Raw genomic sequence first — 72,089 nt, 5'->3', positions numbered from 1 at the left:
GTTCCTCAATTCCACCCACACAGACTCCACATCATCCGACGCTATGTCATTCAATACCATAGATTTAATTTTGTTCTTAACTAACAAGGCAACCCCACCCCCTCTGCCCACCTCTCTGTCTTTTCGATAAGTTGAAAAACCATGGAGGTTTAACTGCCTGTCCTGACCCCCCTGTAACCAAGTCTCTGTGATGCCTACTACATCATAATCATTCACGATTATCTGTGCCATTAGTTCATCGGCTTTGTTATGAATGCTACGAGCATTCAGGTAAAGTGCCTTAATGCTAACTTCCTTATCATTAGAGATGTTGGAAGTCATATGTCCTAAGTTATCCTTGCTTTTTTCTGCATTCTCAGTCTGCCTCAATTTTAAATCCGCCTGGAAACATGCTATCCTGCTGCTTATCTTTCCATTTACCTCCATACTCCCTGTCGCTTTCACTTTCCCTTCCCCCCAACTCAGAAGTTTAAAGTCCTACTGACCACCCTATTTATCCTCTTCGCTAGAACATTGGTACCTGATCGGTTCAGGTGGAGACCGTCCCAACGGTACAGATCCCCCCTGTTCCAAAACTGATGCCAATGCCCCATGAAGTGGAATCCCTCTTTCCTACACCAATCCCTTAGCCACGTGTTTACTTGCCTAATTTTCTTGTCCCTATGCCAATTGGCACGTGGCTCGGGCAGTAATCCGGAGATTATGACCCTTGAGGACCTGTGCTTCAATTTCCTGCCTAGTGCTTCGTAATGCCCAAACAGGTCCTCCACCCTAGTCTTGCCTATGTTGTTGGTACCAACGTGGACCACAACAACTGGATCCTCCCCCTCCCGCTCCAATATCCTTTCAAGCCGGTCAGAGATGTCTCGCACCCTGGCACCGGGCAGGCAACACACCATGCGAGACTCCCGATCCGGCTTGCAAAGGATACTATCTGTCCCCCTAATTATAGAATCCCCTATAACCACTACTTGTCTATTAGCTCTCCCCTCTTGAATGGCCTTCTGCACCATGGTGCCTTGGTCAGTTGGCTCATCCTGTCCAGAGCCCTTTTCCTCATCCAAACAGGGAGCAAGAATCTCGTACCTGTTGGACAAGGTCAAGGCCTGAGGCTCCTCCACTCCTGAACTCTGGTTCCCCCTACCTGCCTCACTTACAGTCACACTCTTTTGTGCCTGATCACTAGCTGAATGTGAATTACTTAATCTCCCAGGTGTGACTGCCTCCTGAAACAAAGCATCCAGGTAACTCTCCCCCTCCCGGATATGCCGCAGTGTTTGAAGCTCAGATTCCAGATCATCAACTCTGATCCGGAGTTCTTCCAGCAACCAACACTTGCTGCAGATGTGGTCACTGCCGTTCACAATGGGATCAGCCAGCTCCCACATCATACAGCAACAGCATATCACCTGCCCAGCCATCTCTGCTTAGTTAGTTAATTACTTACTTTGTACAAGTATGAGTTAGAATACCTTCTGATACCTCTCTGCTATAGTTTTTTTTTACCCTAAATAAGGACTTGATGTATATACACACAAAAAAAACGAAGTAAATTTTTAACTAGTCCCTGGTAAAGAAATAAAAATCCTTACCTTAAAAGAAAAAGCAGAGTAGTTAAGAAGGTTAGAGGAGGAGGGTGGGTGGGAGATACTACAGGTGTAGAATCTCGGGTTTAGCCGCCTTCCTGACTTATATACTCACTTTTCCTTCCCGGCTGCCCCTCTGCTTGCCGTCACTTCCTCTGCTGCTCCCGCTCTTTCAGTGGAGAGAGAGAGAAAAAAAAACACACCGCTGCCCGCTACAGGTAAGCAATTTTAAAACAAACTGTCTTACCTTTGCTGTAGTCTCCCGGGTTCGCTTTTACTTCGACGCTGCTCCCACTCACATGCAGTGTAAAAGGCATCTGGATGGGTTTATGAATAGGAATGGTTTTGAGGCATATGGGCCAAGTGCTGGCAAATGGGACGAGATTGGGCTAGGATATCTGGTCGTCATGAACAAGTTGGATCAAAGGGTCTGTTTCAGTGCTGTACATCTTTATGACACTCTGACTCTAAAAGTTAGTTCTGTCCAGAGTGTTGAGTTTGGTTGACTGTTCTCTTAGAGTGGAGGTGTAAATTGAATTTCCAGTTTGAACAATCATCTCAGACATAAATCATTCTTGCTCTGTGTTCATTTGGATGTAGCGTGAACTCAGGATTTTATCCAGTATTTTAGATATTAGGAAAATCCAGGGACTTGTCCAGTGTTTTAGATGATGGGGATTTTGCTCAATCCTACAGCCAGCAGTCACAAGAATTGACAGACTGAGTAAGAACAGGAGATTTTTCTCTGAATGACATTAATCAATCAGATAATAGAATAGAATAGTCGATGGTTTCATGAGAACCATCACGGAGACTAGTTTTTTAATTCTATATTTATTAATGGATTGAATTGAAGTTTATTAGTTTCCATGGTGGCATTTGAACTCAGCCTCGGCCTCCCAGTCATCACTTCCCTCTTGTTAATTTCCTTCTGAGCTGTTTGCTACACAGCTGGTGGTTAGGGATGTATTTTTAAAATGGTAAATCTTACAGCACACAGCAGAAATCTTAACACGTACTGTGCTGTATACCTTAGTGCTCCTTGAGAATCCTCTGGGCATTGTTCCAGTCTGCCAGCAATCTCTGTTCATTGTTTTGTAGCAGGATGATTTTGTTTTCTGCATCCTGCTCACATGAGAGTGAGTGGCACCGGCTGGTCAGTGGAGAGTTATTGTTGCACTCTGACTTATCATGGCGGCTAAAATGATGTGAAGGCAGCAAAACATGCATAAACCAAAATGGTGGACTCATTATGGTCCCACAACAGTCGGAGATGTTATTATAAACCTGTGGGGCAGGCAGGACTTCAATCTGGGACTCCTGGCTCACAGCTAGAGATGCTATCACTGCCACAAGAACCAGGGATTGGAATATTTTCCAGTTAACGTGCAATGGAGAATTGACATGCAGTGTACACAATGACATTTAAACAATCAAGGACATTCTGTACCAGGGCAATCCTGGTGAAGCAGCTTTCTTGCTATGTTTGCTTCTCTCTGCAAAGAGAACATGAAATGATTTCAGCTCTTTTTGCAAACAGGGCTGCAATGATTTCTCTTACATAACAGTTGACAGCAGATTGGGAGTTGTTGTAAACATTGCCCCTTTCAGCCTGGAAGAAGCTTGACCCATAAAAGTTCATGGCCATGGTCATCTTCAGAGCCACTAGCAATGCTGTCTTTACCTACTCAATCTTGCCTCTGAAATATAAGATGGTACGTTCAATTCCTATTCCAGGACTTGAGCTCAAAAATCAAGGCTGGCATTCCTGTGGAGTGTTGGACTGTTAAGATGTCTCACCTTTAGAATGAGAGATTAAACAACTACCTCATCTGTCCTTTTATTTGAATTCAGATGGTACTTATTTCAAAGAATAACGGGGATGTTATTTTTGAAATTGTTGGAAAAACTCAGCAGGTTTGGCAGCACCTGTGGAGAGAAATCAGAGTCAATGTTTCAGGTTGAATGACCATTCCTCAGAACTCATGTCACTCAACCTGATGGACAACTCTGATTTCTCTCCACAGATACTGCCAGGCCTGCTGAACTTTTCCAGCAATTTATGTTTTTATTTCAGATTTAAAGTATCTGCTGTTCTTTCAGATTTTAAGTTATTTCTGATGTACTGACCAACATTTGTCCCCGAACTAACATTATAGAAGCAAATTTTCTGATCATTATCACTTTTACATTGTTGTTTGTATCCAAATTGACTATGGTGCTTGCTACATTTCAATAGTGATTACATTTCTAAATAACTTAATAGGCTGTAAAGAGCTTTGGATTTGAAGTGATCATGAACGGTGCTTATATAATTACAACTAGTGTGATGTCTCAGTGAACACCCTGTTGGTGGAGCACTGGCATTCAGTTCACAATTCCTCATTAAGTTTGATGAAAGACAATGTCTCTTCAAAACACCATTGGTGGATGTGCCACCTTGATGAAAATACTTGCCCTCTCCATCTTCTCCATTCTCCAGCAACATGTTCTACCCTATGTCATGTCTCTTCAGACTGCCCATGGATCAAAGTGGATTCAAATTATTGTACCTATGTCTGGTGTAACTGATCTGAGAAAATTCTTTCAATTCATAGCCATGATCATTGTACTCGTGTATATTTGAACAGCTTTAATCAATAGATTAGACGACCCAAACTCTGAGCAATAGTCTGTAGAATAAAATCAGTCAGCAATTAACCCAAAAGTAATTGATGCTCCATTTAAACAGAACAGGTGAAGCATATTTATGTTGCTGAATCCATGTTCAGCTGTGTGTGGTTCAAAAGAAGGAGTTAACTGGAGTGTTATAGTTTCAATGTGCCAATGCTGGCTTCAAATCAAAGCACTTTTCTTTTTTGGGACTATAAGTGGGGATGGATACATAAAGTGTTGACTAACATATCATGCCACAGAGAACACTTGACCCATAATGTGCCTCCTTGAGGGAAAACAAACAGTAAAAAGCCAGCAATGCTTGTAAATCAATGCATTGTGCACGCTGGAGCTCCATTTTCATACATGCACAACTAGTCAGACATTATATGTCATTCACAAATGTTTCTGCTTCTTTGTTCTAGAGTGTCAGTTTGTTAAGAGGTGACCGATGAGCTTTGATGTGTTGCTTGACCAGTTATGGGCTTCGAAACTGCCATCTTGGATTACCAAAGCCTGTTGGTCAACCATTGGCTGTCAGCTTCTGGTTCCTAATGATCGTCAGTTAAGGCCTACTCCTCAAACAAGAAGGCAACTTTTTTTTGTGTCAGGAGGAGGTTAGGTTGAGGGAGATTGAGTGAGGTGGTTTGAGGTTAAAAGCACCACATACCTCCCTATCCACATTTCTGGCTTCCCTGCATTAGGACAATAGGAAGCCTTCCTATCCCAGCAGGGAGCTTGCCCTGTCTACCCAGTTGGGTAACCAAACACTTTTCTCTCCCACTGGGAAGGCAAGTAATCAGGGAGGTGGAGACCTGAGGCCCCTAAGTGATCATTAATTGAGCATTTAAGGGTGTTAATTGGTGGCACGTTGAGAAAATCATAAATGGAACTTAATAAGGTCATGTGTAGGGAACAAGTACATATCCAGGACAAAAGTCACTCAATTATTTCCCCTTCTCACCACCTTTCGGGAGAGGTAATTCCACCTTGAACACTGATGATATCATCTGCTTAATTTACGCACTTCAGCATGTATGTCTCCTGCCCTTGTGAATACCAAGAAGGCATTAGATACAGCTTGCTACAGAAGTGTGCGTGTACATTATGAATGTAATTTGGAACCTGGATGGCATTTTTAGTGCTGGATTTTGTGACCTCAGTTTCTTTTTAATTTTACAATCTATTTACAATAGATTTTCAAAATGAATCTTCCCATGCAGCTGTAATTTATTTATCATTTCAAGATTGGATTTTAGTTGAAGTTCAATATAAGTAAGTACAAGAGAATTCTGGCCATGACTTATGATCTTACTTACAACTGACAGCTGAAAAAAATGTTATTAAATCTGTAAAAGGGATACAGTTAAAAATATAATTATGAATTCTCAACCATTCACCTAGCTCAAGGAATTTTTAACTATGCATTTAGCTCTTGAACAATTGATATCAAAAAGGTCATGGCAACTATGTTAAATTGACATCTGTCAACATGGCCTTCACCAGAACACTTAATTATCACAATTATCACTTCCCGTGACCTATAGACTGAAGACATTTCATTTTCAAAATTAAATTGGTTTCCTAAATGTATGCCTTTTCTCTGGAGAAATGTGCTCATTTGTCTCTACAGTCCTTTCTACACACAAAATGAGGCTGCATAATCAATCTGGCAAACAGTAGGAAGCATGTGGCATGAGAAAAGCCTCAACATATTTTTTTCCAAGGTGTTTAGTGGCCTGTGGTTTCTGCTCAGTTGTGCTGTTTCTTTACAAAGCAATTTGCTGAAGTTGATGAAACCAGCACCAAAAATTATGTTTAAAGTTATTTCAGCTTCTACAATCTTAGTGTTAGTTCAAGAACCATTGCACTGGAAGATGAGCCCACACTAACTGACAACAAACAACTCCTCCCCACATTGATTGAATATCTAGGTAAAAACAATGACTGCAGATGCTGGAAACCAGATTCTGGATTAGTGGGGCTGGAAAAGCACAGCAGTTCAGGCAGCATCCAAGGAGCAGCATCTGTCTGATGTTTTCCACTAATTTATTTACATACCATTGAAGTGGACCAAAAATTTTTTTAAAAATTTAGGTGCCAGGACACAAATAAGCATTTTTAATAGCTTTCAAATATGATATCATTTTAGCTTACATTTGATTTTTGTATCCCAATATAACAAACAATTCAGTATCATTTCTAAGGTCATTGCTATTATTTAAACTAGAATTACTCACAGGTTATGAACTAAATACTTTGGTTAAAAGTCTTTTTGTTTTTGGTAAGGCCATTTATTAAACAAGTATTAATCAAAGTCTACTCAGTAATCATTTATAAATTGAACATTTTCTCTGAATGAAACCATCCCAATTGGCTAACCCTTCTACTGCTTACTCAAGCAGTCGTGGTGATTGCATACCTCTAGTCACCAATTTGTAAGTTATTCTGTCACGTGGTCATTTGTTACCTTCCACTCCTTTGAACAACTGAACCCCCATCTCTCACTTAACATTTTCTCTATTGTACTATGCTAATGTTCATACTAAGATATCATCACTCTTTCCTCCCTCAGCCTTGTACCAAGCAACGTCTTATCCTCGATGATTTCAGCTTCCATTTTAACTTATCATGCTTTCTGATCTCAAGGTGACTGCTCCCTTATCCTCAATTTCTTCCTGCATTTGAACTCCCTGATCCCTATACATGGCTAATCCCTTGATGTTGCCATTTGTGGACTTTCCGTTAATTCAATCACAGATAAAGGTCATCTCAGATGACTTCCTTGCAACACCACTTCAGTGGTCCACAGCATCACAGATACTAGTCTTAAGCCAATTCAATTCATTCCATGTGATAATAAGAAATAGTTGGAGGCACTGGATACAGCATAGTCTATGTGCCCTCACAACATTCTGGCAATAGTACGAAGACTTTTGCTCTAGAATTTGCTGCACATCTATTCTAGTACAGCTACAACACTGGCATCCACCAGACAAAACGGAAAATTGTCCAGGTATGTCCTGTACATGAAAGCAGGACATCTCCAACTCAACCAATTACTACCCTGCCAATCTATTCTCAATTATCAGTAAAACATTGCTGAGTGAATATCCTGGAATTCCCTCCCAAACAGTATTGTGAATCTACCTACAGCATACGGATTGTAATGGTTCAAGAAGGCAGCTCACTACCCCCATCTCCTTTCCACTTCCCAACCCAACGTCTTTCTACTTCTGTCCTTGGGAAAAAGAAGTCTCTCTTCAACTACGTCACAACCAAATTGTCAAAATTCATATGTCCGGTCTTTCATTCACCACAACAGTTCTTCATTTATCACCTCAATCACACCCTTTTCTGTACCTTTGGTGCCCTCAGTGTCATTAAACGTTTGCTGTAGCTCTAAGTCTGGTTGCTTCCTAGATAAGGCCCCCATCTTCACCTCCTTATGTTCAAGGGAAGCAGGCAAATCTTTCTGACTGATGACTGGTTTGGTTGTTCATTGTCAGATCTAGCTGGGCCATACAAAACACTATTGAGTTTTGGTGTCCTCTTGAAAATCTTCAAAAATGCAAATGTAACACCAATCTCTTTTCTTTACTACAAACTACTCTTAGAGCTTCAACTTAATTATCTGTCCCAATGATGCGAGTAATACAAGGGCTTCTTTGTTTGTAATATTGGATCTTTCCACACAGCAGCGTCTGCTGCTTCCATCCTTTCTCCAGGATCTCTGGACCAAACTTCTATGAATGCTTCCCCTTGCTCCAGACCTGAACGTGCACATTTCTCCTCTCCGGTTTTCCTTCTGTCTACTTTTGTACTTGCTCTGAAATCATTTTTCCATGAGATGCACTTTCTGATTCCTGACTAACTATACTAACTGTAGTTCTACCTTGAGTCAAGTAAGGACTACTCTGTGGTCTTTTACACATGACCTTTTTTTTAGATTAGATTAGATTAGGTTACTTACAGTGTGGAAACAGACCCTTCGGCCCAACAAGTCCACACTGACCCGCCGAAGCGCAATTTGTTTGAAGCACATGCAATGTGTTTGCTGTGTAAGCTGCTGCACATGCTGTACGTGTGACATTTATATAACATGGTGCCGTAAAGTGATATTTGATTTGATTTGATTTGTTACTGTCATATGCATGATACATAGTGAATAGTATTGCTTTGCTTGCTTTCATACCTTGCATAAGTACAGCAGGCTAATAGAGCAGAATGCAGAATTTAATGTTACAGCCACAGAGAAAGATTAATTTTAATACACGAGTGATCCCCCATTCAAAAGTCTGATAACAGCAGGGAAGAAGCTAATCTTGAATCTGTTCGCCTTTGTATTCAAACCTTTGCATCTTCTATCTGATGGAAGAGGGTAGAAGACATTATAACAGGGTTGGAAGAGGTCTTTGATTATGTTAGGTGAAAGTGAGGACTGCAGATGCTGGAGATCAGAGTCAAGATTAGAGTGGTGCTGGAAAAGCACAGCAGGTCAGGCAGTATCCAAGGAGCAGGAAATTGGACATTTCGGGCAAAAGCCCTTCATCAGGAAACATGTTGGCTGTTTTTCTGAGGCTTAACTATTCAGTGCTCTAAATGATGACAGACTGCCTCCCTCGCCCTCTGCATAAAAAAAACAATATCTACTAGAGAAGATGGCAGCCTCTAAGAAGGCATAAAGTGATGAGTGCTAAGAAATAACTTTAAGAGCTTTAAGCTACATCCTGACTTTCATGTCAGGAATTGGCAGCATTTAATTTCTCAGGAAAGTAGGAGAAAATTAGGAGCTGCATAGAAATGAGATGAGTTGAGCTAATACAGAGATGCAAATGCATGGAATTAATTTCTTCATCTCTCAATAGTGAGATTCTGAACCTGCTATTTAAACTTGAAGCAGAAAAGATTTGACACTTGACATTGAAATTCTGATTATTATCATTTTTGCTGCATTTTCCCACATTTCCTGCCATTGCCCACTCAGCTCCAGGTGTGGGAAATTCTGCCCACTAGCAAAGTTTGTAATAATGGGTTTGATGTTGCAATTTTATGATTCTTTCTCAGGGACAGTAGGTTACAAAAAAATTATTTTCCTTTCACTGGACAAAACCCTATCAATTGGCCGTTTCATTTTGTAACAAACTACGTTTTAATTGAAGTGTGATAGCTACACATGAAAAAAAAAGCAATACTTGTTGCAGCTGACCTGAGAGAGGATTTTGAAAAGGGGTTTGATTCCCTCTTACACACCTGGTTGTAACAATGTTGTATGAGTCTGTGACAATAGTACACAATTCTTCTTCATTCTTTATCAGCTCTCTGCAACCTTTTACCAAGTTGACCACACCATTCTCTTCCTGTATTAGTCTCCTGATATCCAGCTCAGATCACATTTATTCCTATCTATTGAAGCATAATTAGAGTATCAGTATCAATAGCTCCCGGATGATCAGTTAACATATCTAACATTCATTGCTGCTTGAACAGAAATTTCTTCCTACTAAATATTGGGACATTAGAAATCATTGTCTTTGGTCCCTACCATTATCTTTATTCTATGGCTAATATCATCATCCAGGCAACTGACCAAGGCCTAACAACACTGTTCATAAAAGAAAGAACTGTGGATGCTGGAAATCTGAAACAAACACAGAAATTGCTGGGAATACACAGACAACACCTGTGGAAAGAAAACAGAGTTAATGTTTCAAGGCCAGTGAACCTTCTTCGGAATTTTGGCATCTTCATGATCTTGGTTTTCTGGAATCAACATCACAGAAAGTTTATACATTACCACACTGCAATTTGTAGGAGTTTGCCATGTGTGATTTGGCAGCCATGTTTCCTACATTACACAAAAACATTTCAAAAGTATTTACTTGACCGTAAAGTACTTGGGGCATCCTATGGTCATGACAAGTCTTAAATAGATGTGAGGCTTTTTGTTTTTGCATTTGATTCAAAGGTGAACCTCTGATAACATATCTGCATCATTGCTAAAACTGTCCACTTCTAACTCAGCAACACTTGGCTCCACTGTTTGCTCATTTTTCACCAAAATAATCACCTGTACCTTTCTTACCTTTATACTTGATTATTCTAAAGTCTTTCTGGCTGGCCTTCCACATTTTGAGCATCAAACCTTTGCTCCCTCTTTATTAACTTGCATCTAGGATAATTAATCCGTGCCTTTTGTGTATGCTGACCCTCTTTGGATCTAAGCTCATTGGTATCTTAAATTTAAAGTTCCCTATCCTGTTTACAAATCATTCCATTGTCTTGCTCCCCCTGATCACAATAACCTCTGCAGGCCATAGTCATTTGAGATACCTGTGCTCCTCCAGTTCTAGTCTCCACTGCATTCCTAATTTATTTTAGATGATAGTTTAATGTGTTGCCAATTGAAGTGGACCATGCAAGTTTTGTTACCCAGTGTGCTATTGACTTTTAAAAAGAAATTTGATGAATATTTGGCAGTTGGAATTAAATACCATTTTGGGCACAAATTACATCCATGTCCTGCAGGCTGCTCAAACAGAGACTCTTCTTTGTCTGCTGTGATGGGTCTTTGTAGTACTGCCATGCAACATTTTAAGCAGTCAGAAATGTGTGAGCCTTGGAAACTGTACTTCAAACTTTTTATCTCCTTTTCCTTCTTTTTCCCTGGAGAGCAATGAAACACACATCAAGATAAATTAATTCATGGTTTGTCAGTTAACTGCTTCAAACAGCAGTCTGGCTGAGTGCTAAAAACAGAAAATGTTAGAAATGTCATTGTGGTAATGCATTAACATCTCAAAGAAAAATGATAAATTCATACATCAGGTGCAGAAACATTGTCAGCATTTGTTGGAGTGCGGCTGAGTGTTGTCTGTTATGTATAAACAGTCAATCTTTGGAACAAGGTAGCTCAAGTACCTCAGAGATCATGGAGAGGGCCTGCAAATAACAACAATACAGACTGTTGGTGATCCGCAGAAATCTGCACTAGGCTGTCAATTTTTTTTAAATCAGTGATTTACATAACAAAATAGGGGGCAATGTAATAATAATAATGATGATATTTTATTTAATAAGTACACCCAGAACCTCAAGGCTGACTTGCATTGTAATTTCCATTAAAAAAAACTAATATAAAGGCAGAGCAATCAGCTGAAAAAACCTTATTTAACAAAAATACACAAATAAATTCAGCAGATAATGCAGAAGCATTAAACAGGATATTAAAAGAAGGGTAAAATTGAATTAAAGATTATATTCAAATTAAAACCAGTAAGTTTATACCTGTATTATAAATACTGAGGTTGACATAAATTTCACTATTTTGATATTTCATCAAGGATAGTAAAAAATCCAACTGCATCAATACCTTTCGGTCCTGAGTCTTCTGGGTTTGCATTGTGTCGGCTTTCAGAGTTGTCTTAGTGTGCTGCAGATAACAGTTCTGAAAGTGTGTAGACTGCAAAAGAGATTTTCAAAACTTAGTACAAATATTAACTCTCCTTGTTTATAGAAATTGGAACATTGTGACAATATGTGTGGTGCTGTAGGGTTGGTACTGAGAGTCGAAGCTCATTCACAGTGCTTATTTCTGCATTGTTTAATCTGGATGCTTTGCGAGTGTGTGAGGCCAGGATGCCAGGTAGGCAGAATGAATTTGACCAAGAGGTGGGATGTAGTTAGTTTAGATCAACAACACATCTCACTCAGGCAGACTGCAAAGGATCTGAATGTGGATATCTGTTTTTTGTTTTATTTAAAGCATACCGTCTATTGAAATAGCTATCCTATTTCAAACTGACTTGAATTTGTAAAGCTGTGTTCTTCAAGGTTTTCACCTCTCAGGATGTAATTGTCGAACCAGGTTTACCAATGTTACAAGGTCTGGAGCTTTTTTAAAAATTCATTCATTGGACATGGGCATCACTAATAGGGCCAACATTTGTTGCCTGTCCTTATTTGCCTTTGAGAAGGTGGTGGTGAGCGACATGCTGTTATGGATAGAATTCCAGGATCTTGATGCAGCAACAGTGAAGGAGCAATAACATACTTCCAAATCAGGATGGTAAGTAGGTTGGAGGGAAACTTGCAGGTTATAGTGTTTCCAAGCATCTGCTGATCTTGTCCTTTTGGATGGAAGTGGCCATGGTTTGGAAGATGCTGTTTAAGGATCTTTGGTGAATTTCTGCAGAGCATCTTGTAAACAGTACACCTTGTGCTGTTTAGTTCAGTGTTGGAGGGAATGAGTGTTTGTGGATATGGTGCCATCAACCAGGCTGCTTTGTTCTGGATGGTGTCAAGCTTCTTGAGTGTTGTTGAAATTGCATCCATCCAGGCAACTGGGGAGTATTCCAGCACAGTGCCTTGTAAATGATGGACAGGCTTTGGATAGTTATGTGCTGCCGTATTCCTAGCCTCTGACCTGCTCCTGTAGCCACTTTGTTTATTTGGTGAGTCCAGTTGAGTTTCTAGTCAATGACAGCCCCCAGGATGTTGATCATTGGGGATTCAGTGATACTAACACCATCGAATATCGAGGGATGGTGGTTAAATTGTCTTTTTGGAGATGGTCTTACCTGGCATTTGTGTGGCATGAATGCTACTTGCCACTTGTCCGCCCAGGGCTGGATATTGTCCAGATCTTGTTGTATTTTAACATGGACATCATCAGTATCTGAGGAGTTGTGAATGTTGCTGAACATTGTTTAATTGTCAGCGTACATCACATTAGAAGATGACTTTATGATGGAGGGAAGGTCATTGATGAAGTAGCTGAGGATGGTTGGGCCTACAACACTACCCTGAAGAACTCCTGTAGAGATAAGATGACTGTGTGCCTCCAGCCACCAGAAAATTTGTCCTGATACCCATTGATTCCAGTTTTGCTAGGGTTCTCAATGCCACACTCAGTCATATGTGACCTTGATGTGAAGGTCAGTCACCTTCACTTCACCCCTGGAATTCAGTTGTTTTGTCCATGAATTAATCAAGGCTGTAATAAGGTCAGGAGGAGAGTGGCCTTGGCAGAACCCAAACTGGGCATCACTGAACAGGTTATTGCTGAGCAGGTGCTCTTTGACAGCACTGTTAATGATACCTTCTATCACTTTAGCGATGTTTGAGAGTAGACTGATGGGGTGGTAATTGGTGGCTGGATTCTCCTACTTTTGGTGTACAGGACATACCTGAGTAAGTTTCCACATTGTTGGATAGATGCCAGTGTTGCTATTGTTCTGGAAGAGCTTGGTTTGGAAAGCAGCAAATTCTGGAGCACAAATCTTCAGTATTATTTTCAGAATGTTGTTAGGGTCTCTTGTCTTTGCAGTATCCAGTGCTTCCAGCTGTCTCGTGATGTCACTTGGAGTGAATCAAATTGGGTGAACACGAATCACTGTGATGCTGTGGACCACTGAAGGAGGCTGAGATGAATTGGCACTTATAGCTGAAGATTGCTGCGAATGCTTCATCCTAATCTCTCCTTGGCTGTTCCATCATTAAAGATTGGGACACTTGTGGAGCCTCCTCCTTCACTAAGTTGTTCAAGTGTCCACCAATATTCACAACTGGATGTGACAGGACTGCAAAGCTTAAATCTCAGGTTATGGGATTGCTTAGCTCTGTCTATCACTTGCTACATATGCTGTTTGCCTTGCATGTAGTCTTGTTTGGTGGCTTCACTAAGTTGACGCCTCTTTTTAGGTATGAGGTAAAAACAATGACTGCAGATGCTGAAAATCAAATACTGGATTAGTGGTGCTGGAAGACCACTAATCCACCTCTTTTTAGGTATGCCTGGCACGGCTTCTGAAATGCCCTCCACATTCTCCATTAAACCAGGTTTGATCCCTTGACTTGGTGGTAGTGGTTGTGTATGTTGGGACATGAGGTTGCAGATTATATTGAAGTCTGCTGTTATTGATAATATGCAACACCTCATGGATGCCCAGACCTGACTTCTTAGATTTTTCAAAGTATGCCCCATTTAGCAAGGTGACAGTGTCACTCAACATGGCGGAAGGTATTCTCAAAGTGAAGCAGGACTTCATTTTCACAAGGATTGTGCAGCAGTCTCTTACTGATATCACCATGGACAGATGCATCTGTAGCTGCCTAATCACTTGCTAAGGACACAGTCTAGCAGCTATATAATTTAGAACCCGACCAGCTTGATCAGTAGTGCCCTGCTGAGCCACACTTGGTGGTGGACATTGAAATCTGCCAACCAGAGTACATTTTGTGCCCTTGATACTCTCAGTGTTTCCTCCAAGTGTTGTTCAATGTGGAAGAATACCGATTCATCAACTGAGGGAGGACAGTACATGGTAATCAACAGGAAGTTTCTTTGCCCATATTTAACATGAAACCATAAGACTTCATAGAGTCTGGAGTTAATGTTGAGAATTCCCAGGGCAACTCCTTCCATACCGTACTCTGCCACAATCTCATTTGTGTCTATTCAGAGAGCAGGACAGGACATTTCCAGAGATGGTGATGGTGATGTCCGGTACATTGTCTGTCAGGTCTCATTCTGTGAGTATGAGTATGTCAGGCTGTTGCTTGATTAGTCTGTGAGACAGCTCTCCCAAATTTGTCACTAGCTCCCCAGATGTTAGGAAGGAGGACTTTGCAGGGTCTACAGAACTGTTTCTACTGTTGTTTTTTTGCAATGCCTTGGTCAATGCTGGGTGGTCCATCTGTCTTAATTTACTTGTTGAGACTTTATAGCGATTGATACAGTGGCTTGCTATGTATTACAGAAGGCAGTTGAGAGTTAACCACGTTGCTGTTGGGCTGGAGGCACATGTAAACCAGACCAGGTAAGGATGGCAGATTTCCTTCCCTGAAGGATATTGGTGTACCAACTAGGTCTTTCTGACAATCAACAATGATTTAATGGTCTTTCGTACATTCTTAATTCCAGATTTATTTACTGAATTCATATTCCATAATCTGCTGTGGCTGGATTCAAACTCAGGTCCCCAGAACATGAGCTGAGTTTCTGGATTAATAATCTCCCAATAATACCACTAGGCATTGCTTCTCCTTACATTGTAGAAAATTCAAAAAGGCATTCTTACATTAAGTGAGTGAACAAAACTCTGACAAATTTCAATCCAAATTGATGTGAAGGACCAAAAAAAAATCAACACATTTTATTATAATTTTTTCTTGCAAGAATTTGTCAATCTCAGATTTAAAAACATTGATTGAACTTGCATCCATTGTTTTTGTGGGGCAAATCTGCACTTCTATCTAATGACATATAGAGATCCAAAGACATCCAAAGACAGCCCACTAAAATGTAGTCATGATGTTAAAGAAATTAATCACCAAGGTGAACAGAATTTTTACCTTTTTAACTGGAGCACTGGAATGTACATGGCAAAAGTTTTTGCCAAAACCATGAGAGGCAATGGAGTATTGCATATTGTGTGTACTTCTAGACACTGTGCACCATACTTTGAAAGAATTGAAGAGCAGATTCATCAGATTATTATCAATGCTCCCAATAGATAGATTATGAGAAAAGATATACTGGATTTGTATTCCCAGGAAAATAAGAGGTGTGGCATAACATAATTAATTTTTAAAAGAATTTTGTAATGATTTATAAATAAGATAGAGAAATGTTTTCCTCTGATAGGAAATTCCAACAGAAGGTGACAGAACCTAATATTAAAGTCAAGCGATTAAGGAGAGAAGTTTGGAAACATTTTTATATGTGATGGGTGATGGAAATGTGCAACTTTCACAAACAAAACAATAACAGTTAGCTGACTAATGGTTCAGATTTTGCAGGGTTTTGGATAGAGTACCGGCAACGTTTGTTCTTATTCTATTTGACTACAGCTTCTGAATTTAGCACAGCAAAGATTATTGTTGAAATCCTTAAGTTACAGTCTGTCACTCAATGTTTTAATACATGCTATGCAGAGGACCTGCAAACCTGACCACCACATAGATAAAAATCACACAACACCAGGTTATAGTCCAACAGGTTTATTTGGAAGCACCTTTCAGAGCACTGCTCCTTCATCAGGTAGCTAGTGGAGCAAGATCATAGGACACAGAATTTATAGCAACAGATCATAGTGTCATACAATTGATGCGATGTATTGAACAAACTTAGAGTGCTGTTAAGTCAATAGACAATAGACAATAGTTGCAGGAGTAGGCCATTCTGCCCTTCGAGCCTGCACCACCATTCATTATGCTCATGGCTGATCATCCTCAATCAGTATCCTGTTCCTGCCTTATTTCCATAGCCCTTGATTCCACTATCCTTGAGATCTCTATCCAACTCTTTCTTAAACAAATCCAGAGACTGGGCCTCCACTGCCCTCTGGGGCAGAGCATTCCACACACCCACCACTCTCTGGGTGAAGAAGTTTCTCCTCATCTCTGTCCTAAATGACCTACCCCTTATTTTTAAGTTGTATCCTCTGGTTTGGGACTCACCCATCAGCGGAAACATGTTTCCTGCCTCCAGAGTGTCCAATCCTTTAATAAGTCTTTAATCACTTAAAATGGGTTGCAAGTTTCAATTCAATAATATGTAAATCTCAGAACTTCTTTCAAGTCACATTCCTGAGATAGCTTGAGGTTTTATTAAAAAAAAAGTGATATCTCAGTTCAGACAGTGCATTAAAGGTGTGAGGTTAGAGGATGTATGTATTCAAATCTTGAGTTAGACTGGTTCTATTTCCAAAGTAGGAATTTATAAAATGTCACATGGATTGACTGCCTATAGATTATGAGATTTTGAAAAAAATAGAATGTATCTGCAAACACAATTCTGCAACTGGAACTTCACTCTATAGGCTGATATGTGTGTGTGTGTGTGTGCATGCACGTGAGGGACAGAGAGAGTGAGAGAGTTGGTGTGTGTATGTGTTTATATGTGGAAGAGAGGGAAAGAGTGTGAGTGTGTGTATATCAATGTGTGTGTGTGGCTGAGAGAGAGAGCGCGTGTGTATGAGAGAGGGTCTGCATGAGTGTGTGAGTATGTAAGAGTGTGTGTATGTGTGCTTGTGTGTGAGTATGAAAGTGTATAGTGAAGTGGGGTCACCTGTAGTGTGATGTGAACCCAAGGTACCGGTTGAGGTCATCCTCATGGGTACTGAACATGGCTTATCAGCCTCTGCTTGACCACTCTGCGTTGTTGCGTATCCTGAGGTCCACCTTACAGGACGGTCACCCAAAGATCCAAGGCCAAATGTCCCTGACTGACTGGGAGGGAACATGCCTGTCTGGTGATTGTGGCACGATGTCTGTTCATCCATTATCATAGACTCTGCTTTGTCTTGCCGATGTGCCATGCCTCGGGGCATCCTTGCCTGCAGCGTATGAGATAGACAACATTGACCGAGTTATATGAGTACCTGTCGCGTATATGGTGGGTCATGTTCCCACGTTTAATGTTAGTATCCACATCGACACTCTAACATGTCTTGCAGTGGTTGCCATGACAGGGTTATACAGTGTTGTGGTCGATGTTGTCCTGAAGGCTGGGCAGTTTGCTGTGAACAATGGTCTTTTTGAGGTTTGGTGGTCGTTGAAAGGTATGAAGTGGAGACATAGCAAAGCTCTTGGTGAGGTGCTCATCCTCATTGATAATGTGTTGCAGGCTGGGAAGAACATGGCGTAGTTTCTTCACTCCCGGGAAATACTGGACAACGAAGTGTATCCTATCCATTGCATTCCATGTCTGTCTCCTGAAGAAATCATCATGGTTTCTGGCTGTGGCACATCGGAACAGACGATCGATGAGTTGAGCATCATATCCTGTTCTTATGAGGGCGTTTAGCACCTTCAGATATCCTTCGCATTCCTCCTCATCTGAACAGATGCTGTGTATCTGCTCCACTAGCTACCTGATGAAAGAGCAGCACTCCGAAAGCTTCTACTTCCAAATAAACCTGTTGGACTATAACGTGGTGTTGTGTGACTTTTAACTTTGTCCACCCTAATCCAACACCGGCACCTCCACGTCATCATCACATAGACTGCAATAAGTGAATATACGATAAGAAATACCCATCTACTACCATCAGATCACTGAGAAGAAATCTTATTGAAAAGTTCAATGAAGTGTGACTTTGTTTTCAAACAGCAATGTGAGTTATAAATATTGTTAAAGAACAAATTGGACCTGAGAAAAATAATTTTATGTTTCTGGAAGGTTATTAAATGTCTCCATTATATTAGTTACTAGATAGTTAGTTACTAAACACCAATCAAAATGCAGATTGACATAAATGTCGGAATTCTGAATTACGAACAGAAAATACTGGAAACACTCAGCAGATCAGGCACTGTCTGTGGAGAAAGAAAAAAGTTAAAAGCTACACATTAACGAGTTGATGATAATGCTGTGCTGAAGAGTTATTGACTTTCTCTGAGATATTAACTCTTTCCTTCTTCATAGGCTGAGCATTTCTCGTATTTCCTTTTCAGACAGTTTACGTAGTTCTTAAAAGAACTAAGAAAACATTTTTCCATGATGTAACAAATGTAACTTTCATCATGTCTGTATGTCTCATTTTTTAGTTTATTCGATGTTAAATTCTGAAGAGAATATTGTTTGATGTAACATTTTTCATTTTCTGGTTTGGTGACTCACGACAAAAGATGGACATTTCTCATGGCAGAGATTGCTAGGTCTCTCAGCAAGGCTTCCTTTTGAGGTCAATGCAAAGCACACTTGCCTCACTACTACTTCAAAATTCTAGCCATTAATTTGAAACCATCAATCTATAAGATTGTTACAAAAAGGTATGGCTGGATATGGGGCTAAGGTATGGGCTATTGGTCATGGTGTTGTTGAACAGCCTAAAGGGCTATTTTTGTTCCAATGATCATTATGCAATGAGGTATGTTATAATATTCATAATCTAGAGGTTGGCTTTTGTATTCTGTGGACAGGAAGACATTTTGTATTATTTTTACCTTTGATAATTAATAAAATGTAAATCTTCTCAGAATTGACATTGTGGGACAATGGTTTTGCCTTGTACCACCCTTTATATTTCTGTTTTTAAAGTCAAATGCAGGCAAGGTGGCAAAATAGCATGGGTGCAAGGTATTGCAATTTTAAAGTACTCCATTGCTATTGCAACAAGTTTGACTAAGTACATTATTCTACAGCCCTTCACCAAGTCATACATAATGCCATTTAAGAGCCAGCAAGCTGCAGTTTGGTGGTAACGAGCAAATTGTGTATTCATATACAATTCTGCCCTTTTCATTTGGTCATGATATTAATGAGTAATGTGATGCTGCCAATTCAGAAGGCAACACAAAATAACTGGAACCAGGGAAACAGCGTTTCCGGTGTCCGATAAACCGGACAAGTTGTACATTGCAGTTACTCAATTGTGAATCAGACCTCTTATAATGTCAGTTTGAGGACCAGCTGGGAAACTGATGGACTTGACCTTTGTTCTTGTTGTTCAATTATCTAACCCACTGTTGCTTGGAAAGGTAGTTCACACATATATTTATGTTAATTTACAAGGTAAATGCCACAAAGTTCAAAATGCAGCTCATTAGATTGGAATGATCTTGCTTCATTCTGCTCTACTTTAGTTTCATCCCTCCAGCCTTCTTTCTTCATATTCTGTCTCCCATGTTAGACACATCCTGCAGAAATTCTAGTTTTCTTTACTTTTGAAAAAATGCAAACGAAATGACACCAGTTTCTGTTTCCCATAGCATTAATTGCCAGGATCTGGAGAGTAGGGCTTGAGGTCTTCAGATGCCTGGAGGTAAATAGGAATAAACTATTTTGATCTGTTAACAATATTGAGCTTTTAGGCTGGAGCAAGATTAGGTTTTACTCTTGGGCACCATCACCTTTTCAAAGGCAACTAGAGATGGGCAATAAATGCTGACCAGCCAGCAACGCCTACGTTCCACAGGTGAATAATAGAAAAAAAGAGCTTTTCGGGAAATTAGTTTTGGAATTTCCACTTCAGATTTAACACAAATATATAATGGATCTCATTTCCTTTATTCCAAATAAACTAATTGCTTAATAATAAAAAAGACACAATTAGATAAAATTCAACTCCAGGAACAGCTACAAACAGCAACAAACAATTGTACAATTCAATGCTATCACACTTCAAGGGATTGTTGGTCACGGAATCAGGGTTTCAATTTTGTAGCTATTTCTCTTTACATAATGTATGTGTGGTCTCAGGTTGAACCAGTACACAGTTTCAGCATCTGTTTTAACTGCAAGCTTCTCTTCTAACCTCAACTGTTGCCCAGCAGGAAGAAAACTGTCCCCTGCTTCTACCTCCATAACATTAACTGCCTTTACACATCTTCTGCTGGTATCTTCATCTATCACTCTGCTGCGCCCAGACAACAATATTCCAATGTTTTCCACAATGATCTCCTGGTAACGATTCTCCATCACTTCCACTCTTGTGAAATTCTACAAGTCATAGAGTGATAAAGCCATAGAGTCCTACAGCACTGAGGAGACAAGCCCTTTCGCCCAAACTGGTCCACATTGACCAAAATGTCCATCCACCTGAAACCCATTTCCCTGCACTTGCCCATTTCTTTCTAAACCTTTCTTATTCATGTTTTTGTCTAAATGCCTTTTAAATATTTAGGGTGTAGGTTTGCTCACTGAGCTGTAGGTTTGATACCCAGACGTTTCATTACCTGGCTAGGTAACATCATCAGTGGCGATCTCCAAGTGAAGTGAAGCTGTTGTCTCCTGCTTTCTATTTATATCTTTCTCCTGGATGGGGTTCCTGGGGTTTGTGGTGATATCATTTCCTGTTCTTTTTCTGAGGGGTTGAAAAATGGCATCGAGATCTATGTGTTTGTTTATGGCATTGTGGTTGGAGTGCCAGGCCTCTAGGAATTCTCTGGCATGTCTTTGCTTAGCCTGTCCCAGGATAGATGTGTTGTCCCAGTCGAAATGGTGTTTTTATTTCATCCGTGTGTTGGGCTATGAGGGAGAGGGGGTCGTGTCTTTTTGTGGCTAGTTGGTGTTCGTGTATCCTGGTGGCTAACTTTCTTCCTGTTTGTCCTACATAGTATTTGTGGCAGTTCTTGCATGAAATTTTGTAGATGACGTTGGTTTTTTCCATGGGTTGTATTGGGTCTCTTAAGTTTGTTAGCTTTTGTTTGAGAGTGTTGGTGGGTTTGTGTGCTACTAGGATCTGAGGGGTCTTAGTAGTCTGGCTGTCATTTCTGAAACTTCTTTGATGTATGGTAAGGTGATTAGGGTTTCAGGCTTTTAAATATTATTAGTGTACACACTTCAACCAATTCTGCTGGCAGCTCATTCTATGTGCGTACCACCCTCTGTGTAAAAATGTTGTCCCTCAGGTTCCTTACATTCTTTCCCTTCTGACCTTAAACTGTTGCCCTCTAGTCCTTGATTCTCCAACTCTGGGATAAAGACTGAGGGCATTCAGCCTATCCATGCCTCTCATGATCTTAGTTAAAAATCACACAACACCAGGTTATAGTCCAACAGGTTTAATTGGAAGTACACTAGCTTTCGGAACGACGCTCCTTCATCAGATGATTGTGGAGGGCTCAATCGTAACACAGAATTTATAGCAAAAATTTGCAGTGTGATGTAACTGAAATTAAATATTGAAAAATTGATTGTCTGTTAAGCCTTTCATCCGTTAGAATACAGTGATAGTTTCACTTCTTTCATGTGTAAATCACAAAACCCTTTTTTTTAAAGTTGCATTCTCGGGTTAGCTGTTAACAATGGTGATAGCTAGACAATATGTTGAAGGTGTTAGCCCCCTGTGTTCTCTGTCTATGACCTGATGTTTAGATTGATTCTAATCTAAAAAGTGAGATAACAGAGTTTTACATAAATTCATGCACTTTTTGAGCACAGAGTTCTACATGAATGTATGCAGTTTTTGAGCAAAGTGCAATGTAACTCTGCAAGTACAAATTCACCACATAAAATATATGTGTGCATGTGGGTCTTTGTCTGTCTGTGTGTGTGTCTGTCTGGGGTGGGGGTTGTGAGTGTGAGAAAGTGTGTGTGTGTGTCTGTGTATGTGTGTGTGTGTGTGTGTGTGTGTAGTGAGTGCAGAGTGTCTTAAGTCTGTGAGGGTGTGCATGTGTGGGAGTGTGTGTGTCTATAAGGGTGTGTGTGGGTGTCTGTGTGCTCGTCTGTGTGTACCTGTGTCCGTGTGTATGTGAGAGTGTGTGTGTGTGTAGGAATATCTGTGTGTATATATGTAGTGCAATGGTGATCACCTGTAATGTGACATGAACCCAAAGTCCCGGTTGAGGCCCTCCCTATGGGTACCGAACTTAGCTATCAGCCTCTGCTCGGCCACTTTCCTCTGCTGCCTGTCCCGAAGTCCACCTTGGAGGATGGTCACCCAAAGGTCCGAGGCTGAATGTCCTGGACCACTGAAATGTTCCCCAACTGGGAGGGAGCCCTCCTGTCTGTTGATTGTTGTGCGGTGCCCATTCATCCGTTGTCGTAGCCTTTGCTCAGTTTCCCCAATGTACCATAGACAGGAGGGCTCCCTCCCAGTTGGGGAACACTTCAGTGGTCCAGGACATTCAGTCTCGGCCCTTCGGGTGACCATCCTCCAAGGTGGACTTCGGGACATGCAGCAGAGGAAAGTGGCCGAGCAGAGGCTGATAGCTAAGTTCGGTACCTATAGGGCGGGCCTCAACCGGGACATTGGGTTCATGTCACATTACAGGTGATCACCATTGCACTACACATACACACACAGATATTCCTACACACGCACACTCTCACATACACACAGACACAGGTACACACAGACGCGCACACAGACACCCACACACACCCTTATAGACACACACACTCCCACACATGCACCCCCTCACAGACTTAAGACACTCTGCACTCACTACACACACACACACTTTCTCACACTCACAACCCCCACCCCAGACAGACACACACATAGACAGACAAAGACCCACATGCACACATATATTTTATGTGGTGAATTTGTACTTGCAGAGTTACATTGCACTTTGCTCAAAAACTGCATACATTCATGTAGAACTCTGTGCTCAAAAAGTGCATGAATTTATGTAAAACTCTGTTATCTCACTTTTTAGATTAGAATCAATCTAAACATCAGGTCATAGACAGAGAACACAGGGGGCTAACACCTTCAACATATTGTCTAGCTATCACCATTGTTAACAGCTAACCCGAGAATGTAACTTTAAAAAAAAGGGTTTTGTGATTTACACATGAAAGAAGTGAAACTAACACTGTATTCTAACGGATGAAAGGCTTAACAGACAATCAATTTTTCAATGTATCATTTCAGTTACTTCACACAGCAAATTTTTGCTCTAAATCCTGTATTACGATTGAGCCCTCCACAATCATCTGATGAAGGAGCGTCGAAAGCTAGTGTACTTCCAATTAAACCTGTTGGACTATAACCTGGTGTGTGATTTTTAACGTTATACACCCCAGACCAACACCGGCATCTCCAAATCATCTCATGATTTTATATACCTCTATACGAACACTCTCAGTCTCCTACAGTCTAAAGAAAAAAGTCCTAGCTTGTCTAACATCTCCCAGTAACTGGGAGTCCTGGCAACATCCTTATAAATTTCTGCTGCACTCTTTCCAGTTTAATAGCATCCTTCCTATAGAAAGGTGACCAAAACTAAACACAATACTAGGAGACAGTGAGGTCTGCAGATGCTGGAGATCAAAGTTGAGAGTGTGTTGCTGGAAAAGCACAGCGGGTCAAGTCAGCATCCAAGGAGCAGGAAAATCGACATTTCGGGTTGGAGCTTTTCTTCAGGAATGAGGCTGGGACTGTCGGGGGAGGAGAGATATATGAGAGGGGCTGGGGCTGGAGAGAAAGTAGCTGAGAGTGCAATAGGTGGATGGAGGTGGCGGTAAAAGTGATAGGTTGGCGAGGAGGGTGGAGCGGATAGGTGGGAAGGAAAATTGACAGATGGGACAGGTCATGTGGGCAGTGCTGAGCTGGAAGGTTAGAACTGAGGTAGGGTGGGGGGAGGGGAAATGAGGAAATTGGTGAAGTCCACATTGATGTCCTGGGGTTGAAGGGTTCCGAGGTGGAAGATAAGGCCTTGTAACCCTTCAACCCTAGGGCATCAACGTGGACTTCGCCTTTCCCAGACCCGCATCAACCATTCCACTTTCCATTTCATTCATTAGTGTCCGTTGTCATTCTTATGTGACTTATGCTGCAGCAATGCTTTTCTCGGCCCATGGCACCTTTGCAAGTTTCAAATATGATTAGGTGAGTTTGCCAAGCATTTTCCCCCTCTTAAGTCAATGCTATTGACCTCTGCATCACTGAGATGACAATGTAAGTTTGGCTAGTGTCAATGGCATGTTGGCAATCTGCTTTTAAATGACAATTGATGCACAACCACATTCACTCTGCACATTGAAATAACTGCACATGGGCTGGCTCCTGTCACCAAGTCACCCTTTATTTACTAGTGCACAGTACAAGCCAGCCAGCAGCCAACCAACCAGTCCCCTGAACTGAAGAGATTCTAAATCTCCTGTTAAATCTTTTCTTAATCTCCTGTTAATTTTTTTCTTCTTTTTTCTTTTTTCCTGCTCTTTTTTTTCTTTTCTTAAACCCCCACACTACCACCAAGTGGCCAGTGACAAGCAGTGCCCTTCACATCAAAGGGCAATTCTGCGAGATCAAACAATGAAGGGGAGGGTAGGGATTAAATCAAAATAGAGTTGGATGGGGAAATAATGCACTCCACTCCCTGCGGTGCCCACCTCTCCCTGAACAACTCCAGGGTGTTGGTGGACACCACGTGCTCCTTCTCCAGAGAAACCCAGGCTCTAACGTAACAGTGGAAGAGGGCCAGGCAGTCGGCCCTAACTAACCCCGCCCCCCCCATGGCCCAATGCCTGGAACCTGTTTATGGCCAGTTTGGCCAGGCCCAGGAGCAGATCCATAGGAGGTCCTCAGCCTTGATGTCCTGATAATTTTTTTTTACAGAATGACTGATACTCTTGTTCTTTTTTTTTCCAACCCCCACACTACCACCTAACTGCGGTAGTGCTTATTTTTTCCCCAGCACCCATGGTGTGTGTGTGCAGGTGTGAGACACAGTGAGAGACACAAGGTATACAAATCTTTATTCAATTTCCACCACCAGGAAGATAGGAAAACACCCGAGTGGCCAGTGACAAGCACTGCCCTTCACAAAAAAGAGCACTGCTGTGTGATCAAACAGTGTAGGGGAGGGCAGGGACTAAATCAAAATAGAGTTGGAGGGGGAAATAATGCACTCCACTCCCTGCGGCGCCCACCTCTCCCTGAACAACTCCAGGGTGTTGGTGGACACCACGTGCTCCTTCTCCAAGGACACCCGGGCTCTAACGTAACCCCGGAAGAGGGGCAGGCAGTCGGCCCTAACGACCCCCTCCACGGCCCGCTGCCTGGACCTGTTGATGGCCAGTTTGGCCAGACCCAGGAGCAGACCCATGAGGATGTCCTCAGACCTGATATCCTGTTAATATAGACAGACAGGGCTTTCCTGATTGGCACAAGTTCACAACCCCAATCAAAAACCTCATAGTCGATGAGGACACCTGGTTCCAATCACTACATCCTTCCCACCTTACATCCAAGGATGTAGATCTGGTCTTTTCCTTAAAGCTTGTCTTGTGATGTTTTCACTCCAAGTCCTGTTCCTGTGTCTCAGACTTAGACACAGGCACCATGTACTGGAACATGACCTGTCTTTTGCACCCAGAATGTTTCAGGAGAGTTTTCTCCTCTACTTCTGGTAGCAATAGTATTGAGGTTGCTTTCATTTTGAACTCTGAGGTTTCCTCAACTTTAGATAGAGGGAGAGCATCTACAGTTTCTGACAGGCCTTTTGTCTGTTCCGAGGGGTCAGGTATGTTTTGTTCCTGCCCTGTTTGCTAGATAACGGCTTTCAGGAGATTCATATGATTGCTCAGGAATGGATCACCTACACCAACTTTGTAAGTCACGTGACCTGACTTCACATATCAACCTTGCCTTGTACCCATATAAAGTTAGAGACAAAAAAAACTATAGATGCTGGAATCCAAAGTAGACAGGCAGGAGACTGGAAGAACACAGCAAGCCAGGCAGCATCAAGAAGTGGAGAAGTCAACCTTTCGGGTGTAACCCTTCTTCAGGACCCTGAAACATTGGCCTCTCCGCCTGCTGATGCTGCCTGGCTTGCTGTGTTCTTCCAGCATCCTGCCTGTCCACTTACTTAATCTATCAATATCTCTCTGCTTGCAACTCTCTCACAATTTGCCTTTGTACCTATTTTTGTGTTGTCTTCAAATTTGGCTACAGTACATTTGCTTCCTTCCTCCAAGTCATTAGTATATATTGTAAACAGTTGCAGTCCTTGAGTAACTAGTTACAGGTCACCAACCTGAAAATGAACCCCTTATCCCCTGATCCTACTCATGAACCAATTTTTTATACATATGATATATTACCTCCTACTATCATGGGCTTTTATTTAGGACTTAACTTTTGTGATGTTGAATGCCTTTAGGATGTCCAAATACAATACATATACCCTAAAATGGCACTGGAAAGTGGCAACTCTACTGTTTTCACTGTACTCCGGTACTTTTGTACTTGGGTATATGTGACAAAAAATAAAAAATATAAAATTTAAAATATACATCTACTGGTTCCCTTCTATCCACACTTCTTGAGACAGCACTGAAAACCTCTTATGTATTAGCTGGACACATTTCCTTTTCATGAATATATGCTGACCTTGCTTGATTAGATAAAACTTTTCCAATTGTTCTATTATTACTTCCTTGATAATTGATTCCAACATTTGTTTCAGCAAGAGATATCAGCTAATCACCCTATAATCATCTGCTTTTTGCTTCCTTCCCTTTTTGAATAGAGTGTCACATTGATAGTTTTCTAAACCTCCTGTACTTCTCCAGAGTTCAAGGAATGTTTGGAAAATTACAACCCGTATTTCCTGAGGGTTTCTGCTTTAACCACCCTTACAGGCAGTGAGTTCCAGCATCCCTTCCAGTGTAAAACTTCTTCCAACATCCCCTCTAAATCTCCAGCCCCTTACCTTAAATTTATAGCCATTGGTCATTGTTCCCTTCACCAAGGGAATAGTTCCTTCCTATCTACCCTGTCTATGCCCCTCATAGTTTTTTTTTAATGAGTCTCAGTTATGTAGTTCCTCACTCTTCTCTGCACCAAGGAAAACAAACCCAGTCTGACCAGTTTCCTTTTGGAACTGAAACTTTTCAGCCCAGGCAACATCTTAGTTAGTCTTCACTGCACCCTCTCCAGTGCAATCACATCCTTCCTACCATGTGGATTCCAGAATGGCACAAACACCGTAGTTATTATCTACATAGAAATATTTGCAAATTAAATGAAGCTCGAGTTTATAAATGGATGCTTCATGTATTTGTCCCTTTGACTACTGAAAGTTTAGACGACATGGATTCTGAGCTTTTGCCCACCCACCTGGGAATTGCTGGAGCTGGTTCGACTACTGCATTGCCTATTTAGAGAATGACAGAAATGGCAGGGAATACAGTGCATGGTGGACACCACCATCAGCACTGGATTCGGTTTAATGGCTGGTGCTGTCCCAGAGCTTTCTTATCCTGACTTATCTGTCAGTATCCAGACACCCATTTCAACCCACCTCTCAATGTGAAGATTGACCAAATTGAACTTCACTTCCAAATATCCACATTGCCCACTGAACACTGGTATTACACCTGAATGATGCCCACTCTTCTTCTCCCTCTTTAGAGACTACAGTGGTAGTCACTGTAACTAATTACTGGCCCCTTCCTGTTCACTGCCATGCCCTCTGAAGCTGTTTTGTACACAACCCCCTCCTTACACCTTGGGTTCTGCCCGTGTTGTTCCTACCTCTACAAATGCATCTGCCTTGACACTTTGCTTTTAGCAGTGACCCCCTCTGGCCTCCCATTGCACTCTCCATTATGATTTAAGGATGCACTCCGAGGATTGTATTCTCCACAGACCAGTGACCAACTTTGATCAACATCCCTAGACATGACTGACCAGATCTGGCTGTTGTGTTTGCAGCTCCTTGACTGACACTATACAATGCTCCTGACTGCTGCTGTTGGCTCTCCTGGATTGACCATTGACCATTCCTCAGACTATATTTCGACAGATCCCATGATCATGAGCATCCCTAGCTGATGACTGACTGTGGCCAAGCTTGTGCTATAACTGAAAATACGAGGACAGACAGTGAAGCACCTCCTTTATTGGACTGAGGAGTAGCCCAAATCCACTTTCTGATGTGACTATTTGGTTGCATACAAATTCAGTATGTTTGCTACTCAGGTAGATTTCACATGCTGATTGATACTTGGTGTGCTGCTCACATTGAGGATGCCCATACTTGTGCCTTCCATATCTCTGTAGCTCCCACTCTGCAGATATCTCTACTGACAAACATCAAATGTGACAAGCAGTCTGACTATGTATTGGTGCTAGGTAAAAGGGCTTTTGCCCGAAACGTCGATTTCGAAGCTACTTGGATGCAGCCTGAACTGCTGTGCTCTTCCAGCACCACTAATCCAGAATATGTATTGGTGCTAAAGAGTGTATTAGTATGATAATTCTGAGAGACTTTATTTTTGGCTGAAACATTAAAATGCTAACAGAGATTATATAGTAAAGTAAGGCATGGATGCTGAGCATGTAGTTAGGTGCTAAGTGAGCAAACAGTAAGAAAGCAGGTGAAGAGTCCCGAGATACAACCTGATCCAATCAGTGTCCTGGCCATATTCTTTTATGCTCATTGTTGGTGTGTCCTGAAATGCACATCTGTTTCCAGAGTGGTCTGCAAGTGGATTGGAGAGGTTCTATAATGGTCATGAGGGGTTGGCAACTACTGTATGTGATTGTCCATCATCAATGCATGTGAGTAGCTGGTGCTATGGATCGTGTCCTGAGATTCTGTTTGGCCTTAGGCAACATGGAGGCTTTTCCGAGCAAACGATGAATTTGCCAAGTATCCACTCTGATTTCCGTGTTGTATTTTTTGAATGTCTAAGTAGTTCAGCACGTTTAGTAAGATAGGACGCTGAATATTAATGAGGCGAATTGGGTTGCTAACAAGGCATTTAACAAGCAATAATTCCCCTTCATTGCAACTCGCTGCTGCCTAATGAAAAACTCACTACACTGCTTGTTAAGAGCATAAAAAATGGAGCATGTTTCTCCTGCTATTAAGATGACTTCATTGGACAACTCACCTGATTCAACCACAATGCTCTGTCCCCTGACTTTCACTCTACATAACTTTATTCGGATAAAAGGATTTCACAGTATACCCTGATCATAGGCTCTTGGTTACTTGAAATCAAATACTATTTCCATTCCATCTCTCACGAGGAGGTAGAAATGTCACGAATTGATTATTTTGTACAGATTACTATCAATTAATAGCTCACAAAGGTCAAATTTCACCTTATCATAATGGTAATTGACATTATTATAACTGGCTTAACTGTTTAAGAGTCCATGGTACTGCCAGTTTCTTCTGTTTAACTATTTGAAATAGTTCCCGCTGTGAGAGAAATGCATCAGCAACTGCTTAGAGAATCCTCTTCATCCCCAAAACATAATGGCATAATGACTGAACTACTCACCAGTGGAAGAATACTTTCAAGAATAAGTAACCGTTTGAAATTAAACACAATTAGTTTGAAGCTTGCTCCTGGCACGAGAAAAATCTTTACACTTCAACATCTCAGTAAACATTTAGATTTATTCTGTGGGACATTTATGGTCGTTGGAACGATGTTCCTTAAATCTGGATGGCAAGCCCATACAAACAGAAACAGGGAGATACATTTTAGGCCTCTTTGTGTTGAAAGTCACCCATTGAGGACAATGTAGTGCCTTTCAAAGATAATTAAATCATTTCAGAATGGAACCTTTCCATTTGTGTTCTTTGCACAATCCCTTTTGCAGTATCAAGAAACAAACAATCTACTGAACGATGTGGGGTTTATAGAGTCATAGAGTCATACAGCATGGAAACAGGCCCTTCGGTCCAACTTATCCATGCCAACCAGATATCTCAAGCTAAACAAGTCTCATTTGGCTTTTAAATGTTGTAACTGTATCTGCCTCTACCACTTCCTCTGGAAGTTCATTCCATTTTTGCACCATCTTCTGTGTGGAAATGTTGCCCCACAGGTTCCTTTCAAATATTTCCCTTCTCATATTAAAATCATGAGTCAAAAAATGTGCTGGAAAAGCACAGCAGGTCAGGCAGAGTCTGAGGAGCAGGAGAGTTGACATTTTGGGCATAAGCCCTTCATCAAGAATGTGGAGGGGGAAGGGGGCTGAGAGATAAATAAGAGGGTGGGGTTATGAGCAAGGTTGGTGGGATGGCAATAGTGGATGCAGGTGGAAAGTAATTGTGATATGTTGGTTGAGAGAGTGGAGCCGAGAGGTGAGAAGGAAGTTGGACAGGTAGGACAGTTTAAGAGGGTAGTGCAGAGTTGGACGGTTCAATCTAGGAGGAGGTGAAGGGTGGGGAGATTTGGAAACAGAAATAAATGTTGATGCTGCGTGGTTGTAGGGTCCCGAGGTGGAAGATGAGCCATTCTTCCTCCAGTTGGCAGGTGGCTTTGATTTAACTGTGGAGGAGGCCCAGGATTTATATGTCCTTGGCGGATTGACAGGGGGAGTTGAAGTAGTTGGCCTCAGGACTGTGGAGTTGTTTAGTATGTGTGGATCAGAGATGTTCCCTGAACCACTCTGTGAGTTGGTGTTCTTTTTCATCTTGTGCGGTGGCAGGAGAAGGTGTCGGGTGCAGAGGGTGGGTTGGTGGGGGGGGGTGTGACCTAATGAGGGAGTCGCAGAGGGAATGGTCTTTGCAGAATGCTGATAGGGATGGAGAGGGAAATATAGTTTTGGTGCCGGGATCTGATTGTAGGTGGCAAAAATGGTGGAGGATAATGCGCTGTATCCAGAGATCTCGTGGGATGGGAGGTGAGGACCGGGGCGTGGGGCGGGGAGGGGGGGGTCTATCCTTGTGGCAGTTGGAGGAGTGGGGCTCAAGAGTGGAGGTGTGAGAAGTGGTGGAAATGTGAGGGAGGGCATTGTTAATCATGTGGGAGGGGAAATTGCTGTCCTTGAAATAGAAGGACATCTGGTATGTCCTGGAGTTGCATTTCTCCTCTGGAAACAGATATGCAGGAAGCAGAGGAATTGGGAGTCAGGGATTGCATTTCTACAGGAGGAGTTTGGGAGGAGGTTGGGTCAAGTTGCCTGTGGGACTCAGTGGGTTTGAAATAGTGTCCGTGTTGTTTCAGTTGCCGGAGGCAGAGAGGAGACTCCAGGAAAGGGAGAGAGCTGTTGGAGATGGTGAATGTGAACTTGAGGTCAGGTGTTTGTGAAGTTGATGAACTGTTCAACCTCCTCATGGGCGCCACTACAGTCATCATTGTAGCAGAGGAAGATGTTGGGGATGGTGCCGGTGTAACCCAAGAAGAGGGACTGTTCCACATACCCAATGAAGAGGCAGGCAGAGCTGGGACCTCTTTGGGTGCCCATGGATACCTGTTTGGTCTGGAGAAAATGGGATGATTCAAAGGAGAAATTGTTGAGGGTACCAACAATTGAACGAGTGTGTCAGTGGAATGGTATTGGTTTGTCAGTGGGAGAGGAAGAAAAGGAGGGCGTGGAGGCCTTTGCTGTGGCTGATGGATGTGTACAGGGACTAGATGTCCATGGTGAAGATGAGGCATAGGGATCCAGGGAAACAAAACTCATGGAGATGGCAGAGGGTGTGGGTGGTGTCCTGAATATTTGTGGGGAGATCCTGGACTAAGGGGGACAGGACGGTGTCATGGTATGGAGAGATAAGTTCTGTGGGGCAAGAGCAGGCTGACATGATGAGCCAACAGGGGCAGCCAGGTTTGTGGATTTTGGGTAAGTGGTAGAACTGGGTGATGCAGGGTTCCCAGACTATGAGGTTGGAGGCTGTCGGTGGGAGATCCCCTGAGGTGGTGGGGGTGTGGATGGTTTGGGAGATGATGTTTGGTGATGGGAGCTGGGGTCATGGTTGAGGGGGTTAGGCGAAGGTGTCAGTGAGTTGGTGTCTGGCTTCAGCGAGGTAGACGTCAATGAGCCATCGTACCACTGCACTGCCCTTGTCAGCTGGTTTGATAATGAGGTTGGAGTTGAGTGGAGACAGTGATGGGCTGCATGTTGCGAGGGTGAGAGGTTGAAGTGGCTGAGGGGGTGGACATGTTGAGTTTGTCAGTGTCGCGACAGGCAGTTGGAGGTAGAGTTTGAGGGAGGGTAAGAGGCCAGCACGGGGTGTCCAAGAGGATGGAATATGTTGGAAGCAGGTGAAAGGGTCCTCAGAGGGTGGATGGAAGCTGTAATCGAAAATGTAGGCATGGAGGCAGAAGCGGTGGAAGAAAAGTTCAATATTGCAACGCATGTGGAATTCATTGACATGGGGGCATCATGGGATGAAGGTGAGACCTTTACTGAGGACTGACAGTTCATCCTCAGTGATGTCTGGGGAAATGGTGAATACTGAGCAGGGCTTGGGACTGGGGTCTGATGTAGAGCTGGAGTTGGGAGTGGGGTTGGTCGTGTGATTGTAGGTGACATTGTAAGTGATGTCTTCTGAGGAAATGACGTGCCTGGTCTCAGGGGCTGAAATCCTGCATTCGGTGCAAACCATGGGGGCGGAAGTGATGTTCTTGGCCACATTCTTGGCTGCTTTTGGCAGCAGTGTTTTTGGTTGAGATTGCAGAGACTGCATTTTTGGTGCTGTTCCAGTAAGTGACCTCAACGGTGGCATTTATGGAGGTGGAAGTAGTGGAAGACCTCAGCACCAAAAATATACTTCCCTCCCCACTCCTACCGTGTTCTGCAGAGACCATTCCCTTCTTGACTCCCTTGTTAGGTCCATACACCCGCCCCCCCACTAACCCACCCTCCCCATCCAGCAGATTCACCTGCCACTTCATGAGGTGCAAAAGCCCCGCCCACACCTCTCCCCTCACTTCTGCCCAAGACCTTAAAGGATCATTTCAAATCTGGCAGAGATTTTCCTGCACATCCACCCACCTCCTCTACTGCATCTGTTGTTCTCGATACGGTCTCCACTACATCAGTGAGACCAAGCGCCAACTCGCAGAGTGGTTCAGGGAACATATCTGGTCTACATGCACTCAACAACCTCACCACCCTGTGGTCAACCACTTCAACTCCCCCTCTCAGTCCCCCAAGGCTGTGCAAATCCTGGACCTCCTCCACTGCCAAATCAAAGCCACTGGCCAACTTGAGGAAGAACCCCTCATCTTCACCCTCAGGACCCTACAACCACACGGCATCAACATTGATTTCACCTGTTTCCAAATCTCGCTGCCCCCACTTCATCCCAAATCTAACCCTCCAACTGGGCACTGCCCTCTTGACCTATCCTACCTGTCCAACTTCCTTCCACCTATCCACTCCATTCCCCACTGAAACATCGCAATTACTTCTCACTGGCATCCACCTATCACCATCCCACCCACTTTCTCCCCAGTCTCAGTTCCATCCCCGTATTTATCTCTCAGCCCCTTTCCCTCCCCACATTCCTGATGAAGGGCTTATGCCTGAAATGTTGACTCTCCTGCTCCTCGGATGCTGCCTGACCTGTTGTGCTTTTCCAGCACCACACTCTTTGAGTCTGACTCTCCAGCATCTGCAGTCCTCACTTTCTTCACATTAAAATGATACCTTCTAGTTTTGAATCCCCCTAATTGAGAGAAAAGGCTTTTGCTATTCACCTTAGTTATGCCCCTCATGATTTTCTAAATCTCTATTCAGCCTTCAATCGTTCAGGGAAAATAGTTTCAGCCTGTTCAGCCTCTCCTTATAACTCAGATTATTGAAGATCACCTGACAATTGAAGGTTATTGAAATTTTTTATGCACCCTTTCTAATTTAATGATATCATTCCAGTAACAGAGTGACTACAACTGTATGCTGTACTCCAGAAGTGGCCTCACCAACATCCTGTGTAGCAGCAATAAAACATCCCAGTTGCAAAACACAGTGCTCTGATCAATTAAGGCAAGTGTGCTAAATGCCTTTGTCACCACCCTGTCTACCTGTGACACCACTATCAAGGAAGTGCATACCTGAACCCCTAAGCCTAACTATTCAACAACATTCCACAGGGCCTTATCATCAATTGTGCACACCCTGCCCTGGTGTGACTTACAAAAATGTAGCACCTTGCATTTATCTAAATTAAACTCCATCTGCTGCTCCTCAGCCCATTGGCTCAGCTGATCAAGATCTCATTGTATTCTTAGAAAACTTTCTTCGCTGTCTACTATTCCACCAATTTTGGTGTCATCTTACTAATCATGCTTCCTTTATGCTCGTCCATTTATAAAAGTGACAAAACAACAGTGGATTCAGCACCAATCCCTGCAGAACCCCAATATTAATTAAAAATAACTAATGTTTTTTACTCAATTTTTAGCACACTGTGCTATGTATATGGATAGTAAATGTGTTATGCTGGTCTCATATGGTTGTGAGTGTGCGAAGATGATAAAGTATTGTGTTAAAATAAAAGAATAAGGTGACATTAGGAGAATTTACCTTGGTCTAATGTGAACATCAGTTGTCAGGTGATCTTCAGTTTTTAACTAATGTCTGAACATGCTTCTGTAAAGTTCTTAAAATGTAAATGACCATAAGTGGGATCTTCTCTTGAATGGACATGCCAAGATAAAAATCCTCTGTGGAATTCACATCTCTTATTCCTGACCAAAAGTCAAAATCTATGGAGCCCTGGACTGACTGTCTCTGAGTTCAAACCTTAATGTAAAGAAACCAGTGATGTGCAAGCTATCATGACAATGGGTTATCAACACAATAGACTCATGAGCATATGAATCTTTTGAGTGTGATAGTTTTTTTGCCCTTAAAAACAGAGAGGGCAAACCAAAAAAATGGTGCTGGGATCAAAAGTTCTGAGAAGATAATTCAATGACTGGAAAATTCCTGTGATTATTATACTCAGTTCCCAAGGGAGACTGTGGAATTTCACACCTAGGAGATGTCTATGAACTTCAGATAGAAACACTTTAACAGAACGGAGACGATGCAAAGGCTAAACTGTAACCTCCTGTGGTTACAGAGACAATGGGGATCAGTTACAATCTCAGCAGAAACCATCTCCTGTGAGGTATACCCCAGACTATGGATAGGAAACAAGGTAAAAAGGAAACAGTTCTTGGTGAAAACCCTGTTTGTGTTCTCGCCTTCCAGGAATACATGAGAGAAGGAGTTAAAATCCCAGGTGAAACATAAAACTGTGCGGGCTAGAGTGGGGTTTTAGTTCTATGAGTTTAGTATATGGTGCAAAGGTCACAGCTGAAGAACTTCTGGGCACCTCTGCAGTGATACGTAGAAACAAAGTGCTCTTTCTCTTTCACTGTCTGCAGAACTAAGTCACAATTCTGCACGGCCACTGTTGAAGATAAAGCAGGATAAATTAAAAATCAAGAATTTCTGAACTGATTACCCAACTGCCAAGGTCAGTGGTGTTGGAAGTATCCAACATAATGGCAGTAATTTTTCATTACCTGCTCCTCACAAAAAAAAGGCTGATTGGTCTTTTTTTTTCTACCTCTTATGTGTTTCCTCACATCTTATTTTGAATTTATGTGTATGGGTGTTGTGTTTTATTATTCTTATCTAGGTTTTAGCCATTAATTAACTCACTCTCTGTTTTACCCAGAAAGTCTAGTTAAATTGGTTCCCTTTAAAACATAAATATATTGGAACTGGGAAAAATATCCACGAGTGAAAGAATCCCTTGTATTAAGTTAACCTGTTTATGAGTAACCGAGGTGAGGCAGGGTTGAATACGGAAGCAAAGCCAATTACTCCTTCCTCATTCAGATGGGTAATAACATTGGTGTGTTCATATGAATCATAATGTGTGGCAATCTTCTCCTGGAGTCTGGTTGTAACAAAGACTGTCATCCTGTATAATTTTATGACAACTTTTATGACTTTGGATATCGCAAAGCATTACTCCAATAACCACAGTCAAATCAGCAAATCTGGAGAAAAAAAGGGCAAGAGGAACAATTTCTCCACCCAAGTGGCCAGAACTCTGCCAAAAGAGAATTCCACAGTTCAAGGGACTCATTCATTTTCACCTGAAAAGATTTAGTTCTACAGACATTCAACCATCATCTTGTCTGGGAATGCAGAAACTTCCATTCTTCTTCAAAGAACCATCAGAGGAAGTCCAACCACCTCTATACACCTTACATGTCTCAACTTGAATATGATTTGCTTCTTATATTTTATTAAAAACTGGTCACAAGCTTTATTTTCTAAATTCATTTTTACTTATGTTTGTGCCTTCGTGCAAGAGAGTGAGTGTGTCTATTGCATTTACCTTCCAGAGTGCTACATGAATAAATATTTATCTTTGTTCAGATTTAAACTTATTAGAAATGTTGTATCATATTTATTATTGAAATAGTAAAGCTCAGAGTGGTTTAAAAAACTTCCTCTCTAACACATTTTGACAACCAAGAGGTGAAGAGACAGGGAAAGATTTCCTCCAATGTCTCACTCCCATAACAACTACTATATTTTAGCTATTTTGGAACTTCTAGGCATTACCAAAGGCAATACTGCTATAATCATTTTTTGGATTAGCTATGTTAATTACTTGTCAAGTCAGTGGCCTACATTAAAATTATGTGATGCTATTACAAACCCAGCAATGTACACATGGATGGAACTACTAACTTAATAACAATCCCTTTGAGAGTTCACAAAAATAGATTTTGAAGAGGACTGTATTAAAAGGCCACAGCAGATCACTGCAATTATTGTACAATTGTCTCTTTTCTAGATGTCAGAAACATGGCTTTCTAAGAACATGCTTGAATTTTAATTTAACACTCCTGAATGAAATATTATCAATAAATTTACTAATGAGGAGCTAAAAATACACCCTAAATACATCATATGAAAGTATCAGTATCAAATTTATTAAGAGTTTAGTTATATAAAAGCAAGAAGATAATTAAGACGCTTTTTTATTAATTCACTGGATGCAGGTGTCAAGGACTAGGTCAGCATTTTACTATAGAGAATTCATTTTGTTATTTGCTATAGCATACTGAAACACCTTTCCAGGAATATTCATTGGTATCATCCATCAAGATAAAATATACTTAACTAACATCAGTAATTACCTGTTTGATGGATTAGCATCATCTGACCTTGAAAGACCAATGTTTTCAGTTTTCATCATGTGGTAACTTATCATTGACAGATTTAGCATTTGTATCCATTTAAATAAATTAACACCCAATCATTTTTGAATAATAATACAATTATTCAGCTAGAGTAGGATTTATACTTACCAAGCATAAGTCATCTTAAATACAATTTGTCACAATGCTATCATTGTTTGCGTTACCCAAGATCGAGTTCAGCAGGCAATGAGGCTGCTGAGGTAGCTTGGCCTTCATGTTTTGCGTGGACAGAGTGCGCCGCACCATCTTGTTAACTTATGCCCTGCAGGCAATGTGGTAGATGCTGAGGAACTGGGACAATGGGAACAGTCTTCTTCTGAGAAGGTGGAGGATGAGGATACTGAGGAGGAAGAAGCTCTCCTTGTGCATGGCAGAGCTTAGGTGTTTCAGGCTCTGCAAGGCAGACAGGAACGCATTGACATTCATCTCCCATTGATGAGAAAAGGGTGCAGCGGAAGGAATGGTGCTGTTTCAATGGATATGTGTTTAGTGGTACGTTCTGGGAATTGTGCATGGTAAGATGGGAGTGGAACCAAATGAGAGACAACATGGGAATGGGATAGGTAGTTAAGAAGTTGAGTTTGGTTTGGTGAGAAGTTTCTCTGTACCTTATGGTGAAAATCTTCAAAAATTCTCAATGCAGCTCATATTGAGCCAAAAAAACTTAAGATTCACCTCTTTGTGTTTGTCTTCACAGTAGAATGTGGCAAAGATGGGCATTTTGTACCAGTTAGTGCTGTAAGGATCACGTGTTGAGGCCTTAACTATTTACAACATAAAGTAATGACCTGGGATGGAGAGAATTATGTAAGTTTGCTGATGATGTAAGAACATTTGGGTAAGAGGCAGATCATTTGGGACTGAAATGACAGAAATTCCTCCAATCAAATAATTGTGAATCTATGAAATTCTTGACCCTGAAGGGTTGTAGATGCCTCATCTTTGACACATTTAAGGTCCAGATGGACAGAATTTTGGTCTCTGAGGAAGTCAAAGTGCCCTAAATCAGCTATGATTTTATTAAATAGTGGAGCAGGCTTGATGGATGCTGTGACCTATCTTCTACTCCTATTTCTTCTGATCTAGTGCACATGTTCCAGGAGTGAATTTGTGAGTATAGCCAGCATAAATCATTTTGAATACAATAAATTTTTAATTGCTTGCTGAAATCAGATTTACTCATAAACATGATTTGAACTGTAAATAATATTTCACTTGGGTTCATAAAAACAGTTGCAATGGAAAATGACTGAGAACTCATCAACAGGATAAACAGAACTGTGATTACAACATACTTAAGTAATTTCATAGAAATTTAATCATGGACTTTGTTTGAAAGTTCTTCAAATGATGTTACAATACTGCAGTTGTAGGCTTGAGCAAAACTTCCTAAGATACTGGACGAGAACCTGGACTTTTCTAACATCTAAAATATTGGACAAAATCCTGGGCTCAGACTGCAAATATACGACATAGACAGAATGATTTCAGTCTGTGGCTATTGTTCAGCCTAGAATTCCAATTTATACCTCCACTCCAAGAGAACCACCATCCAAATCAAACACTCTAGACCAAAATTAACTTTTACACCTCAGGCTCCCCAGCACAGACAGTATGAAGTCTGCAGAGATACCAAACGTTCAACTTTAAACAAAATCCATTCACGCATACTCGTACTAATCGGGAAACCAACTGGCTTCAAAACGAACACCAGTAACACAATGGAAAGCACGGATTTGGTGTGACAATGTGGGCCCACAATCAGTAAAATTGCAAGCCCTGACCTCACCTGAGGGGGCTACACTCGAAAGACATTCCAAGGAGCATTCCCCAAGAGCAATTTCAAGGGCTACCAGTACAAGCCTGTTCCGAATCAGGGGAACCAATGGCAACCGACCACGACCTAAGGACTGACAAACTCAGAAAGCTACCACCCTGATCGACACTACAAGGCCTCAGACATATTTTGAGGTGAAATCCAGGCATGCAAAACTACCAGAAAGAAAGGAAAACCAATGCTTGCCTGATAGATCCACTACACATCCCACTGCAATTGCAGACTCAACCCAGACTGAAGGTCTAGACAGTCCAAATTCTTCATCCAGGCACCGGATACAGCAAGCCAGAACTACCAGCTCTAATTCAAAATTGTGGTTTCCTCAGTGGTGAACTTAAATTCCTGAGACGCCAAAATTTCTGACCTAGCTAACAGGAAGGGGAAGGCAGGTGGTGACAGTGACAGGACTGCAAGGGTAGGAAGACCGATTGAAGTTGCTGTAATTAAAACTGCTGTTTAGGTTCTAATAATGTTTAATTTAGCTAATTGTATATTTCATAGTATTACTGTCCTATGTATAATTGATTGAGTCAATTTCGCTGTTTATTGTATTTACCTTTATTCCTTGTATTATACTTACCTTTTGTATTGTAAATAAAGACAGAGATTCTCTTACCCTGAAATATCTGTCTACTGCCTTCTTCATTTTGCCTTTTCTAAGTAAGTCCAGTATCTAGAACCAGGGATCTGGGAGTGATTTGAATCACCTAAAATCTGTAAATTCCTGATTGCAAACCAGAACCCTACAAGTATATTAAGTAAGTCTGCTAGCACTGTATTTAGCAGTTTCTTGTGATATGACTCCATGTAGAAGAAAAAAGGTGATTTGTTTGAGGTAGCATTTGACATTTAAAAAATGTATTGTCACTCCAAAGTTACAAACTATCTGAGCAAAGACAGTACAGCAGACCTGATGGCAGTTTGATTAATGAGATTAGGGTAATAACAGATGCTTGTTTTTTTGTCCTTCAATGGAATGAAACAGAATGTTGTCCATTTTTTGGTATTATTAACTACTAAAATAGTTATTACAGTTAAGATCTGAACTTTATTCGTAAACCAGCTTATTATACCATTTTAAAAATCTTTAAAAATATTTACAATTATATACTTCACAGGCCAGCTTCAAGACTATTATGTGCATGCAGTGTAATGTATGACATACAGTTGATTGATGAATCACCAGTCCTGGTTCTGATATAGTCAGCAATTAATTTTCAATCATAGTTGTGACAGATGAACATGATCATAGGAAATTCAGAATGTTAAAAGCTTCCAATATCAGGCCCCTGTGGTGCAGTGGTAGATTCTCTACCTCTGGACTAGAATTTCTACCTGTTCCAGGGATTTGAGTAGGTGCTTGCACAGTATCATATGATTCTAAAGCATGGAATAGGCCTCTTGCATGTTTTAAACTTGTATATGTTGCTTGCTCATTCCCTAAATGATGTGACCTGCAGAGTGTGAAATTCTGACTTCAAGTGTTTTCTCATAGAGCTCCCTTTCCCCTTATAGAAGTACAATGGTTCTACTGCCAATGGAGACAAAATAGACAAGAAAGTTACAAACTTAAGCAATTAGCAATTAGCAATTTAGAGCTGTTGAAATTACTGGAAGTAAAATTTCATTTTAATTAACAGGCACTTCTACAAAACTATCCCATTGATTTTATGTACTTTGATATCATCTTTAGTGCATTCTCTGACTTGAAACCGTGCAGTAATTAATATTATAAACTTGACCATACACTTTGGAATTGTATTTTAAATGTTGCAGCCTGAAATTACAATTCTTATATAAAGAAATATATCCAAAATTGAAACACATAAACCTCTTAATTCCTGAATCTCTCCAAATACATCCAAGTTCATTGTCTTTTTTACGATGGGGTAAAAACAATGACTGCAGATGCTGGAAACCAGATTCTGGATTAGTGGTGCTGGAAGAGCACAGCAGTTCAGGCAGCATCTACAACACAACACTGGAAGTGCAGAGGGATCTGGGTATGGAGAGATCAATCTGGGTTTTCTTACGTCAGAATCACAAGTTGTTAATTTACACTCCAGCAGGTAATTAGGAAAATGAATAGAATGTTATTATTTATCACAAGGGGAAGTGAACACAAAAGTAGGGACATCATACAGGCACTGGTGAGACTATGTCTGGAGTACTGTACACAGTATTGGTCACCTTATTGCAGGAGGGATACAAGATCATTAGAGGTGGTTCAGTGAATGTTTGCTCGGCCAATACCTAGAAAGGACAGATTATTTTCTGAGAAAAAGTTGAACAGGTGAGGAGTGTATTGGGTGGAGTTTATAAACAGTAAGAGATGACTTAATTGGAATAAATAAATTCCTGAGGAGTTTTGACATGGGAGATGATTCTTCTAATCGGCAAAATGAGAAATGGGTGTCACAATTTAAAAATCAGGAATGTCCATATTCCACCAGGAATATAAAAGAGATGAGGCAAAAAATTTTCTCTGAAAGACCCGTAAGTTTTTGGAAACCATTTCCTGGAAAGGCGGTTGAAGCAGAGTCATAGACATAGAGTCATAGAGTCATAGAGATGTACAGCATGGAAATAGACCCTTCGGTTCACGCCGACCAGACATCCCAACCCAATCTAGTCCCACCTGGCTGCACCCGGCCCATATCCCTCCAAACCCTTCCTGTTCATATACCCATCCAAATACCTCTTAAATGTTACAATTGTACCAGCCTCCACCACATCCTCTGGCAGCTCATTCCATACACGTACCAGCCTCTGCATGAAAAAGTTGCTCCATAGGTCTCTTTTATATCTTTTCCCTCTCACCCTAAACCTATGCCCTCTACTTCTGGACTCCCCGACCCCAAGGAAAAGACTTTGTCTATTTATCCTATCCATGCCCCTCATAATTTTGTAAACCACTATAAGGTCACCCCTCAGCCTCCAACGTTCCAGGGAAAACAGCCTCAGCCTGTTCCGCCTCTCCCTATAGCTCAGATCCTCCAACCCTGGCAACATCCTTGTAAATCTTTTCTGAACCCTTTCAAGTTTCACAACATCTTTCCAATAGGAAGGAGACCAGAATTGCACGCAATATTCCAACTGTGGCCTAACCAATGTCCTGTACAGTCGCAACATGACCTACTAATTTCTGTACTCAATACTCTAACCAATAAAGGAAAGCATACCAAACATCTTCTTCACTATCCTATCTACCTGCGACTCTACTTTCAAGGAGCTATGAACCTGCATTCCATGGTTTCCTTGTTCAGCAACACTCCCTAAGACCTTAACATTAAGTGTATAAATCCTACCAAGATTTGCTGTCCCAAAATGCAGCACCTCACATTTATCTAAATTAAACTCCATCTGTCACATCTTAGCCCATTTACCCATCTGATCAAGATCCCATTGTCATCTAAGGTAACTTTCTTCTCTGTCCACTACACCTCCAATTTTGGTATCATCAGCAAACTTACTAATTCTATCTCTTATGCTCACATCCAAATCATTGACATAAATGATGAAAAGTAGTGGACCAAACACTGATCCTTGTGGCACTCCACTGGTCACAGGCCTCTAGTCTGAAAAAGAACCCTCCACCACCACCCTCTCTCTTCTACCTTCGAGCCAGTTCTGTATCCAAATGGTGAGTTCTCCCTGTATTCTGTGAGATCTAACCTTGCTCACCAGTCTCCTGTGGAGAACCTTGTCAAATGTCTTACTGAAGTCCATATAGATCACATCTACGGCTCTGCCCTCATCAATCCTCTTTGTTACTTCTTCAAAAAACTCAATCAAGTTTGTGAGACATGATTTCCCATGCATAAAGCCATGTTGACTATCCCTAATCAGTCCTTATCTTTCCAAATACATGTAGATCCTGTCCCTCAGGATTCCCTCCAACAACTTGCCCACCACCAACGTCAGGCTCACTGGTCTATAGTTCCCTGGCTTGTCCTTACCACCCTTCTTAAACAATGGCACCACGTTAGCCAACCTCCACTCTTCTGGCACCTCACCTGCATGATTTTGTCTTATACTTCTTTGAACACAGAAGATGTGATTACATCAAGATATTGAGAATGCAAAGACATTTGATAGGGTTGATACAGAGAAACCATTTCTTCTGTTGATGCAGTCTAGGGAAGAGTGATAAAAATTTTAAAGCTTGAACTAATTGGTTGAAGTACAATCAACATTTTTTTTTTACAAAGTATGCACTAGTGTCTATCCCCTGCAGACAGTGGCTCAATTGAAATTTTGAAGTTGAAGATTGGTAGGCTTTTGTAATGTATTGGTATCAAGGGATATGTGACAAAGGTGAATAAATAGACTATCTCATAGATAGTCAAACAGTATTGGAGGAGTAAATTGAGAGTATAACAAATATCACATAGATTGGAATAATTATGAATAAACAGCTGTTGGAGATTTATAAGCGAAAAAGTCTAAACTCTAAATTACATAATACTTGAGAGAATTGAACTCAGTCCACAGGCGATTTTTTTTGTAAATTGTTTTACATTAAAAGAATTGAGTAGTTTCTTTTAGATAAAATTGTTGAGCCTTGTCTTAAACTGACATGGTGCTGCAGTCTGGAAGCTTTAAGATATTGAAGTCACGAATTGTCCAGAAAAGGTTGTTGAGAATTCTTAAAGTAAATAATGAAGAGTTATAGCCTGGATATGATGCATAAGCTGAATAAGATGGAAAAGCTGTTCCCATCAGGTGAGGAGGAATGATTTGTTTCTTCTCTTTTTGACACCTTTGTTTGACTACAAAAAAAATGTAAAATTCTCTTTAGCACATAGCTACACCTCGCTTCCAAAAAAGCTATAGCTCACCAGAATCAATTAGGGAACTAAATTGTGAGGACTTTGAGTCAAACGAAGCGCAATTTGCTGACCTGAGAAAAATAGTAAAGGTGCAACAACAAACAAAAGCAAAAACAAAGGTCTAAGTTTTAAAAAGGGAACAATGTTCAGGACAAAATGAAAGATGAAACAATGTGCAATTTAAAAGTCCTGAGAGTTGTCTTGAGGTGTTAAGATTTGACCGAAGATCACGGTTGCTTAACTGATCTTTCATATCGTCAGTAGAACTGAATTTTCTTTTATACATTCATGAGAAATTGACATTGTTGTCTTGTCCATTATTTATTGACTATCTATTGTTGTCTATGTGAAATGGTGAGCTTTCTTCTTGAATCACTGCAGTCCAGTTGATGTATGCACATCAACAATGCTGTTAGGAAGGGAGATTCAGAAGCTTTACTTCAGAGCCAGTCAAGAAACAATGGTATGTTTCCAAGTCAGGATGGTGGGTGACTTTGAAATGAACGTGCACATGCCATACATCTGCTGCCCTTATCTTTCTAGATGAAACTGGTGATGTGTTTGGAATGTGCTTGGCAGGTGCTGTCCAAGGAATGTTGGTGAATTCCTTCAGTACATCTTGTAGGTGGAACACATTGCTATTACTGAGCATCAGTGTTGGAAGGAGTAGATATTTGTGGGTGTAGTGTCAATCAAGCAGGCTGCTTTGTCTTGAATGATGTCAAGCTTCCTGAATGTTGTTGGAGTTGCACTTATCCAGGTAAGTAGGGATTATTCCATTATACTCCTCATTTGTACCTTTTCCACTTGTACCTTTGTAAATGGTGGACAGCCTTCAGAGAGTCAGGATGTGAATTACTTGTTACAGCCTTCTCACCTGCTCTGGTAGCTATTGTATTTATATGGTTCATCCAGTTTAGTTTCTAGTCATTGGTAACTGCAGGATGGTTTTAGTAGACAATAAAGTGATGGTAATAGTGAATGCCAATGGCCGATGGTTAGAGTCTCACTTGTTGGATATAGTCACTGCCTGACATTTGTGTTATACGAATATTATTTGTGACTTGCTGTCCCAAACTTGGATGTTGTCTGGGTCTTGCTGCACTTGGACATGGACTGCTTCAATATCTGAGGAGTTACAATTAGTGCTTGGCATTGTGCAGTCATCCGCGAACATTCCCACTTCTGGCCTTATGGTGGAGTGAAGGTCATTGATGAAGCATCTGAAAATGGTTGGGCTTAGGATACTACCATGAGTAAATCCCGCAGAGATATTCTGGAGCGGAGATGACTGGCTTGCACAACCAAAACCACCTTCCTATGTGTTGGGTATTACTCTAATCAGTGGAGAATGTTTCCTGATTCCCTTTGGTTCGCGTTTTGCCAGGGCTCTATGAAGCCACATTCAATAAAATGCAGCCTTGATATCAAGGGCTGTCACTCTCACCTCACCTTTGGAATTCAGCTCTTTTGTCCATGTTTGAACCAAGGCTATAATGAGCTCAGGAGCTGAGTGGAACCCAAACTGTACGTTAGTGAGCAGGTTATTGCTAAGCAGGTGCTGCTGGATAGCACAACTGATAACAACTTCCATCACTTTACTGATGATCAAGAGTAGATTGATGGGATGATAATTGACTGTTGGATCTATCCTACTTTTTTGTGCCTCGTGTGCCAGGGTAATTTTCTACATCATTGGTTAGATGCCAGAGTTGGAACAGTTTGGTTGTATGGGCACTGCTTGGTGAGAAGTGCAGCATATTCAGGAGTACAAGTGTTCAGTGCTATTGACGGAACATTGTTTAAGGCCCATCACTTTTGCAATATCCAGTAGCTTCAGCTGTTTCTTGATATATTGTGAAATGGAACAAATTGGCCGAAGATAGGCACCTGTGATGCTGGGCACCTCTAAAGGAAGCCAACATGGATCATTTATTTGGCACTTCTGGCTGAAGATGCTTGCAAATGCTCAGCTTTATCTTTTGCACTGATGTGCTTGGCATTCCCATTATTGAGAATGGGGTTATTTGTGGAGCCTTCTCTTCCAGCAAATTGTTTAATTATCCACTACCATGCTCTTTTTGTTGCAGGATAACAGTCCGAATTGATATAGGGTGATTATCATTCAGGGCTGACTGATGGTACAAATCATTTGATGAACAGAACTAAGTTGCAGTTGATCATTGTTTATGATATTTAATACAGAACTTCACACATTGATAAAAGGAACTATGTATTCTCCTAAAGAAACACATTCAATATATCATAATTGCATCATAATCATCATTCCAATGACAAAGTGCTCAGCTCAACAAAGCAATGTCTAAAAATAAAGCAACACAAAACACCAAAAATGCATTTCATCATCTGTAATAGAATCTAAAACAAGTTCCTGTAACTCTGGTTCTTATTGCTTTAAAATTTCTAGTACAAACAAGATACTTGCACACCACTCCCCTCCCCAGTCAAATACTGGAGATCTGCAGGCCAACAGAGCTTAGATCTGATCTGTTGGTTATAGATTGCTTAGCACTATTTAGTATTTTGCTGCTTATGCTGTTTGACATGTAGGCAGTCTTATGTTGTACTTTCAACAGGCTGATATGCCTAGTGATACTTCTGACGTGCCCCTTACACTCTTCATTGAACCAGTGCTGATCCCCTGCTTGATGGTAATGGTAAAGTGAAGGCTATGTCATGCGTTAACTTTGCAGATTTGCAGTTGACTACAATTCTGATGCTGCTGATGGGCTACAGCACCTCATGCATATTCAGTCTTGTGTTGCTAGATCTATTCGAATTCTATTTCATTCAGTACTACACAACATCATGAATAGTTTCCTCGGTGTGAAAATGGGACTTTATCTTGTTAGATTTTGATGGTTCATGACCACTGTTGTTAGGTATAGGGAGGTGACCATTTGTAAGCAATTTTCTATAGTGTCTTGACTTTGTTCAGAAGCAACAGTTAAGATACGGTACATTAGTTAATTAGATAAGAAAAGGAAATATGACCGGTGACAGAAGACAACACCTTATTGATCTCAAAGTCATTCTTTAGAATGGAGAAGCAGAGGCGGTGAACCCCTGTGGTTTATATTGGCTAGGTATTCCTTTCTGGTGTTTCACAATCTTTGGTGAAAGCAGTCTTTGTTCTTCCCTCAAATTTCCGGTCTTCATCCACATAAATGATAGCTTTTGACTCTGGAGCCTCTCTATGCCACTTGCTACCTGTCATGTCTTATTGATTTATCTTATTTTGGGGGCTGGCAATCTCTACTTTGTCAATCATTTGTCTGAATACTCTCAGCCATAACCATGGGCTGTTACTTATGATGGCAGGATGACTTGCTGACCTTCATTTGAAGATTAAGTTGTCATTCCTTCTCAGACTGAAACATCCTGTTTTCCTGAACACTGGAATCTAATAAGGTAGTGTGGGCCTGATAAATCTTTGACATCAGATCAATGGAACTTCATCACCTCATTGATTCTTGTGACCTTTCTTCTTTTTACATATACCAGAAATTTGTTTTATATTAGTAGAAGTCTAGTTATAACAGTAGCGTAGTTAAATTAGGTCTAATGTTACATAGGAAATATTAAATATGGAATATTAAAAATAATTCAGCTTTAAAGATTGCCTCAATTTCCAACAATTTCAACAAGGACTGTTTGGTGATCACTCCTTTCAATAAAATTATAGACAAATGTGTCTGCAACAGGCAGATTAGTGGGTATGAGATTAAGTACATTTTTCCCTCTTGTTCGTTCCACCAACATCTTCTTGAGACACAGTTAAGTTATATACCCTTTGGAAGCTAACTAACTTCATCACTCCTGGTAATAGAGTCATAGAGATATACAGCACAGAAACAGACCCTTTGGTTCAACTCGTCCGTGCTGACTAGATATCCCAACCAGACTTGCAATTCATTCAGATATGGGGATGTATATGTTTTTAAATGAGTCAAACATAATAAGGTTTCGTCTCTTAACATGCTCTTCCCATGATATGTCTCACTCTCATTTTAATTATAGTGTGATAATCAACCTAATCTTCCGTGAAGACAAGCTCAAAGTCTTCAAGATGTCCCTTACTCGTATTCTCTGCCTCCACAGATAGGTTGCCACTTTGATTATAATATAGCTGACTTTTTGCTTCATTTATCTTTGCACTTTACATACTTCTAACACAAAAAAATGGTTTTTTTGGGGTATTCCTGTCCATACGCTTTCCTGATCTGTTTGCTTTTCTTTCCTGAACTTCGTTTTATAATTCACCTTTATGCTTATTGTGCTATTTTTGATTTTCTGCAGTATTTCACTTGCTTTGCTGGGTATTATTTTTCTTGCTTTTTTGAAATTGGATCCTTATTGCAGCTGCTCGGTAGAGCAAGGTGTAGAGTTTGTTGTTTCACATGTTTGATTGATCAGATCATGTTCAGCCTAAATTTCCTTACTAACCTTTCTGTCAGTGTCCTCTTGTACTGTCACAGATTTCCGTTATCATTGCTATTTTCAGCTCACTTGCTTCTCAGCCAAATACGTTTGAACTCCCCTTATGGAAAATTTGCTCTTATTTTACCCTTTTTTCCCACATTTATGCTAAAATATGCATCACCCAACACAAAAAAATGCTCTCCTACTAATAGTCATTTGAGCTATTTCATCTCAGTATCCGAAATCTAAATGTGGAATTTCCAAACACTGGCAGATGTACCATTGGACTATGACAGACTGGTTAATACTGCTGGTCATTTCAAGTCTGAAGTAAAGTATTCATGCAATTTCAGTGACTATGTGCAAATCATGTAAGGTCTCATAATATTACTGTTTTTGTATTCTTGATGTTTTTTTCAACTTACCGGGAACTTGCCTCCAAGATGTACGATTCTCCTCCCTGAATTCTTGCAAACTTAGCAATATCATGCTTCATTTATTGAACATGTGTCTCTTCCTTTGTAGATCTATCTAACATATCCCGTCTCTTCTACCTCTTTTTTAAAACTTAAATAACTATTGCTGCCTGCAACTTTGTTTTCTATTATGAAATCTTGTCTGAAATTCCAGGAAATCAAAACTTTAGGATGTTGTTTTATCCCTTCTCTAAGTTGTGATCTTAATCATGCCACATATGTGCCATGCATTGACTAATTGACAGAGAATCTAACCGTCACCCCTTGACAGTCAACGACATTGTCATTATTGAAATCTTCAGTGTCAAGCTTCTGGACGTTATCTTTGATCAGAATCTGAACTGGTTTATCCATATTGGAATAGGTCCGGGTGGGTATTCTTCGGAGAGTTGGTGTGGACTTGTAGGGCCGAAGGACCTGTTTCCATACGTAGGGAATCTAATCTAACCTAATCTAATCTATTAATAATCTAGCTGTGAGCGTAATTTCTCCCACTGTGAATCCTTTACACTTGCAGCTGAAGTTTTATGGGATTTAAATCATTTTATTGATATCCATTTTCAAAAATAGGACTCTCAGTGAAATCTCAGTCAACAATATCACCTCACACACTATTGCCTGCTTCCAATGGAGATTTAGTAATGTTGAGCTATGAGGAAGTAAGGAGTGCAGATGCTGGAGACCAGAGTTGAAAAATGTGGTGCTGGAAAAACACAGCAGGCTAAGCAGCATCCGAGGAGCAGGAGAATCGGCGTTTCGGGCATAAGCCCTTCTTCAGGAAATAATGTTGAGCTATCTTGATATGGCCATTTTAATTCCCCATCTAAAGTATATTTTGTGATCCTTGTCATCCTCAGTGCTTCCTGCAAGTAGTGTCAGTATGGAGGAGCACTGATCGTCAGCTGAGGGCAGGCAGTACACGGTAATCAGAGACTTCCTTGCTCATCTTTAACTGGTGCCGTAGCACTTCATGGGATCTGGAATCAGTGTTGAAGATTTCTTGACCATCTGCCTCTGACAGTGGGACAGGATGTACTCAGAAGTGATGATGGTGTTGTCTGGGGAGTTGTGAGTATAACCTCATTGGGCTCTGCCAATCTAAACTAGTCCCCAGATGTTGCTAAGGAGGGCTTGGAGGATCAATAAAGCAGACGATGCCATTGTCATTTCTGGTGCATAGGCTGATACTAAGTGGTGCATCTGATTTTATTCCTTTTTTGAGACTTTTTAGCAGATTTTATATAATTGAATAACTTGCAATTACTGCCCATTCCTAGTTGCCTTTGAAAAGGGGGTGGTGAACTACTTTATTGAACCGCTGCAGTCGGTATGTTTTAGGTAGGCACACACATGCCATTTGTGAGGGAGTTCCAGTGACATTGAAGCTGCTGAAAGTGGATTGGTGACATGCCATGATGATGCAGAGAGGCTGCTAAAAGTCAGAGTCCATCGTGCGGATGTGCAGTCCGTGCAATTGCTTTCTATGGAGACTGGTGTGGGGGTATATCCAAGGTGGACGTCAGGAGGAGCAAGTAACAAATTGGAGTCATTAGGTAGCCACGCAAACTCTCATGAAAGGAATTCCCATTGTTTAGTATCTAACTGTGGCAGGGGTGGTGAGACAATAGGAGGCTGCATATTCAGGAAGTGAGAAAATAATAACACATGTGATATGAGTGATAATCTATTCTAAAGGGCCTCTCAATACTCACTTGTGAGGAACTTATCTCGCTATACAGGACCTGGTTAAGACGTTTTGATCTTAACATCAATAAAGAGCTCACTAGACATTTCACCCAATTTTCACAAATTCCAAGTGATTTCCCATGTTGTTCAGTAACTGGAAGCATCCACCTTAACAGTTACATCTTGTAAGTAAATATATATACTAATATTTCAAACTATCATGTCATCAAGTTCAACTTTTTTCTGTCATTGGTGTCATACAGATTGAATACTTTTCACATTGGATAGAGTTCAATGAACGTAGTGTGGCACGCTGGCTCAGTGGTTAGCACTGCTGCCTCACCATACCAGGGACATGGGTTTGATCCCAGCCTCGGGTGACTGTCTGTGTGGAGTTTGCACACTTTTCTTGTGTCTGTGGGGTCTACTCTGCTTACCTCCCACAATATAAAGATGTGCAGGTTAGGTGAATTGCCCATAGTGTAGATTATTAGTCAGGGGTAAATATAAGGGAAGGGTCTTGGGTGGGTTACTCTTTGGAAGGTTGGTGTGGGCCTGTTTCCACACTGTGGGATTCTAATTCTAACATCCGTTTTCAATGCAGCTACATGACACTCTTTGAACGAAGGACAGAATGTTTTGGGATTGTCTCAGTTACATCACTGCACTTCTGGTTTCCAGGCAACCATATTCCCTGGAATAATCAGAGGCAATTTGATCTGTCCATTCTACTTCATAACGTCCAGGAATTGGGCTATGCAGAGATGCTTTCATTTCCAAACCTGTGTTTTTACAAAGGAATTTTCAATTTGTGAGTAACATTTCTTTGTTTACAAGCCTACCAAATTATCATACAAGGCACTTTGTTACATGACCATGTCTCTTTAAGATCATGAAGAAAATTCTCTTGTGGTTTATAAAAGATTAGTATGTGAATTTACTTCATCATTCTTTTTTGCATTGCATTATAAGTTGCTGTGGAATGTATAACTATAGATTTATTATATGAAGCTATAATGAACAATGGTTGCAATTTAGGTCAAGACTGGTAACATTTTTAAAAGGTGGAGGAAATCTGAAATTCCAGTTATTTACTAAAGAAATGAAGCCGCAAGATCATATGTGTACATAAAATAATTTGTATTATAGAAGTCATACAAAATGAATACTAAATTCTATGTCAATACATAGAATCCCTACAGTGCAGAAAAAGGCCAGTCAGCCTATCAAGTCTGCACCAACATTGTGAAGAGTATCCCACTCAGCAACTGCCCCCCACCCTATCCCCATAACCTTCATTTACCATCGTTAATCCACCTAACTTGCACTTTAGGGCAATTTAGCATGCATATCTTTGGATTGTGGAAGGAAACTGCAGCAGCCAGTGGAAACCCACACTGACAAAGGAACAATGTGTAAACTCCACATAGATAGTCACCTAAGGCTGGAATTGAATTTAGGTCCCTGGTGCTGTGAGGCTAACTTCTGAGCCACCATGCCATGCCAAATTATGCATACTTTAAAAACCCAGTTTAACATCTTGAATAAACTTAAATTAACAGGCAAATTATAGTCATAGAGTCTTAGAGATGTACAGCATGGAAACAGTCCCTTCAGTCCAACCCATCCATGCCGACCAGATATCCCAACTCAATCTAGTCCCACCTGCCACAAACTGGCCTATATCCCACCAAACACTCCCTATTCATATACCCATCCAAATGCCTTTTAAATGTTGCAATTGTACCAGCCTCCACCACTTCCTCTGGCAGCTCATTCCATACACGTGCTACCCGCTGTGTGAAAAGGTTGCCCCTTAGGTCTCTTTTATATCTTTCCCCTCTCACACTAAACCTATGCCCTCTAGTTCTGGACTCCTCAACCTCAGGGAAAAGACTTTGCCTATTTATCCTATCCATGCCCCTCATAATTTTGTATACCTCTATAAGGTCACCCCTCAGCCTCCGACGCTCCAGGGAAAACAGCCCCAGCCTGTTCAGCCTCTCCCTGTAGCTCAGATCCTTCAACCCTGGCAACATCCTTGTAAATCTTTTCTGAATCCTTTCAAGTTTCACAACATCTTTGAGATAGGAAGGAGACCAGAATTGCACGCAATATTCCAACAGTGGCCTGACCAATGTCCTGTACAGCCGCAACATGACCTCCCAATGTCTATACTCAAAACTCTGACTGATAAAGGAAAGCATACCAAATGCCTTCTTCACTATACTATCTACCTGCAACTCCACTTTCAAAGAGCTATGAACCTGCACTCTTTGTTAAGCAACACTCCCTAGGACCTTACCATTAAGTGTATAAGTCCAGCTAAGATTTGGTTTCCCAAAATGCAGCACCTCGCATTTATCTGAATTAAACTCCATTTGTCACTTATCTGACCATTGGCCCATCTTGTTAAGATCCTGTTGTAATCTGAGGTATCCCTCTTCGCTGTCCACTATACCTCTTACGCTCGCATCCAAATCATTTATGTAAATGACAAAAAAGAGAGGGTCCAGCACCGATCCTTGTGGCACTCCACTGGTCACAGTCCTCCAGAATGAAAAACAACCCTCCACTACCACTCTCTGTCTTCTACCATTGAGCCAGTTCTGTAACCAAATGGCTAGTTCTCCCTGTATTCCATGAGATCTAACCTTGCTAATCAGTATCCCATGGGGAACCTTGTCAAACGCCTTACTGAAGTCCATATAGATCACATCTACCGCTCTGCCCTCATCAATCCTCTTTGTTACTTCTTCAAAAAACTCAATCAAGTTTGTGAGACATGATTTCTCACGCACAAAGCCATGTTGACTATCTCTAATCAGTCCTTGCCTTTCCAAATACATGTACACCCTGTCCCTCAGGATTCCCTCCAACAACTTGCCCACCACCGACTTCAGGCTAACTGGTCTATAGTTCCCTAGCTTGTCCTTGCCATCCTTCTTAAACAGTGGCACCACGTTAGCCAACCTCCAGTCTTCCGGCACCTCACCTGTGACTATTGATGATACAAATATCTCAGCAAGGGGCCCTATAATCACTTCTCTAGCTTCCCACAGAGTTCTAGGGTACACCTGATCAGGTCCTCAAATTACGTTTGATTATAAACTCTAAAATATATGTAAATAACAGATACAAACAAGTCAGATTTTACCAATGAGCTCAATAGCTTATTCAGAAAATAGTCATCAAACCTAGTCACAAATTCCAGATTGATTCTGTTATGAAGGGGTAGAAGTGTACTGTACCTTTAAGAGAGAGAAGGACTTCGAGAGGCGCACAGAGTGCTGGAGAATTTACAATGTAATATTTGGTCCAGTAGCTAGGGTAGCTGGTTGTCTGGATACAACAACAAATTCAACTACGGTCAATCATTTTAAATTACACACCCCAAAAATACCAAACTCCAAGCTCGTTTGAATTTAGTATATTGATAATATTAAAAACCAATAACACAATCTGATGCTTTGGGGTATAAGACTGGAAGAACTTGAACAGTTGAGAGAGAACTGCCAACCATCAACATTTGCAGACTGCCTGGAAAATTAGCTCTCTTAAAGGTACAGTTATCTATCAATGACCGGTGAAAGAGAAATTCTAAGAAGAAGAAAATTGACAGAGGAAGATACAAAGGGAAGATTCAACAGCTGCCTGTTTTTAAAATTTGCATTTTGATAAATCTTAATTGGGGGTTTTATTGGACTAGTTTTATAGAAGGGAAAATAAATGATAGGTTAGAGGAAGGAGTTGGAAATAGTTGTTAGTTAATTATTCTCTATTGTACTTTAAGAAATAAAGTTACTTTTTATTTTAAATAGTTCTTGGCCTCTCGAATTTTCAGATTACTGCACGGGATAAAATCCTTTCTGTTGCTGGTTTAAATTAACAGAGTGGGTTTACCCCGTGTCATAACAATTCTTAAAAGAAAATATCACTAAAAATCGTAATAAATTTATAGACCTATTCTTTTTGCCTCAAGAATGGAGCGTTACATATTCTGAGATTGGTTAACTTAGGAGAACTTTCTGCTGCTTGGTAAATACTTTGTAAATATATCTTATCCTGAGATACCTTTGGTAGTCTGAATGCTGCTAGGATTGAGAACACTTTACATTAGGCCCAAATTTGTAGCTAGTAATGCTAAGTTCCTACAATGATTTAAAATCACACCCAGTTGAGGATATGAGTTAATAATAAGATATACTGAATACATTTACCTTGCCAGGGATAAGGATAATTGATCAAGATGACCAGCTCACCTCAAGGTCCTCTTATGCTTCAGGTGAGCAGAAAGGTGCGGGCATGGCTTGAGAAGGAGGAGAGGAAGCCATATGAAGCAGACTTCTCAAGCCACTCTGGTGTCAACAGTAGTTAATTAGCATGTTCCACTGTAGTTCCTCTGAGGGTGACATTAACCTTTCACCGAGCTGCAATGACAGAGGAGACTCCTGCCCTTCTGCAGGAGGTCTTCAATAGGCTGCAGCTCTCTGGACACCGGGCAACCAGAGGATGATGGGCAAGATCATCCCAAGTAAAGAATAGCAAGGTCAGCAGTCTCCTTCCACCTCAGCTGACATTGTATGGGGAGCACAACATTAAAGCACCTGTTAGAGATTTAAGAAGAACATTGACCTGCATTTGGAGTTCAGTAGCTGGAAAATTTTGGAAGAATGTTTCCATTTTTTTCATTTGTTAATAATCTGTGTGGAAAGATTCAGCAACTAGACTGCGTTATTTTGTTGACATCATGTCTCCTTCTTAGGAAAGGTGAATTAACCGGGAGGAAAGTCTTGTGGTGGTTGCAGAGCAGTTGTATCTTGAAAAAAGGGCAGCCCCTCCTATTGGTGAAGAGTGCTACTTGGCCAGTGGGAACTTTGAAAGCCTTAGCTATACAGTTGAGAACATCCCACAACTGGTTGCACCCAATGATGGCTGCAAATTGAACAGCCATCTTTGATTGGCTTTCTGGATCAACACAAAATGTGTCTATTGTCTGGTCCTCGCAAACGTAGTTGATGCAGCAATGTGCTGTAAAATGCAAGATTTTGTATATGTGCCCTGTAGATCCCTAGAATGAACTTGCAGCACAGAAATTCATAAATCATTGATGGTTATCCCTTCCTACACGGCTCAGCATATCTCCTGTAGGTAGCTGAATCTCAACTAGTAGATTGTCCATGGCAAGTAAGTTCATTTTCACCTAGGATGTGGCTATATGTCCCTTTTCACCTTTTCACCCATCATGATCCTGAAGCTAGCTCACTAACTGCCCTCTAGATTTTGATACCTCATGGCTCTGGCTGCTTCTCCTTGGCTGCTTCGCCTTGGCTGCTTCTCATTGCTGTAGGAACTGAGACAGCCCATGGCATGCAGATTCTTTGAGCCTCCTGGGCCTTTTACTCTGATCATTTACCAAAATAAGTGTTAACTTCCCCCTTCATGACTGTGAATATCAATGCCCATGCTGGTCTACCTTCTTGCAAAGGCACGCTGGGATTCCTGATGGTTGCCATCTGGAACCAGAGCTGGTCTCCCACTGATTTACTGCATCTTTCGCCCTAGTAATGTTCAGAAACTTGAAACCTTTCTGAGCATTCCTAGTAAAGGTTAGTAAACTATAACAAAACTGGAGTGAATGACTGGTTAAAGATGTTAATTCCCTTTCTCCTGTGTGAAAAATCTTCTGTCCTAATGCTAGGTGCCCTTGGGAATATCAAACTTCAATGTGATAACAGTCAGATTTCCATCCCAAATTCTTCTTTCCTGACTCTCCAATCCCTCCTGCATCTCAGACTGACGTCAGTAGGCCCATTTTTTGTGCATTTAGGGTGGTTTAATATATTAGACAGGATGTCTATATTATTTAAGGAGGTATGCTGATATGCTGGTTTTGCCTGACTTTCACTTTTCCAAATATAAAATGCAACTTGTCTGCAATTACTCTGTCATGTCTGTTGTCCAATTACACCTAGATTGACCCCTCTTCCTGCTGCCCACCATTTTACCCTCTAGAAGAGCTCTCTACACCTTTTCAGCTTTGAACAAAATGTCATTTCTGGATGTCGTATGTACAGTCCTTTTTAAATATCCCTTCATTCCTCACATAATCTATTTATGGAATTTTAAACATGCATCTTAATATCTGCATTTTAAAGGCCTCTGTTTTTTTTTCCCACAAATCTCATTCTTCTAGTTTCTGAGATCTACAGGAAGTTGGACAGAATCCTCCTGGCTTTTTTACAAGCTTGAATTTTCTTGTTGTTAACTCATTCTTCACCTTCGCAAAATTACTTCTGACTATCTCTATCCTTCCTCTATCTTTGCTATTACATATACCATCTTCTGTTTTCAGTTGTCCTAAACAAATTAATTTACTTCTTCTAATGTGATGCCACTTCAATTCATTTTAATTTCTTCTAACGTAATCTTTCTAACTATCATTGAATTTAATTTTTGGTGTTCATACTCAATCCATAATCAGCTAACATTAGAGAAAGATGAGAATTATGATGAGTAAAACATACATATTTTGTTAGTTTTATAATTGGATTGATCTAGTACAGGAAGCAGTTACTCCCAATAGATGAGAACTTAAATACAGTATAAATGCAATTCCATGGCAGAGAAACAAACTACTGTGATGAAATTCAGATTGCAGATCTATATATGATTGAGGTTTTAAGATAAAAACTTAGATCATCATTGACATGTGTGCAACAAAACTAAAGGAAGCTACATGTGTCTTTATTAAATACAAATAGTAAACCTTAAAGTGTTTATTAAGTTAATATAAATAGTGAGTAGAAGAATGTGATACAAATTTTGTTACAACCAGGCTACAAAGGGTGAATCAATATCCCTTCTTTCAACATCCTCTACCATTTGTTAAAAAAATGTTATTTTGAGCACAAGGCTATACTTCTTTCCAGTTAAAACATAGTTAACTGGTTCATCAGGAACAAAATGAGCTAATTTCAACATTTTCTTGAGTGGAAGAAAAAGCAATTTCATTATCTGCTAAACTCAATAAAAATAATTAAGGCATGATCTCAAAAGGTCTGCACGTAGGTTCAAAATTGAGACAGTTCACGCCCAGTTCAAATGGAAAAGAAAAGGTTTGTACAATTTAACCTCTAAGGGAGCCATCGGGCTGTAAATCTTTTAACTTGAGACTATTTAAATGATGTCTTATATTAGATTAGATTAGATTAGATTACTTACAGTATGGAAACAGGCCCTTCGGCCCAACAAGTCCACACCGCCCCGCCGAAGCGCAACCCACCCATACCCCTACATCTACCCCTTACCTAACACTACGGGCAATTTAGCATGGCCAATTCACCTGACCTGCACATCTTTGGACTGTGGGAGGAAACCGGAGCACCCGGAGGAAACCCACGCAGACACGGGGAGAACGTGCAAACTCCACTCTTCAGCAGTAACATATATTTCAGTTGTACTTTGAGTTCCAGGTATTCTAACATTTCCTTTTGGTTTATGTTGTCATTGGGTGCTTTGTCTTTCAATAGGATAAGGCTGATTCCAGTAATACATCCATCTCTTCTGCCCTATTGAAAACAGTTCCTGAAATATTACACCTTTCTGTATTCAAATGTTTGAACTCATTGTTTTCAAGCTTGACAATTGTAGGCAATACCTTTAATCTCCAATTTGTGACACATTTCATACAAGCATAATTCAAAACTGGAGATAAATGTTTCTTGGAGAAAGTGAGGACTGCAGATGCTGGAGATCAGAACTGAAAAATGTGTTGCTGGAAAAGCGCGCCAGGTCAGGCAGCATCCAAGGAGCAGGAGAATCGACGTTTCGGGCATGAGCCCTTCTTCAGGAAATGTTTCTTCACTAGTTTCAGTGGCTTTTGGTAAAATTCTGTTCAGATGGGTTTGTTATTTCACATTAGTTTCGCAAATATTAGTTAAGTTGTGTGGCCAGCTGATTGCTTTGACCTTTTTTTAAGTCTATATATGTAAAGATATTTTAATCCGAGAAAGTCCCAGGTATTAACCTCAGATGAGGTAATTTGAAAATTAATGATTTATTCTTACTGTTATTTTGACAAAGATATTATGCATTTGTATACAAACGACACAGGTCATAATTTCTAGGCTGCAATTTTTTCTTTGTACTCATGAACTACTCTTTGTCATTTACATAAATGATTTGGATGTGAGCATAAGAGGTACAGTTAGTAAGTTTGCAGATAACACCAAAATTGGAGGTGTAGTGGACAGCAAAGAGGGTTAACTCAGATTACAAAAGGATCCTGACCAGATGGGGCAATGGGCTGAGAAGTGGCTGATGGAGTTTAATTCAGATAAATGCAAGGTGCTGCGTTTTGGGCAAGCAAATCTTAGCAGGACTTATACACTTATGGTAAGATCCTAGGGAGTGTTGCTGAACAAAGAGACTTTGGAGTGCAGGTTCATTGTTCCTTGAAAGTAGAGTCACAGGTAGATAGGATAGTGAAGAAGGCGTTTGGTATGTTTTCCTTTATTGGTCAGAGTATTGAGTACAGAAATTGGTAGGTCATGTTGCGACTGTACAGGATATTGGTTAGGCCACTGTTGGAATATTGTGTGCAATTCTGGTCTCCTTCCTATCAGAAAGATATTGTAAAACTTGAAAGGGTTCAGAAAAGATTTACAAGGATGTTGCCAGGGTTGGAGGATTTGAGCTGTAGGGAGAGGCTGAACAGGCTGGGACTGTCGAGGCTGAGGGGTGACCTTATAGAGATTTACAAAATTATGAGGGGCATGGATAGGGTAAGTAGGTAAAATCTTTTCCTTGGGGTTGGGGAGTCCAGAACTAGAGGGCATAGGTTTAGGGTGAGAGGGCAAAGATATAAGAGAGACCTAAGAGGCAACTTTTTCACACAGAGGGTGGTATGGGTATGGAATGAGCTGCCAGAGGAAGTGGTGGAGGCTGGTACAATTGCAACATTTAAGAGGCGTTTGGATGGGTATATGAATAGGAAGGGTTTTGAGGGATATGTGGCGGGTTGTGGCAGGTGGGACTAGATTGGGTTGGGATATCTGGTCGGCATGGACGGGTTGGACCAAAAGGTCTGTTTCCATGTTGTACATCTCTATGACTTTATGACTCTACAAGTAAACAAACAAGAGTAGAGATAAACATATAGCTTTTAGCTTTTGGCAGTCAACTGGCAGAATGCCAGTCTGCTGCTGGTTGATGGTATAGTGGGAGGGCTAGGTCACTCTCATTAATGCTACTACTCCTTTTGGACCCACAAAAACAACTTTAGCACTTATTTTTCTGGGTTTCTTCAGCTGTACTATTTACTGACTCATGTTCATATTACACAAGATGAATTCAGTAAGCAGTTAAAATAAGGATCCCTTATTCTCCCATCTGTTTCAGTCACGTTGCTCAATTACTCAGAGGAACGTCCATTGATAAATGGTAACAAAACAGGAATGGTCCAGTCACCATCCTGTTTTCAGAAAGCAGAAATTAAAAATTAGATTACTTACAGTGTGGAAGCAGGCCCTTCGGCCCAACAAGTCCACACCGCCCCGCCGAAGCGCAACCCCTACATCTACCCCTTACCTAACACTACGGGCAATTTAGCATGGCCAATTCGCCTGACCTACACATCTTTTGAAGTGTGGGAGGAAACCGGAGCACCCGGAAGAAACCCACGCAGACACGGGGAGAATGTGCAAACTCCACACAGAGAGTCGCCTGAGGCGGGAATTGAACCCGGGTCTCTGGCGCTGTGAGGTAGCAGTGCTAACCACTGTGCCACCGTGCCACCCACTAAATCTTCCCTCACATTTTGTGTACTTCCACACTTTGTGACCACAAGAATATTAAAAAGAAAATTAAATATTTATTGTATTCTAATATGTGCAAAGATGAAGTGCATCCCATATATAGGCTGCCTTACAAAGGTTATTCAGCAAATGAAAGATAAAATGGATGGTAAATATTATATGTCAAGCCAATTTTAATTTTTAAGCCTTAAAAATGTTGTCTTTCAGTACATTCATCATTTTCTGGAGTTAATGGGATCTGGATGTCCAGTTTAGTACTGTGGAATAGATGTGCTGCCTTTAGACTTCACTGAATACAGGAAATTGCCTGGGGATTGAAATAAAAAAATACATTTGATTTAGGACAGTAATGTATTTTGCTTAGAGTGTTGTAATCTATTAGGGTCTAATGGCGCAAGCTTGATTTATGAAGGGAAATGTTCTGATAGGGATGTGGTGTCCTCTCTGCAGAGCTGCATGTGAGAGAATCTCATTAAGCAATCATAAGAAAAAACATGCATCAGGGTTAGAATCAACTGACACACACACAAAAGAACTTCAAACATGGCTTGTATCAGAAAACGCTTGTCACTTGGCTCACTCAGCTGAACAAGAAAAATTATTTTCTGCTTCCTTTAATACCCTTCGGTGAATGTTTTTGTCTGTTCATTTATAGAATCATTAATCTGGTGCTTGATTTCTGTTTTGTCCAGCTGAAACCTGCTGAAGTGGCACAAACACTGGTGTAATGATCAAGCTTCAATATATCAGAACTATCTGTAGCTGCACTTGATGCTGGATGTTTGCATGAGTTTTTAACATGGTTGAGGGCATTCAGTTGAAAGCATACATATCAGGAATAGCACAATTTGGCTTTATAAATGACTTCAAATCAATGCTCATTTTAGGCTTATTGTGTACTCGTCACTGGTCTGTAACGACCACTTGGATGCCACAAATACATATCATAATTCTCCTTATGTTGATGGTTGATGGATCAGAGAACAAGATTTAGGGATACAGAGCAGCAAGGGTCAATAATTAAAAGTAGATTGCTCAGATTTGAATTGAAACATTCCCAACAGAAGAATATAACATGACCATTAAATGTAACAATTTATAACCCTAACACCAAATTTTATGTAGCAAAGTTAACAAAATTAAATGCCCCAAAACACATAACAAACTTTAACATTCCAAAACAAACTTTAACACATAACCACATGAGGACATATTGTGGGAATTTTGTTTAGATGTTGGAGATCTTGCCTATTGGCTGGAGAGCTGGTGAGAAACCAGCTTTGATTCTTTTTTGGGAAGGCCTATTGAAGCACAAGAGCAACTGAGCAAGTTCTCAAGAAAAGTACTCTCAGGATCCTGGAATTCTAGGACTTGAGCTACCCTGCTCTACATCCAATTACCTAACACCTTATCTACATCGCATTTGTGTCTTACCCCTTTGGCAGTTACCTGGCAACAGAGAGAATTGGATCTCAGTGGTAAAGGTGGTCATGTCCCGGGTATGAAAAGGATTGTCTCCTTCTGTACATCACCTCTCTACACCCAGCACCCATCCTTTGCAGCCAAACCCTGATACTTTGTGCTGCCAGCCCCAAAACTCTCCTGCTCCTTTCCCCAGGACCTGGTGCCCTGTCCTTCATCATTGAGGCCTGTAATACCCCCAACCTTCCCCAGGAGCCAACATTCTTAGGTCCTCCCTGACCCATGCCACTAGACTCAAGCTCCTTCCCTGCCTCTACATCTGATATCCCTTTAGGATATGACCATCTCATCCGATGTATCTGATAGCCCCTTTTCCTGTGAGAACCAACACTGCCCAGCCATCCTGCTCTACACTAAATACTTTATTCATTTAGCTAACATCCTATTTACCTGGCATTCAACATACCTGTGCCTTACCCTTGGGTCAGCCTACTTACCTGGCACCCTATCTATACCCACTTGGCTTCATACTCATTTGGATTATCCATTCCTTCTCCCAAATTTCCTGCCACGTTATTCCTACTTACCTGGTAACCTAACACCTACCTGCTACTAGCATCTTACCCCTTACTCATCTGGCACCCTACTCACCTCACATGCTACCTCTCTACTAGCAACCATTCTGGCACCCTAACCTCATGCTTACCTTATGAATGTAGGTTAGCTCGCTGAGCTGGAAGGTTTGTTTTCAGACATTTCATCATCATACTTGGTACCTAGTGAGCCTCCAGATGAAGCCACTTACTTTATGTATTTACCCTTTCACAGGAATTCTCAAAGTACCTGGCCGTAATGCTGGACTTTTAACTTATAGCCACTCTTCAAAAAAAGCCTGGCCCAAATACTCTGTAAAACGATATACAAGTTCAAATAATTGAATAAGAAAATTGGTGAATGGAGTATAATGTAGGAAAACGTGAGGTTGTACAATTTGATAGGAAGAGCAGAAATATGCAATCTCGAGAGATTGCTGAATTCTGCAGTTCAGAGACAACAGGGTGTTGCTGGTACATGAAGCAAAGAAGGCAACATGCAGGTACAGCAAGTAATTAGGAATGCAAATGGAATATTAAGGGTGTGTTGCCAGATTTGTACAGGGTGTTGCTGACAACACATCCAGAGCACTGAGTACATCTTTGGTATATTTGCATTGCTAGCAGTTGAGGTGAAGACTCACATGTTTGTTTCCTAGGATGAAGAGGTTGTCTTCTAAGGAAAGGTTGAGCAGCTTTGGCCTACACTTTATTGATGTTACTTCATTTGAAATGATCTTAAAGAAATATATAAGATTCTGAGGGAGTTTGATAGGGTAAATAAAGCTGGACATTTCTCCTTATAAGAGAATCTAAAAGTGAAAGGAACATTTTCAGAATAAGGGGTTCCCATTGAGGAAGAAAATAGTGAGGATTTTCTTCTTTGGGAGGGAATTCGCCATGCAGAGAATGGTGGAGGCTGAGACATTGAATATATCCAAGATAGATTTTTGATCAGCAAGGGAATTGAGTGTTATTGTGGGAAGGATGGAACAGACAGGAAAGTGAAACTGAGGTTGCAATCAGATCTTATTGAATGCTGGAATAGGCTCAAGAGGGCAAGTGACTTTTACACAGCTTCTATTTATTAATGTTGTTAAGCAAGCATATACAATTCCTCTTCTGTGGCACTTTAACAAGCCTGTTTAAATAAAAAAAACATTGAATAAGGAGGCTGGGCTGAGCTGTCTCTGGTGATTCTTCTCACTGCATTATTGTGAAATCAACAATACTCCTCTGCTCTTCTGGAATGTTGCCATTCAGGGCACAATGAGTATTTCAATGTCCCTTCTATGCGGAATTTTATGTGAAGGCCATTAGGGATTGTTGTTAAGCTGCTGAACAACACAATGACTTGCCGTTAATATTCTAACTTCACTTTATTGTGTTAAACCACTATTGTAAATATAATGGAAGGCCTGTTCTCAAATTTGATCTCACAGACACAGGAAAATGTTTTTGAAGCACTGAATTTCATTTCATTAAAATTTAGTATTTGTTCTTGTTTTTTGATTGATAAAACCAAGGGCCCCATCTGGATGTATAAGTTGTGTGCTTCTGCAAGAAGATCCCAGGGGGTTCTGATGTTGTGGCCAGCATTTAATCCTCAGCCAATGTCAGAAAGCGGATTATCTGCTCACTTACTTCATTCCTGTTGGTTTGATCCTGCTATGCTTGGTTTGATGCTGTATATTCCTACAATGAAACTGTGACAGTATGTCAAAAATAGTAATTTATTGACAAAGGGTTTTTTTATGTTTTGAGGTCATGAAAGACACATTTTGATGTTTACTGAGAGGTAGTCCTTGAGCATCATGCTCAGCAAATGTTTTGTGAATTCCACAGCCTTCTTATTTTTGAAAACCAACATATCATAGTCAAATAAATTAAGAAAGCGATGCCATTTTTCACAGGCAATTCATACTCTGATGATTGATAAATATACTTTTTAAATTCATATTTTCATTTCTGCAAATATTGCTCATGGACAGAATAAGACAATTGCACGTGGAAGATATTGCATATAAACACTTGGATATTATGCAAAAGATATACTTTATATTTCTTTACAAAAAGCACTTCAAATTACAATGTGTAAAACTGCATTGACAACTTTAGCCGCAACATCATTATGAAACTTGAAATCAAATATTTGTTTTCTCCCATTTGTCACATCACAGATATTCAATTTAGTTTCAAACAATGATACCTGGCAGGACAAAGTTTTACATAATTCTTTTTAGCTATTTACTTGTGACAGTTTAACTGAATTTCAGTCTATGAATTAACTGCTTCATCATATTTCCAAATATGCTTGCCACCAATGCAAACTGCAGCCAGGTGATTCAGTGTGCAAAGTTGGACAAAAAGTAATGGAGAAAATGGAGGCAACTTAACTGTTCTGTGACATTGTGTGTGATTGAAATGGAGGAAGGAGATAGTGTTGATAAGAATCTGACAGTTTTTTTGTTCTCACGACATGGAACAGGCACAAACCTACTTTATTGGAAAGATGTGATTAAAAATGTGACACCTTGCATTCTAGTTGTTGATTGATGATTGATGATTGAGGCTGCGAGATACAATTTCTGCAATAAAGAACTACATACAGATACCAGAATAATGCCAGAGTTATAATGATGTCACAGATTACAATAATATTAGAACTTATATTGATAACTATCCCAAATGTGGCAGGTTTCAGTCTCTGTAGAAAAGTGCAATTGTCAGCACCACAATGACATTGCAGTCAAGAAGAGAGTGACCTAATCAGTCACTGAAGAAAGGAGGAAAACTCATTCAGCAGACTGGCCACCTGAGTACAATTTATTATCATGCAAGGTTACCAACTGTCAGTATAATAAGTATATACATGATTTGGGTATAAGGATATAAAGACATTAGTAAGAACAAATACATGCTACATTCTGTTGATATTAAGTGTGAGGCATGATATACACAGTCTGGGTGACTGGGTTACTGCACCCCTTCTGTGCATTTGTTATTCGTCCTCCTGGAGGTAACTATTGGTAACCGAGCTGTTCAGCCATCTGTTATACTCCTTCTGATGCAGGCAACTGACTTGGAAAGTATCTGGTGCAGCAAGTAAATAGTTTCTTCTTTATTAAGATGTCTGCATTCAGTATACTACAAAACATAGATTTCTTACACATATTATATGAGTAATATATGAGTAAGGTTTGTTGGTTGTACACACATCCTTTTGTTGGAAACCTGACATATCAAAGAACAAGTTAAATTATATTGTTTTATTCAGCTGATATAGTTCAGACATGGTCTCAAATTTTATTGTTAATGTAGATTTTGCACATTTCACAATGATTCTGAATTTGTAATGTGACTCAGGTAGTTGGAATTCCACCTTCCTAACAGTCTATTTGATTTTTTTTCAGCATGTGAATACAATGTATATTGCTGGTAGCAGATTTGTGAAATATTGTAATACCAGCTGAAGTATTTTTGAGCCAAGGAATTTTTTGAAAAATTAATTCACAGGACAAGGGCATCACTGGCTAGGTCAGCATTTATTGCCCATCTAACATGAAGAGTCAACTACATTGCTGTAGGTCTGGAGTCACATGCAGACCAGACCAGATGAGGATGGCAGTTTCCTTCACTAAAGGGCATTAGTAAACCACATCCTGTGAATTAATTTTTCCAAAAATTCCTTGGCTCAAAAATACTTCAGCTGGTATTACAATATTTCACAAATCTGCTACCAGCAACGTACATTCCCCTAAGGGAGTTATGGGTCTACCTACTGCCCATGGATTGCAGCGGTTCAAGAAGGTAACTTACTACCTCTTCTCAAAGGCAACTAGGAACGGGCAATAAATGCTGGACAAGTCAGTGATGCCCACATCCCATCAATAAGTAAAAGCAAAATAACATTGAATAGGTAGAATTTGAATACTCCTGTTCGTTGGGTGCAGGGCTTGTGAGTTGCCACCTTTCTCAACCCAATTCAGATTGAGAAGGGCAACACTTCAAATTTATATACCCATCTAATCTAGGGGATTGTGGTGCTGGATGTTAACATCCATCTCTGAGGGTGAGCTCTGTCTATGCCAGAAGGCCCTGGCAGGATTTTCCACTGATTATGTATTTATTTTAAAAATAGGCTGGCTCTTAAAGGAAATCTGAGCAAAGAAAAATACCGCAACGTAATTTCTTACAAATGGAGGGAAGGCAATAGTGATGCACAAGGGTTGTAGGCCATGGTTTCAGGGAGGGCCAGCAGATTCTTACAGATGAAAGAAAGGAATGGGAAAGAATTTTCCAGGTAAGTCGAGAGTTCAAAGCCTGGCAGCAGTGTCACATGGAATTTACCGACTGGGCAGTCAAGGTGAGTGTGAAACCTTCCCAGGACATCTTTAATTTATCACTACACCAGATTATCATGCTCATCAATATTTCACCTTTATTTCATACTCAGCACTCCCCAGCACTAACATCCAAATACTTTATCTCAGCCTTACATACATAATCTGTTGCTATCTTCAAATCCACAGCTCCCTGACAGCCTCGCACTCACTGCTACCATATTCCTCCAGCTATTTAACAATGGCAGACAGATTACCTTAATGCAGAGTTACACAACCTCTACCATATTCTTCCTTCTCTCTTGCAGGATAGGTTAGCACCAAGTAGAAGCAAGTGGAATAACATGTTTGGGGGACAATGAAGTCTGCGTCTCCTAAAACTTTTGGAAGATGTTAATCTCTGCCTTATGTTGCTAGTTGTAATGAATGAATCTAATGTCATGTTGATGATGATGACATGTTTCTTTCTCAATCACCGACAGTTCCTCATCTTGCATGGACAAGCTACTAAAGGTGTGGTCAATGACCTCTTTCTTCCAAATCCCTGAAATTCAATGCAACTCTATCCTTCTGACATACTTCGAGAGTCATAGAATCATGCAGCATGGAAACAGACCCTTCGGTCCAACTTGTCCGCACCAACCAGTCATGCCAACCTGACCTAGTCCTATTTGCCAGCATTTGATCCATATGTCTCTGAATGCTTCCTATTTGTGTATCCTCCTTGATCCCTTCTAAATGTTGTAATTGTACCAGCCTCCACCACTTCCTCTGGCAGTTCATTCCTTACGTGCACCACTATTTGAGTGAAAAAGTTACCCCTCAGATCCTTTTTAAATAATTCCCCTCTCTCCTTAAACCTATGCCCTGTAGTTTTGGTCTTCCCCACCCTGGGAAAATTACCTCGACTATTCACCCTAGTCGTGCCCCTCACGATTTTATAAATCTCTACAAGATCACTCCTCAACCTCTGACACTCCAGAGAAAAGAAGCCCCAGTGTATTCAGCCTCTCCCTGTAAGTCCTCAAGTGAAGCATGGTAAAATCAGTTTCTGTGTTATGGCTTTCAATTCACAAATGATCCTGACTTGGAAAAATATCACTATCAACTGGGTCTACACCCGCGAACCCAGTTCCAAATAACAGCCTGTGGAACTATGGACTACAGTTGTTCAAGAAGACAGCTCACCAACACCTTCTCTTTTTCAATTAAGGATGACCAATAATTGCAATTGTTGTCTGTGATGTGCAGAGCTCATGAAATAATACCATAGATTTTTTTTTTAATCCCTGCAATATGGAAACAAGCCCTTTGGCTCAACAAGTCCACACCGAGCCTCCACAGAGTAACCCACCAAACCCACTATCCCTGACTAATAGCCTACACTATGGGCAATTTAGCATGGCCAATTCACCTAATCTGCACACCTTTAGATTGTGCGAGGAACCCAGATCACTTGAAGGAATCCCACGCAGACTGGGGAGGATGTGCAAACTCCACACAGACAGTTCGCCTGAGGCTGGAATCAAACCTGGGTCCTTGCTAACCACTGAGCCACCATACCACCTACAGTTTGTGTTTGATCTAAATTCTCAAGAAGATAAGCATCTGCTGGATGAGATTGACACTGTCCAAAAACAGAACATCACAGCCTCACAGCAGCTGGTGTCTGACAGAGAGAAAGTTCACAAACAGACACATTTGTTTTAGACACATTTGTTTGGAGAGGCTACAGCCCGAGGAGAGACGACAGAAAGTCCAAAGTGAGACACACAGAGAGCTTCAGTTCCAAGCTGGTAACCAAGGTTGAAGGAAACTGAGCAAATAAATATTTTTTCAAATCCTAACTTCGGGGAAATAATGAGATTATTAAATGAATTGTGGGGAGAAAAAGAGAGAGAGAAAGAGAATGAGGTGAAAAGAGGGCAAAATAGAGAGGGGGAGAGAGTGAGAGAGAAAGTCTTCTGCTGGTTTGAAGTGAATATTTCTATGGAGGTACAACATTGTAAATGTGATCAGCCAACAGGGAACCTCACCTGCAGTGAGTGCATGTCGGGGCATTGATAATGATGGGGCTTATAACCTCAATTTGGAATGACTGATACTGTGATAGTAGTATTGCTGGAATTCCAATACTAAATGATTTGTTCTAGCTCAATATTTTAACAAAACATCATTAAAATCAGAAGTCTTTCGAATATAAAAAGTTTAAAATCAAAGTGGGATCCTTTCTTCTCTAATGCCCAGAACCAAGATGGGCCAATGAACTGAGAAGTGGCAGATGGAGTTTAATTCAGATAAATGCGAGGTGCTGCATTTTGGGAAAGCAAATCTTAGCAGGACTTATACACTTAATGGTCAGGTCCTAGGGAGTATTGCTGAACAAAGGTTCATTGCTCCTTGAAAGTGGAGTCGCAGGTAGATAGGATTGTGAAGAAGGCGTTTGGTATGCTTTCCTTTATTGGTCAGAGTATTGAGTATAGGGGTTGGGAGGTCATGTTGCGGCTGTAGAGGACATTGGTTAGGCCACTGTTGAAATATTGTGTGCAATTCTAGTCTCCTTCCTATCGGAAAGATGTTGTGAAACTTGAAAGGGTTCAGAAAAATGTTGCCAGGGTTGGAGGATTTGACCTATAGGGAGAGATTGAATAGGCTAGGGCTGTTTTCCCTGGAGCATCGGACGCTGAGAGGTGACATTATAAAGGTTTACAAAATCATGAGGGGCATGGATAGAATAAATAGACAAGTCTTTTCCCTGGGGTCGGGGAGACCAGAACTAGGGGGCATAGGTTTAGGGTGAAAGGGGAAAGATATAAAAGAGACCTAAGTGGCAACCTTTTCACACAGAGGGTGGTACGTGTATGGAATGAGCTGCCAGAGGAAGTGGTGGAGACTGGTACAATTGCAAGATTTAAAAGGCATTTGGATGGGTATATGAATAGGAAGGGTTTGGAGGGATATGGGCCAGGTGCTGGCAGGTGGGACTAGATTGGGTTGGGATATCTGGTTGACATGAACGGGTTGGACCGAAGGGTCTGTTTCCATGCTGTACATCTCTAGGACTCTAAGTGCTGTATTAGCTTAGGGCCATATCAGACAACTCTCCCCAGTCTAAATGTTGTACTTGAAATAATATTGACTGTGCGGTCCTCTCCTGCTTCTGTTTCTTTTGCTGTTGAGTTTTTTTTAATCACTTTGAATTGCACTGAGATCTGTTTCTTCATTAGATTCCAACTGGAAAGAGAAATCTCTTGCTAATATTCTCTCAAATGTGCAAGTATTAGGAAATATATATTCTTTTTGTTTGAACAGACATTTTTGATGCAGCTAGAACTGACTGAATAACAGGAAGAGATAACTGATCATTGTACACTGTGTCTTCTTTTACATCAATCTTTTTTGAGGCACTGAAGAGTGACCACCTGCCCACCCAAGGTGCTCCAGAAAGAGAAGTGAGAATATAATGCAGACCTGCTGAAGAGGTCCTGGGATTTGATTTGGCACTCAGTCATCAACTAAGATAACAGCACTGCAAGTACAGTGGAGTCTAGCATAGAGTTGGGATTAGTATGTGCTGAATCAATGGGCATGAGGGGGCTATAACAAGGTTATGGATAATGCATGATTTGTTCTGCACTGGTATTTTACAGCAAGTGCGTAATGCAATAAACAAACGACACACAACAAAAGAAAAACAGAGTGGTCCAAAGATGCTTCTCAAGTGCTTTATTAAGTAAGATATTGCATTGAATATCTCAGAAAATGTTAGGATAAGTGGTCAAAGCTTGGTCAATGTACTAAGTTTTACATCCAATGGGATTGTTAGTGATTTAAAGTGTTTGGAAACAATAAAACCTTAAAGAGGGAGAAGACTAATACCAGTCACTGTCATAAAGCTAAAACAAATGCCACTGCTGGACAGATAATTTGTATGCCACTGTTATGATTTAACTGGGTCTAATAATTCCCCCAATGTTCCACAAGCAGCCCCAATGCATATAAAATCACAATTAGACCACCACAATGATTAATTTACTTGAATGATTGCTACTCAACATAAAAACAATCTGCTGAGTAGCAAATCTTGTCAATAACAGTGAAATGACTCTATTTATTGCAATAGGCTTAACTTTAGCAAATGGCAGAAAAAACAAAGGATTTATAATCTGCTATAAAACTTTAAAACTTTAAAAATCCCTAATACACATACACTGAATCATGACTAAGACAGGTACAGGTCGAAAGGTTTAACACAGATTCATAGAGGAGGAAAAGAATATAGACAGAATGAAAAAAGGTTTGAAGATCAATATTTCAGATGTCAAAGATGAGTTAACTTGTTTCTCATAGTTCCTTTCAATTTTGAGCACTGATGTCAAGCTGTTGCCTGTAAAGCAATGGTTGTTTAGATTACTTACAATGTGGAAACAGGCCCTTCGGCCCAACAAGTCCACACCGCCCCGCCGAAGCGTAACCCCCCATACCCCTACATCTACATCTACCCCTACCTAATACTACGGGCAATTTAGCATGGCCAATTCACCTGACCTGCACATCTTTGGACTGTGGGAGGAAACCGGAACACCCGGAGGAAACCCACGCAGACACGGGGAGAATGTGCAAGCTCCACACAGTCAGTCGCCTGAGGCGGGAATTGAACCCGGGTCTCTGGCGCTGTGAGACAGCAGTGCTAACCACTGTGCCACTGTGCCGCCCACTTCAATATTTGATCTGCTGAACCTAAATTTTGTTCGAATGTTTTCTTTTAATCTTTCTTGGATTTCTGTCTTTTACTACAGGGAGAGTTCATAGAATCCCTCCAATTTGGTCTGCACCAAAGGGCATCCCACCCAGATCCATTCTATCCCCAAAACCCTGTTTTTCCCATGGCTTATCCATCTACACATCCTTGAACTGTGGGAAGAAACCCGATAGACACATGGAGAACATGCAAACTCCACAGAGATGGTCACCTGAAGCTGGAATCAAATGTGGGTCCCTGGTGCTGTGGTAACCACCGAG

The sequence above is a fragment of the Chiloscyllium punctatum genome, chromosome 20 (genome assembly GCF_047496795.1).
Source record: "Chiloscyllium punctatum isolate Juve2018m chromosome 20, sChiPun1.3, whole genome shotgun sequence".
Lineage (NCBI taxonomy): Eukaryota > Metazoa > Chordata > Chondrichthyes > Orectolobiformes > Hemiscylliidae > Chiloscyllium > Chiloscyllium punctatum.
Note: the sequence above shows the minus strand (reverse complement) of the source record.